This window comes from Myotis daubentonii, chromosome 2 (genome assembly GCF_963259705.1).
Source record: "Myotis daubentonii chromosome 2, mMyoDau2.1, whole genome shotgun sequence".
Taxonomy (NCBI): domain Eukaryota; kingdom Metazoa; phylum Chordata; class Mammalia; order Chiroptera; family Vespertilionidae; genus Myotis; species Myotis daubentonii.
The window spans coordinates 95,023,602-95,095,690 of NC_081841.1; the positions used below are offsets into that span (position 1 = coordinate 95,023,602).

The window sequence follows — 72,089 nt, forward strand, 5'->3', positions numbered from 1 at the left end:
ACTCTGAGCTCCAGATCCGGGCCAGTCTCTAGAGACCCAGACTCAAACAGGAGAAGTGGAATTGTCTGGCTTCGGTCGGAACTCGAAGGCAGCTTTCTCTCCGAGGTTTGCAGCGGTTGCTGGGACTCCGTGAGGCAGAGCCCCTAGGGATGGAACTGAGAGCAGCCATAACTGCTTGCTCTGCCTGCCCTGTAGATCCCCGGACACCCGCCCCACCCAAGCCCTGCGCAGAGCCATTTGCCGGATAGCCTCAGGCAAAGGCTAGATTAGCACCACCCTAGAGATCCATCAAGGAAGCTCTCCCACTGCAGACACAGCGGACTCTCATAGCCAGTTAACATGGAGGTCAAATCCCCCCCCCCCCGTATTGCCAACAACAATCAAGGCTTAACTACAACAAGACTGCGCACAAAGACCACTAGGGGGTGCACCAAGAAAGCATAAAAAATGCAGAGACAAAGAAACAGGACAAAACTGTCAATGGAGGATATTGAGTTCAGAACCACACTTTTAAGGTCTCTCAAGAACTCTCTAGAAGCCGCCAATAAATGTAGTGAGATCCTTAAAAAATCTAATGAGACCCTCGATGTTATGATAAAGAACCAACTAGAAATTAAGCATACACGGACTGAAATAACGAATACTATACAGACTCCCAACAGCAGACCAGAGGAGCGCAAGAATCAAGGCAAAGATTTGAAATGCGAAGAAGCAAAAAACACCCAACCAGAAAAGCAAAATGAAAAAAGAATCCGAAAATACGAAGATAGTGTAAGGAGCCTCTGGGACAGCTTCAAGCGTACCAACATCAGAATTATAGGGGTGCCAGAAGATGAGAGAGAGCAAGATATTGAAAACCTGTTTGAAGAAATAATGACAGAAAACTTCCCCCACCTGGTGAAAGAAATAGACTTACAGGTCCAGGAAGTGCAGAGAACCCCAAACAAAATGAATCCAAAGAGGACCACACCAAGACACATCATCATCAAAATTCCAATAGCAAAAGACAAAGAGAAAATCCTAAAAGCAGCAAGAGAAAGAAACTCAGTTACCTACAAGGGAATACCCATACGACTGTCAGCTGATTTCTCAACAGAAACTTTGCAGGCCAGAAGGGAATGGCAAGAGATATTCAAAGTGATGAATACCAAGAACCTACAACCAAGATTACTTTATCCAGCAAAGCTATCATTCAGAACCGAAGGTCAGATAAAGAGCTTCACAGATAAGGAAAAGCTAAAGGAGTTCATCACCACCAAACCAGTATTATATGAAATGCTGAAAGGTATCCTTTAAGAACAGGAAGAAGAAGAAAAAGGTAAAGATACAAATTATGAACAACAAACATGCACTATCAACAAGTGAATCTAAGAATCAAGTGAACAAATAATCTGGTGATCATAATAGAATCAGGGACATAGAAAGGGAATGGACTGACTATTCTTGGGGGGGAAAGGGGTGTGGGTGATGCGGGAAGAGACTGGACAAAAATCCTGCACCTATGGATGAGGACAGTGGGTGGGGAGTGAGGGCGGAGGGTGGGGCGGGAACTGGGAGGAGGGGAGTTATGGGGGGAAAAAAGAGGAACAAATGTAATAATCTGAACAATAAAGATTTATTTTAAAAAAAAGAGTAAAGGAAAATCTTGCCCTGGCCAGTTTGGTTCAGTGGGTAGAGCATTGGCCTGCGGACTGAAGGGTCCCGGGTTCGATTCTGGTCAAGGGCATGTACCTTGGTTGAGGGCACATCTCCAGTTTGGGGTGTGCAGGAGGCAGCTGTTCGATGTTTCTCTCTCATGGATATTTCTAACTCTCTACCCCTCTCCCTTCCTCTCTGTAAAAAATCAATAATATATATATATATATATATATATATATATATATATATATATATTTATATTTATATTTATATTTATATTTATATTTATATTTATATTTATATTTAAGAGTAAAGAAAAAAATCTTGTCAGAAGATAGATCCTGGAAAAGTTTTAATTTTCATCAGCATTTAATAAAGTTATTCGTGCAGAAGTGTGTGCAACAGAACGCTGCTCTTTTTAAATTTCATTTGTACATTTCAGCCAGGGATATGACTTTTCAATGGGCATGGTCTGTACCAGCTTCATTAAAGTAAAAAAATATTTGGGGAAAAAAAAGTGATCTGGCCAGGCAGCTCAGTTGGCTGGAGCATGGTGCAGATGCGTCACTGTTTCAGAGTCAGTTCATGGTCAGTGCCCAAGCAATAATCAAGGATTGTAGGCAAAAATGAGTTGAACAAATCAACTTCTCTCTCTCTCTCTCTCTCTCACCCCCATTTCTCTAACCCTAAAGGCCTATTAATAAAAAGAGGGGCCCGTGTGGCTCAGTTGGTTGGAGTGTTGTCCCATGCACCAGGTCACAGGTTCCAGCCTCACATGGGTCATGTAAGAGAGGCAACTAATTGAGGTATCTCTCTCACATTGATGTTTCTCTGGCACTCTCTCTCCCTCCCTCTCTTAAAAAAAAAATCATCATACAACTGTTGGAGGGACTATACCATTATTTGTGAGGAAGTTTTTCCTGATAAATGAATCTAAATCCCATCAGAGTTCCAAAGCATCTATTTACAGGAACTATAAGCGATTGAGAAAACTCTGAAGAATAATCTGGTCAATTTAATATTTCAACTTGCTTGTACCACTGGATAGCCATTTAGCTGCTGAAACACTGACTCTGGGTGTGACTGTGAGATTTCTGGGAGAGATTAGTATTTGAATCTGTTGAGAAAAGCAGACAGCCCCCCACATGTCAGTGGGCAACATCCATCCACTGACGGCCTGAAGAGAACAAGCACCTGGGAAGGCTGCATTCACTCTCTGTTAGACTCACTGCCCCATCCTCTCACCCTTTACAAGAAAATAAATTTAAAAAATAAATAATTTTAAAAACTTTAATGTAGAAGTATGTAAATTAAGAGTCTCTTTTAGAAATATACTAGAGCAGTGATAGCAAACCTATGACACTCATTTTTTGGTTGATTTTTCTTTGTTGAATGGCATTTAAATATATAAAATAAATATAAAAAATATACATCTTTGTTTTACTGTGGTTGCAAATATCAAAAAATTTCTATTTGTGACACGGCACCAGAGTTAAGTTAGGGTTTTTCCAAATGCTGACACGCCGAGCTCAAAAGGTTCGCCATCACTGTACTAGAGGCCCGGTGCACAACATTTGTGCACTGGGGGTGAAGGGTGGGGGGTAAAGTGTCCCTCAGCCCTGCCTGTGCCCTTTAGCAGTCCGGGAGCCCTCAGGGGATGTCCAACTGGAGCGGGCCTAAGCCGCAGTCAGACATTTTTAATGCAACCGCAGCTCACCAGCTGTAAGCCTGGCTCAGGGCTTCTCGCTGAGCAGCACTCCCCTGTGGGAGCACACTGACCACCAGGGGGCAGCTGCTGTGTTGAGCATCTGCCCCCTAGTGGTCAGTGCCCATCATAGTTACCAGTCGTTCCACCGTTCAGTTGACTTGCATATTACCCTTTTATTATATATATATATATATATATATATATATATATATATATATATATAACGAAAAGTTTACAAGTAAACTCATGGAGATTTCCTGCCCAGAAATGGCAAAAGGCTGGTATGACTATAAGGAAAAGTAGCAAAAAAATTAGTTATAAAATACTAGTGGCCAGGTGCACGAAATTTGTCCACATTAAAAGAGGATTAATTAGAGGAAATATTTTAATATTGCTATTTGCCCTTTCTCTATAACTGAAGTGTCAGGGATGAAAGAAAAGTAGCAAAATGTATATGAAAATCTTCCTCCTGTCAGAGTCTGGGGTGTGCCCAGGGACCCAGAGTCAAGTCCCCGCCCACCCATGGCACCTCAAGATTGCGCAAGACCCAGACCCAGCTGGCCCCACCCCCATTGGATGAGATCCAGACCTGGCCAACCTCACCCTCGTCAGGCTGTGCTGGGCAGGGAGCGCAGCCTCAGGTCGCCCAGCACACCATCAGGTTCCCCGACCCGGGGCCGGGCCCACAGCCTGAGGTCCCTCAGTCCAGCACCAGGGTGGTGGGCACGGCCTGTGGTCCCCCGGCCAGGCCCAGTGCCATGCAGCCTCAGGTCCCTGGCTCTCTTCTAGCCAAGAAGGTTTCTCCTACTCCCTTCCTTAAGCTTCATCCATTTCCCTTCATCTCAGAGCTCTCAGATCCATTCCATCTCCTTTCTTCCTCACAGTTGTTTCAAATTGGTCCCCTTTCTCCACTCCAAATCCATTATCTGCTTCCGTGTTTCCACACTCCATCCCAGCCAACAAGTTTCCCATATAGAAATTGAGAAAAGACCAAGGCTAGCATTAAAGTGCCACCTGCTTGTAGGTTGTGTGGGCTGGATTTCAGGTCTGATTTCAGTCTGCCTGTGTCATTGGGGATGGGATTTTTGATCATCTGTTCCTCCAGAGACAGATGCAGCCAGAAAAATATCACTCAGCTTCCCTTTCAGTTTGGTGTCAGCATACACATCAATTTAGGGGAATCTCTTGGAACCTCTGGTTTTATTTTTAAAATATACTTTTATTGATTTCGGAGAGAAAAAGAGAAGAGAGAAATAGAAACATCAATGAGGAGAGAGAATAATTTACTGGCTGCCTCCTGCAGGCCTAACACTGGGGGATTGAGTCTGTAACCCTGTATATGCCCTTGACCAGAATCGAACCCAGGTACTCTTATCAGCTGAGCCAAACTGGCTAGGGAGGGACTTTAACAAAAAGAATTTGACACCAAACATTGAGACATTCTAGAAGAGGATTCCTGAAGCATCCATCTTATATAAAAGCTACTGTTTGAAATTTTAACCCTATTTTGGCTTCTGTAAATGCTTGCTTGCTTAAATAATAAGGAAATAAGACTACTCCCATTCCAGAGAGGCCATAAACTATGCCCCAGACAGAGTTTGCAGTGCTGGCACCAGCCCAGGCCTTGAGATATGGTCTCATGGCCCCTTCCCAGCACGCAGACATTCTTTCTCAGAAGGCCCAGAAGTCTCATTCCAAATTTGGGAGACAAAGGACTGGAAAAAGTATAGAGAGAGTTTCCTCCATACTGGGAGGCCCAGAATTTGAAAGACACATTTTTCTCTGGGCCTGCCCATAATTAAAATGTAACTCCCCTTTCTCTAAGCCTGGCTTGGTTTTTCTCCAGTCTTCTCTAACATTCCCACAGGGAGCTTCAGACTAGCACTTCAGGGCACTTTGCATGAGGGTATTGATGAAAGGGTATTTATAACCCATTAGGTCAGATTGGGAACTTGGTATCTGTATCTTTTGCAAGCATTTAGATGATGTAGGGCAAGGCTAACTGAGGGACACCAGCAATAATTAAAATATGTTTCTTAAAATAACCTGAATCCAAGTGATGATTGGCTTGTGAGGTAAAGTCAAGGTCCTGCTAGAGTAGCCACCCAGAAAGCCAAGGGTGGGGAGCAATACCTCCATGGCTCTCAGTTTGGTCCCACCTCCTGCACCAGTATCATCCCCACTCCCAGCTTACCTGGGGCTTGCTCCTTTGAGTGAGTCCCTGAAGTGTGTCTCCAAGAAGAGTCTCTGAAGCCAGTCTCCTACCAGTTAAATGCTTAGTAATGTGAGCCTGGCCTATATATACCACTAGGAGGGTGAATCTCTTTAAGACCTCACCCACCAAAGCTCCTCCCTGGAGGTGGGACTTGAGTGTGAGGGTGGTAATAGGAGGATCTTCAGAAGTCTGGTTGACGGGATCTCCTCTTATTCATGCAGGCCATAGAGGACTAACCTTGTTAGTATGCATAATCTAATTTGCTCCTTTATAATCCTCCCTTGAACTTCTCACCACTCTTTAATCCCCTCTTTTCTGTGGAAGAAACGGAAATGAAAAGTAAAATCTTGCCCTAGCTGGTTTGGCTCAGTGGATAGAGCCTTGGCCTTGGGACTTAAGGGTTCCAGGTTCAATTCTGGTCAAGGGCACATACCCAGGTTGCAGGCTCAATCCCCATTGGGGGCGGGGGGTGGGGGGCGTTTGCAGGAGGCCGCTGATCAATAATTCTCTTTCATCATTGATGTTTCTATTTCCCTCACCCTTCCTCTCTGAAATCCAAACAAATATATTAAAATAATACTAATAGAGAAACCAAGATGGCGGCATAGGTTAACGCCAGAGATTGCTGCCTCGAACAACCACTTCAAAAAACAACTAAAAGACGGAATGGACATCATCCAGAACCACAGGAAGGCTGGCTGAGTGGAAATTCTACAGCTAGGAGGAAAGAGAATATCATACCCAGACTCAGAGGAGGCGCAGTGCTGAAGTGAAATACTGAGGTGCGAAGTGCACGTGGAGCGGGCTGGAGGCGGAGAGCGCGGTTGTTGTTTTCAATTGGGAGGGAGCTTCAGACTCTGAGCTCCAGATCCGGGCCAGTCTCTAGAGACCCAGACTCAAACAGGAGAAGTGGAATTGTCTGGCTTCGGTCGGAACTCGAAGGCAGCTTTCTCTCCGAGGTTTGCAGCGGTTGCTGGGACTCCGTGAGGCAGAGCCCCTAGGGATGGAACTGAGAGCAGCCATAACTGCTTGCTCTGCCTGCCCTGTAGATCCCCGGACACCCGCCCCACCCAAGCCCTGCGCAGAGCCATTTGCCGGATAGCCTCAGGCAAAGGCTAGATTAGCACCACCCTAGAGATCCATCAAGGAAGCTCTCCCACTGCAGACACAGCGGACTCTCATAGCCAGTTAACATGGAGGTCAAATCCCCCCCCCCCCGTATTGCCAACAACAATCAAGGCTTAACTACAACAAGACTGCGCACAAAGACCACTAGGGGGTGCACCAAGAAAGCATAAAAAATGCAGAGACAAAGAAACAGGACAAAACTGTCAATGGAGGATATTGAGTTCAGAACCACACTTTTAAGGTCTCTCAAGAACTCTCTAGAAGCCGCCAATAAATGTAGTGAGATCCTTAAAAAATCTAATGAGACCCTCGATGTTATGATAAAGAACCAACTAGAAATTAAGCATACACGGACTGAAATAACGAATACTATACAGACTCCCAACAGCAGACCAGAGGAGCGCAAGAATCAAGGCAAAGATTTGAAATGCGAAGAAGCAAAAAACACCCAACCAGAAAAGCAAAATGAAAAAAGAATCCGAAAATACGAAGATAGTGTAAGGAGCCTCTGGGACAGCTTCAAGCGTACCAACATCAGAATTATAGGGGTGCCAGAAGATGAGAGAGAGCAAGATATTGAAAACCTGTTTGAAGAAATAATGACAGAAAACTTCCCCCACCTGGTGAAAGAAATAGACTTACAGGTCCAGGAAGTGCAGAGAACCCCAAACAAAATGAATCCAAAGAGGACCACACCAAGACACATCATCATCAAAATTCCAATAGCAAAAGACAAAGAGAAAATCCTAAAAGCAGCAAGAGAAAGAAACTCAGTTACCTACAAGGGAATACCCATACGACTGTCAGCTGATTTCTCAACAGAAACTTTGCAGGCCAGAAGGGAATGGCAAGAGATATTCAAAGTGATGAATACCAAGAACCTACAACCAAGATTACTTTATCCAGCAAAGCTATCATTCAGAACCGAAGGTCAGATAAAGAGCTTCACAGATAAGGAAAAGCTAAAGGAGTTCATCACCACCAAACCAGTATTATATGAAATGCTGAAAGGTATCCTTTAAGAACAGGAAGAAGAAGAAAAAGGTAAAGATACAAATTATGAACAACAAACATGCACTATCAACAAGTGAATCTAAGAATCAAGTGAACAAATAATCTGGTGATCATAATAGAATCAGGGACATAGAAAGGGAATGGACTGACTATTCTTGGGGGGGAAAGGGGTGTGGGTGATGCGGGAAGAGACTGGACAAAAATCCTGCACCTATGGATGAGGACAGTGGGTGGGGAGTGAGGGCGGAGGGTGGGGCGGGAACTGGGAGGAGGGGAGTTATGGGGGGAAAAAAGAGGAACAAATGTAATAATCTGAACAATAAAGATTTATTTTAAAAAAAAGAGTAAAGGAAAATCTTGCCCTGGCCAGTTTGGTTCAGTGGGTAGAGCATTGGCCTGCGGACTGAAGGGTCCCGGGTTCGATTCTGGTCAAGGGCATGTACCTTGGTTGAGGGCACATCTCCAGTTTGGGGTGTGCAGGAGGCAGCTGTTCGATGTTTCTCTCTCATGGATATTTCTAACTCTCTACCCCTCTCCCTTCCTCTCTGTAAAAAATCAATAATATATATATATATATATATATATATATATATATATATATATATTTATATTTATATTTATATTTATATTTATATTTATATTTATATTTATATTTAAGAGTAAAGAAAAAAATCTTGTCAGAAGATAGATCCTGGAAAAGTTTTAATTTTCATCAGCATTTAATAAAGTTATTCGTGCAGAAGTGTGTGCAACAGAACGCTGCTCTTTTTAAATTTCATTTGTACATTTCAGCCAGGGATATGACTTTTCAATGGGCATGGTCTGTACCAGCTTCATTAAAGTAAAAAAATATTTGGGGAAAAAAAAGTGATCTGGCCAGGCAGCTCAGTTGGCTGGAGCATGGTGCAGATGCGTCACTGTTTCAGAGTCAGTTCATGGTCAGTGCCCAAGCAATAATCAAGGATTGTAGGCAAAAATGAGTTGAACAAATCAACTTCTCTCTCTCTCTCTCTCTCTCACCCCCATTTCTCTAACCCTAAAGGCCTATTAATAAAAAGAGGGGCCCGTGTGGCTCAGTTGGTTGGAGTGTTGTCCCATGCACCAGGTCACAGGTTCCAGCCTCACATGGGTCATGTAAGAGAGGCAACTAATTGAGGTATCTCTCTCACATTGATGTTTCTCTGGCACTCTCTCTCCCTCCCTCTCTTAAAAAAAAAATCATCATACAACTGTTGGAGGGACTATACCATTATTTGTGAGGAAGTTTTTCCTGATAAATGAATCTAAATCCCATCAGAGTTCCAAAGCATCTATTTACAGGAACTATAAGCGATTGAGAAAACTCTGAAGAATAATCTGGTCAATTTAATATTTCAACTTGCTTGTACCACTGGATAGCCATTTAGCTGCTGAAACACTGACTCTGGGTGTGACTGTGAGATTTCTGGGAGAGATTAGTATTTGAATCTGTTGAGAAAAGCAGACAGCCCCCCACATGTCAGTGGGCAACATCCATCCACTGACGGCCTGAAGAGAACAAGCACCTGGGAAGGCTGCATTCACTCTCTGTTAGACTCACTGCCCCATCCTCTCACCCTTTACAAGAAAATAAATTTAAAAAATAAATAATTTTAAAAACTTTAATGTAGAAGTATGTAAATTAAGAGTCTCTTTTAGAAATATACTAGAGCAGTGATAGCAAACCTATGACACTCATTTTTTGGTTGATTTTTCTTTGTTGAATGGCATTTAAATATATAAAATAAATATAAAAAATATACATCTTTGTTTTACTGTGGTTGCAAATATCAAAAAATTTCTATTTGTGACACGGCACCAGAGTTAAGTTAGGGTTTTTCCAAATGCTGACACGCCGAGCTCAAAAGGTTCGCCATCACTGTACTAGAGGCCCGGTGCACAACATTTGTGCACTGGGGGTGAAGGGTGGGGGGTAAAGTGTCCCTCAGCCCTGCCTGTGCCCTTTAGCAGTCCGGGAGCCCTCAGGGGATGTCCAACTGGAGCGGGCCTAAGCCGCAGTCAGACATTTTTAATGCAACCGCAGCTCACCAGCTGTAAGCCTGGCTCAGGGCTTCTCGCTGAGCAGCACTCCCCTGTGGGAGCACACTGACCACCAGGGGGCAGCTGCTGTGTTGAGCATCTGCCCCCTAGTGGTCAGTGCCCATCATAGTTACCAGTCGTTCCACCGTTCAGTTGACTTGCATATTACCCTTTTATTATATATATATATATATATATATATATATATATATATATATATATAACGAAAAGTTTACAAGTAAACTCATGGAGATTTCCTGCCCAGAAATGGCAAAAGGCTGGTATGACTATAAGGAAAAGTAGCAAAAAAATTAGTTATAAAATACTAGTGGCCAGGTGCACGAAATTTGTCCACATTAAAAGAGGATTAATTAGAGGAAATATTTTAATATTGCTATTTGCCCTTTCTCTATAACTGAAGTGTCAGGGATGAAAGAAAAGTAGCAAAATGTATATGAAAATCTTCCTCCTGTCAGAGTCTGGGGTGTGCCCAGGGACCCAGAGTCAAGTCCCCGCCCACCCATGGCACCTCAAGATTGCGCAAGACCCAGACCCAGCTGGCCCCACCCCCATTGGATGAGATCCAGACCTGGCCAACCTCACCCTCGTCAGGCTGTGCTGGGCAGGGAGCGCAGCCTCAGGTCGCCCAGCACACCATCAGGTTCCCCGACCCGGGGCCGGGCCCACAGCCTGAGGTCCCTCAGTCCAGCACCAGGGTGGTGGGCACGGCCTGTGGTCCCCCGGCCAGGCCCAGTGCCATGCAGCCTCAGGTCCCTGGCTCTCTTCTAGCCAAGAAGGTTTCTCCTACTCCCTTCCTTAAGCTTCATCCATTTCCCTTCATCTCAGAGCTCTCAGATCCATTCCATCTCCTTTCTTCCTCACAGTTGTTTCAAATTGGTCCCCTTTCTCCACTCCAAATCCATTATCTGCTTCCGTGTTTCCACACTCCATCCCAGCCAACAAGTTTCCCATATAGAAATTGAGAAAAGACCAAGGCTAGCATTAAAGTGCCACCTGCTTGTAGGTTGTGTGGGCTGGATTTCAGGTCTGATTTCAGTCTGCCTGTGTCATTGGGGATGGGATTTTTGATCATCTGTTCCTCCAGAGACAGATGCAGCCAGAAAAATATCACTCAGCTTCCCTTTCAGTTTGGTGTCAGCATACACATCAATTTAGGGGAATCTCTTGGAACCTCTGGTTTTATTTTTAAAATATACTTTTATTGATTTCGGAGAGAAAAAGAGAAGAGAGAAATAGAAACATCAATGAGGAGAGAGAATAATTTACTGGCTGCCTCCTGCAGGCCTAACACTGGGGGATTGAGTCTGTAACCCTGTATATGCCCTTGACCAGAATCGAACCCAGGTACTCTTATCAGCTGAGCCAAACTGGCTAGGGAGGGACTTTAACAAAAAGAATTTGACACCAAACATTGAGACATTCTAGAAGAGGATTCCTGAAGCATCCATCTTATATAAAAGCTACTGTTTGAAATTTTAACCCTATTTTGGCTTCTGTAAATGCTTGCTTGCTTAAATAATAAGGAAATAAGACTACTCCCATTCCAGAGAGGCCATAAACTATGCCCCAGACAGAGTTTGCAGTGCTGGCACCAGCCCAGGCCTTGAGATATGGTCTCATGGCCCCTTCCCAGCACGCAGACATTCTTTCTCAGAAGGCCCAGAAGTCTCATTCCAAATTTGGGAGACAAAGGACTGGAAAAAGTATAGAGAGAGTTTCCTCCATACTGGGAGGCCCAGAATTTGAAAGACACATTTTTCTCTGGGCCTGCCCATAATTAAAATGTAACTCCCCTTTCTCTAAGCCTGGCTTGGTTTTTCTCCAGTCTTCTCTAACATTCCCACAGGGAGCTTCAGACTAGCACTTCAGGGCACTTTGCATGAGGGTATTGACGAAAGGGTATTTATAACCCATTAGGTCAGATTGGGAACTTGGTATCTGTATCTTTTGCAAGCATTTAGATGATGTAGGGCAAGGCTAACTGAGGGACACCAGCAATAATTAAAATATGTTTCTTAAAATAACCTGAATCCAAGTGATGATTGGCTTGTGAGGTAAAGTCAAGGTCCTGCTAGAGTAGCCACCCAGAAAGCCAAGGGTGGGGAGCAATACCTCCATGGCTCTCAGTTTGGTCCCACCTCCTGCACCAGTATCATCCCCACTCCCAGCTTACCTGGGGCTTGCTCCTTTGAGTGAGTCCCTGAAGTGTGTCTCCAAGAAGAGTCTCTGAAGCCAGTCTCCTACCAGTTAAATGCTTAGTAATGTGAGCCTGGCCTATATATACCACTAGGAGGGTGAATCTCTTTAAGACCTCACCCACCAAAGCTCCTCCCTGGAGGTGGGACTTGAGTGTGAGGGTGGTAATAGGAGGATCTTCAGAAGTCTGGTTGACGGGATCTCCTCTTATTCATGCAGGCCATAGAGGACTAACCTTGTTAGTATGCATAATCTAATTTGCTCCTTTATAATCCTCCCTTGAACTTCTCACCACTCTTTAATCCCCTCTTTTCTGTGGAAGAAACGGAAATGAAAAGTAAAATCTTGCCCTAGCTGGTTTGGCTCAGTGGATAGAGCCTTGGCCTTGGGACTTAAGGGTTCCAGGTTCAATTCTGGTCAAGGGCACATACCCAGGTTGCAGGCTCAATCCCCATTGGGGGCGGGGGGTGGGGGGCGTTTGCAGGAGGCCGCTGATCAATAATTCTCTTTCATCATTGATGTTTCTATTTCCCTCACCCTTCCTCTCTGAAATCCAAACAAATATATTAAAATAATACTAATAGAGAAACCAAGATGGCGGCATAGGTTAACGCCAGAGATTGCTGCCTCGAACAACCACTTCAAAAAACAACTAAAAGACGGAATGGACATCATCCAGAACCACAGGAAGGCTGGCTGAGTGGAAATTCTACAGCTAGGAGGAAAGAGAATATCATACCCAGACTCAGAGGAGGCGCAGTGCTGAAGTGAAATACTGAGGTGCGAAGTGCACGTGGAGCGGGCTGGAGGCGGAGAGCGCGGTTGTTGTTTTCAATTGGGAGGGAGCTTCAGACTCTGAGCTCCAGATCCGGGCCAGTCTCTAGAGACCCAGACTCAAACAGGAGAAGTGGAATTGTCTGGCTTCGGTCGGAACTCGAAGGCAGCTTTCTCTCCGAGGTTTGCAGCGGTTGCTGGGACTCCGTGAGGCAGAGCCCCTAGGGATGGAACTGAGAGCAGCCATAACTGCTTGCTCTGCCTGCCCTGTAGATCCCCGGACACCCGCCCCACCCAAGCCCTGCGCAGAGCCATTTGCCGGATAGCCTCAGGCAAAGGCTAGATTAGCACCACCCTAGAGATCCATCAAGGAAGCTCTCCCACTGCAGACACAGCGGACTCTCATAGCCAGTTAACATGGAGGTCAAATCCCCCCCCCGTATTGCCAACAACAATCAAGGCTTAACTACAACAAGACTGCGCACAAAGACCACTAGGGGGTGCACCAAGAAAGCATAAAAAATGCAGAGACAAAGAAACAGGACAAAACTGTCAATGGAGGATATTGAGTTCAGAACCACACTTTTAAGGTCTCTCAAGAACTCTCTAGAAGCCGCCAATAAATGTAGTGAGATCCTTAAAAAATCTAATGAGACCCTCGATGTTATGATAAAGAACCAACTAGAAATTAAGCATACACGGACTGAAATAACGAATACTATACAGACTCCCAACAGCAGACCAGAGGAGCGCAAGAATCAAGGCAAAGATTTGAAATGCGAAGAAGCAAAAAACACCCAACCAGAAAAGCAAAATGAAAAAAGAATCCGAAAATACGAAGATAGTGTAAGGAGCCTCTGGGACAGCTTCAAGCGTACCAACATCAGAATTATAGGGGTGCCAGAAGATGAGAGAGAGCAAGATATTGAAAACCTGTTTGAAGAAATAATGACAGAAAACTTCCCCCACCTGGTGAAAGAAATAGACTTACAGGTCCAGGAAGTGCAGAGAACCCCAAACAAAATGAATCCAAAGAGGACCACACCAAGACACATCATCATCAAAATTCCAATAGCAAAAGACAAAGAGAAAATCCTAAAAGCAGCAAGAGAAAGAAACTCAGTTACCTACAAGGGAATACCCATACGACTGTCAGCTGATTTCTCAACAGAAACTTTGCAGGCCAGAAGGGAATGGCAAGAGATATTCAAAGTGATGAATACCAAGAACCTACAACCAAGATTACTTTATCCAGCAAAGCTATCATTCAGAACCGAAGGTCAGATAAAGAGCTTCACAGATAAGGAAAAGCTAAAGGAGTTCATCACCACCAAACCAGTATTATATGAAATGCTGAAAGGTATCCTTTAAGAACAGGAAGAAGAAGAAAAAGGTAAAGATACAAATTATGAACAACAAACATGCACTATCAACAAGTGAATCTAAGAATCAAGTGAACAAATAATCTGGTGATCATAATAGAATCAGGGACATAGAAAGGGAATGGACTGACTATTCTTGGGGAGGAAAGGGGTGTGGGAGATGCGGGAAGAGACTGGACAAAAATCCTGCACCTATGGATGAGGACAGTGGGTGGGGAGTGAGGGCGGAGGGTGGGGCAGGAACTGGGAGGAGGGGAGTTATGGGGGGGAAAAAAGAGGAACATGTAATAATCTGAACAATAAAGATTTAATTAAAAAAATAATACTAATAAAGATAAAATCTTTGCTTCCTTTCCAACTAGGGCCTGGCACAAAGAAGAGTGGAGAGAAGAAGGGTCATTCTGCCATCAAGGAGTTAGTGACCAGAGAATACACCATCAAAATCACAAGCACATCTATGGAGTGGGTTTCAAGCAATACATGAAATATATCTGTATGTGGGTGTGAAAAACAAAAACAAAACCTGTAGATATATTTTTTGTAAAAAGGAAATTATAGGGAACATTTGATATCTTGCTTCCCAGCAATAGTCATCATTTCGGGCTCAAATAGATGCTTATAATTTATTTATTTATTTATTTTTGTTAATCCTCACCCAAGAATTTTTTTCCATTCAATTTTAGGGAAAGTGGAAGAGAGAGGGAAAGACGGAGACAAACAATGACCTAAGAGCAACAGCTGGTTCCTCCTGCATGAGCCCAGACAAGAGCCCGCGTCGGGGAAGAGCCTGCAACCAAAGTATGTGGCCTTGTTGTGGAGTTCAACTCAGACCCTTTGGTCGGCAGATCAAAGGGGTATCCACTGAGCCAAATTGGCTAGAGTTCTTATGATTATTTTTTTAAAGGAAAGTGTAGAACAAAACACATAGTTGTCTCATATTGTATTATGGAACAATGCTATGTAATAAAAAGCTAATATGCAAATAGACCCAATGGCAGAACAACCAAACAACTGAACAACCGGTCGCTATGACATGCACTGACCACCAGGGGGCGGGCACGGAACATGTTGGGCATTGGCCACGGTGGCATGGTGGAGCAGGGGCGCCAAACCATGGTGGGGTGCTGGTTACTGTCATCAAGACAAGTGTCTGGTGGTTACTGAAAATTCTTTGCTCCTGTGCACCACAGTTCCACTGGGTGCTCACACGCACTGCCAGCGCAGCAACACTCACACCCACAGCTGGAACTGGAGCCGCTGCTCGCAGCAGCTGCCTGAGGCCAGCGCCTGTCCTGATTGCTCAGTGCGGTTAGTGGGTGCAAATGGCGACTGCTGGCCTCAATTGCCCCTAAAAGCTTCTCCACCTCCCCTTGCTCCTGAGTGGCAACCGGGGAAGCAGTCACTGCTCAAAACTGCTATCAGCCTGTTCCAGCTGGCCCTTCAATGCTCCCTCTTCCTCTAGCTGTACTGACCCAGTGCTGTGACAACACATGACTGAGGGAGTTAGATCCCCGGTGGGTAATGGAACGGTGCCCTGCTGGCCTACATTGCACTTCATAAGAATAAGCACCTGAGATCACCACAGCATGGCATGGGCATTCTGATCAGGGCAGTGGTCCCTTGTACCTCAATAAAAGCTCTGAGGAGAAACTTTTCCAGTTATGGAGAGACAAATAGTTCAGAGATATGCACAGTAAAACTGTATTTCCAAACATTGTAAACAATACCATACAAGTATACAAACAGAAGCATGTTCTCAAAGGTTGTCAATTTCCCATAATGTCAAAATGAGCATGTGACCTTGGCAGGTCATACAGTGGTTGTAAAACGTAGGTTTATAGCCCTGGCCACTTGGCTCAGTTCCTTGGAATGTCTTGTCACACAACAAAAAGTGGGCAGTCTTGATTCTCAGTCAGGGCACATAGGCTTCGGGTTCAATCCATGTTCAGGGTGAGTACAGGAAGCAACTGATGGATGCTTCTCTCTCACATTGATGTTTCTCTCTCTGTGTGTTTCTCTCTCTCTCTCTCTCTCTCTCTCTCTCTCTCTCTCTCTCTCTGTTTCTCTCTCTCTCTCTCTGTTTCTCTCTCTCTCTATCAGTAAACATCATCAGGTGATAATTTTATTTTAAATATTTTTTTATTTATTTCAGACAGTAAGAGGGAGAGTTAGGGACATCAACGATGAGAGAGAATCCTTGATAGGCTGCCTCCTGCACACCCCACTCTGTGGATTGAACCCAAAACCTGGGCATGTGCCCTGACTGGGAATCAAAATGAACCAAGACCTTCTGATTCACAGATCGATGCTCAACCACTGCACCACTCCATCTAGGTGCAGTTGAGAAATTTAAAACAAAGGTATGTTTACAGTTGTTGGCAGGCAAAAGTTTATTCTCTTGTTATTTGTTATTAATTACTGTACATATTTGTAACACTATTGTCAACCTGCTTTTGCTCAGCCCTGCACATGAAATTGTTATAAAACATGAGACACAAAGCAAGACATTTAGAATTCCCAAAAAATTACATGGAAAATAACAAATAGTAAATAGAATATGTTTCTTATGGAAACTTCTGACTTAGGTCAGTCAAATCTACAACACAGCCTCCCTAGAACTCAGCAAATGCAGCACAAATTGCAAGGACACCCTTGCCTAGGGAGCCAGGGTGTGTTACCACACAAAGCCAGAAGAGGAAGCCCTGGCAGTGGGCTTCATATCTGGAAAATCCTGCTCACAATGTCAAAGGTGGGGACCAGCTTGCACAGGCAGGGAGGCAGGCACCCAAAATTAGTTTCAAATGTTCACACTGATGATGACTCCCCACGTATCAGAAGAGTATGGCAAAGTATATTACTCACACGGTGACATTTTGGGGGAGAGAAGGGCAGATATTAGAATAAATCCCAGAAGGACTGAGAGCACAGGGAAAAGGGACTAGCTTATGGTGTTCATGTTGGTTACTGGGTGCTGTTGTTGGGAGCCTGCTGACACTGATGGAAACTTGCTTGATTGGAACTTCCCACCTGCGCCCAAGGATGGAGCACCTGGACTTTCTCATTAGCTTTCCCAGGTGTAAGGTCAGGGAGGAGAGAAGGGTGAGTCCATAACGCTTTCAACATTCAAACATCAAAAGAGGAATCAGGATTTTGATGCTAAGTATTCCTTTCAATAAAAAGGGAAGAAAATAAGCAAACAAAATTCCCCCCAAGTTGTTCATCACTTCACTCTGATTGTAAGGGATTCTGAAGAAGGTCCAATGGAGAAATAAGGCCTCAGTTTCTCTGTAAAGGTATCACGGAATCCATCCAAGAATGACCTGCTATTCAAATTGTAAAATGAAACCTCTCCCAACTCATAGTCCAGAAAAACGCCAATCTTACGTTGCCCTGCACAGAAAATGTGGAGTAAATTAGTTTTCTGCTGATACTGCCAGCATCCATTGCTTGGGGATGGTGATCTGAGAGTATTTCTGAGGATGGATTCTTTACACACACCTAAGAAACAATCACCTGTGCCTCCTATTGCTACCTGCCAAAAACGCCTGCCAGCATCAAAGCCTTCAGAACTCAGGACAGCCGGGGAAGAAGTGCATGCCTGGGGATTAGGAAGACCATCTGGTCTCCTATAGGTCACACTTTTTCTATCTCTTGAGATAATGAGACTTGAATGGACAGTTTCAGGATCCAGGGTCAAATCTACGTGAAACACGCGGATCATTTTATGCAGGCCCAAGTAGTGTGGGGGGAGACAGCAACTCCTCTTTAATTCATATGAAAACATTGCTGGGGTCTCTATGTTTCCATAGCTGTTGTGGATGCTTTCAATGCCTGTGAGTAAACCCAGGCCTGTCTGCAAACACTTCTCTTCTATTTCACTTAACAGAATGTTTAACCTGAACATATGGTATGAAATTTGCTTTCCGTTTTCAATTAGATTTTCTTCAACATCATTCTCTTCTATAGGCAGATCGTTATCAATTTCATCTCGCTCTCTTTCCAATAAAAACTTAAGTTCGTTACATTCATAGTCCAATTCCTCCCTCCATTTTTTCATCTTTCTCTTTACTTCCCAAGTATTTGCAACTTGCTTTTTATATACAGTTTCATCACTTTCAAGGCTGTTAGTGAGGACCCCAATGTGCCTTTTGAGCATCCCTCTCTGACTAGTTGCTGCTTCCTCAATGGGGATCAGGGGCAGATCCTGGGGGTCTAAGGGGTCCCTGCACTGGGGACACAGCAGCTCCAGGCTTTTCTCACAGAACAGGGTCAGAACCTGATTGTGCTTCCCACACAGGGGTATTTCTTCCTGCAATTTCCTCTGGCTCCCTGAGGTGGGGATCTGCTTAACAATCTCAATCATGTGACATAAATGGGTGTTCCTCTACAAGATCCTGTCAGGGCAGTGGTGGAGGCAGACAGGACAGGGAAAGGTGCCCTGTAGACCTTCCCAGCGCTGGTGGATGCAGGAGGGACAAAAGTTGTGCCCACAGGCAATGGTCACTGGGTCTCTCAGGTAATCCAGGCAGATGGGACAGCTGGCCTCTGCTTGGAGCTTGGCCAGGGAAGCTGCAAAGGCCATGGTGCAAGTGACTATCAGAAGAGACTCCCTTCAGTCAGTGTGATCCTCCAGGAGCGAGGAGAAGTGAGAAACGGAGGTCTGCTCAGGTCTCCCTCTCTGTGCAACGCAGTAGGAGCTTCCAAGAAGAGTTCCAGTGGCCAGCTGACGTGTAGTCTTCCTGTCACCTTCTTCTGTAGTTAATGTCAGGTTCCCCAAGTGAAGATCAGCTGTGGACCCTGGTCAAAAACCAAGCAACACACAAGTCATAAGTAGTTTTTGTGGACAAAAAGATATCACCATTAAAAGTTCAATCAGCATTAACCCTTCCCTCCCCGTATGAACAGCATGTCAGGTAGTCCAAATCAGTTATTATGACAATATTTAAGGAGGAGTTAGAAGTAAAGTCTACCTATTTTGCAACTTAAGAGGAATTAGTCAATCTAAGAAAATTCATCCTTGCCCTCGACCATCACAAAAAAAGTGATCTTGTGCTGTGGGAAAGAGACAAGGAGTTGTAAACCAAGAGCGAGGTCCTGCCTACCAGAGGACACTTCTTTGTGAAGTCCCCAGGTGAGTCACCGTCACCATGTCGGAACAGGAGGCAAAACCCTCAACAGGAGACTTGGGGAATAAGAAGGAAGGAGGATACATTCAACTCAAAGTCATTGGACAGGACAGAAGTGAGATTCACTTCAAAGTGAAAATGACATCTCACCTCAAGGAACTCAAAGAATCATGCTGTCTAAGACTGGGAGTTCCAATGAACTGGCTCACGTTTCTCTTGGAGGGTCAGAGAAGTGCTGATAATCACACTCCAGAAGAACTGGGAATGGAGGAGGAAGATGTGAGTGAAGTTTATCAGGAACAACAATAGGTCGTTCAATGGTTTAGATATACTTTTTCTTTTCCCTCAATCTTTTCTTATTGTTAAAAATAGTACCTTAATAATTGGGTGGTCAAAACGGAATTGATAAGTGACCCTCCCCCGCTCATCTCTTTAAAACCTCTGGTAATTTGAATTCTAGTGCCCATTATTCATTATTGTTGGTTTTCATTGTGCTGAGTTTTGGTGATCAATCCTCAGCCTCCTTCACATCACCCTCTCCTTTTGAAATATTAAATGTGTGCACAGGGAGGCCACCCTTTTCAGTACTGTGCATTTTGATGCTTGTGATAAATTAAGACTCTCTTTTAGAAATATATAATAAAAAGTTTACAAGTAAACTCATAGAGATTTCCTGCCCAGAAATGGCAAAAGGTTGGTACGACTATAGGAAGAAGTTGCAAAAGAGGTTACTTATAAAATATGGGTTCTTCATACATGAAGTCATAAGATTTTCTCTCCTATTCTGAATACCTAGAATATTATGTTGCCGGGAGCCGGTCCATCCTTGCTGTTTCAGGGGACCTGGCATATATGGCATACTGTTCTTAATATGTTTGCTCACCTTCTTGGCACGATGTGTTTTAAACAAGGTCACCTCTCTGAGAAAGGTTGTTTCCCCAGATAGGGATTTTCCCCTGAAGATAGGGAGGGAATAAAACCCCTTAACTAAGTGCCAGGCGGGTAATTAATCACTTTAACTACGAACAATCATTGCTTAAGCTACATAATCTTTACTCCCTGGAATGGAGATAAGAAACGCCCTAACCTTTGGAATAGAGATTGATAGGATTGGAATCAACTGGTATAAATACAGCTGTAACAAGACAACAGGATACAGAACCTAGACACAGAATCTACACAGAACCTAGAGACAGAAGAACTTCGCTGGAGAGAACATGGCAAAAGATCCTGGACAGAAACTGGAGACAGAACCTAGCGAGAGAACATGGCAAAAGATCCTGGACAGAAACTGGACACAGAACCTAGACACAGAACCTAGAGACAGAAGAACTTCGCTGGAGAGAACATGGCAAAAGATCCTGGACAGAAACTGGACACAGAACCTAGACACAGAACCTAGTGAGAGAGCCTGGCTGAAGAACCTAGAGACAGAACCTGGCTACAGAACCTGGCAATAGAACCAGGCAAGAGAACCCAACCATGCTGATCAACTGAATGCTGCCTCCGTGTCATTCCTTCTTCGCCGACTCCGTCCACACCTTTGGGGAACCCTGGACCTGCTGGGGTTGGACCCCAGCATTCTATAATTTACTTTTTTAAAAATTAACCATTTGAATTCCATTTCAGTGTTTCTCTGCTCTCTTCTAGCCAAAAATGTCTCTTCTACTTCCCTCCTTAAGCTTCATCCATGTCCCTTCATCTCAGAGTTCTCAGATCCACTTCATCTCCTTTCTTCCTCACAGTTATTTCAAACTGGTCCCCTTTCTCCACTCCAAATCCATCACCTGCTTCCCTGTTCCCACATCCCATCCCACCCAACAAATCTCCCATACTGAGATAAATTGCGATTGAGAAAAGACCAAGGCTGGCATTAAAGTGCCATCTGCTTGTAGGTTATATGGGCTGGATTTCAGGTCTGATCTTAGTCCCCCTGAGTCATTGGGGATGGGATTTTTGATTATTGGTTCCTCCAGAGACAGATGCAACCAGGAAAATAGTAACTGCCTCCCTTTCAGTTTGGTGTCAGCATACACAGCAATTTAGGTAAACCTCTGGGAACCTCTGGTTTTATCTTTTAAATATCTTTTTATTGATTTCAGAGAGAAAAAGAGAAGAAGAGAGAGATAGAAACATCAATGTTGAGAGAGAATCACTTATTGCCTCTTTCCTGCAGGCCCAATACTGGGATGGAGTCCATAGCCTGGGTATAGGCCCAGGACCAGAATCAAACCTGGGCACTCTATTCACTGAGCCAAACTGACTAGGGCAGAACCTCTGGTTTTAAACAAAAATATTTGACAACAGACACCGAGACATTCTAGAAGAGGATTCCCACAGGCAACTTCAGACCAGCACTTCAGGGCGCTTTCCAGGTGCAGATAGACATTAAGTCACCTCTTAGGTCAGATTGGGATCCTGGTATCTGTGTTTTTTGCAAGCATTTAGCTAAAGTAGGGCAAGGCTAACTGAGGGACACCAGCAATAATGAAAGCACGTGCCTTAAAATAACCTGAATCCAAGAGATGATTGGCTAATGAGGTAAAGTCAAGGCCCTGCTAGAGTAGCCACCCAGAAAGCCACGGGTGGGAGCAATACCTCCATGGCTCTCAGTTTGGTCCCATCTCTCGCACCAGTATCATCCTGACTCCCAGCTTACCTGGGGCCTGCTCCTTTGAGTGAGTCCCTGAAGTGTATCTCCAAGAAGAGTCTCTGAAGCCAGGCTCCTACCAGTTAAATGCTTACTAATGTGAGCCTGGCCTATATATACCACTAGGAAGGTGAATCTCTTTAAGACCTCACCCACCAAAGGATCCTCCTTGGAGGTGGGACTTGTGGGCGAGGGTGAGGGTAGGATGAAGTTCAAAAGTCTGGCTTATGGGATCTCCTCTTATTCCTGAAGGCTAGGAGGGACTAACCTTGTTAATATGCATAATCTGATTTGCACATTTGTAATCCTCCCTTGAATGTCTCAACACCCTTTATTCCCATTTTGCTGAGGATGAAACTGAAATTAAAAGTAAAATCTTTGTTGTTGCTGTTTTTTATTTCAGAAAGAGGGAGGGAGAGGGAGAGGGAGAGGGAGAGGGAGAGGGAGAGGGAGAGGGAGAGGGAGAGGGAGAGGGAGAGGGAGAGGGAGAGGGAGAGGGAGAGGGAGAGGGAGAGGGAGAGGGAGAGGGAGAGATAGAAACATAAATGATGAGAATTATCAATCGGCTGCCTCCTGCATGCCCCCTAATGGGGATTGAGCTCACAAACAGGCATGTGGCCTGACCAGGAATCGAACAGTAACCCCCTGGTTCATGAGTCAATGCTGAACTACTGAGCCATGTTGGCCAGGTCTCCATTATTTTTAATCTTACCAAAGTCCTAAAAAAGAGGTAGGGAATGGAAGTTGGTAGTGTGGAGAAAGAGGAGCTGCTATTCCCAATGTCCATCAGAAGAGAAAGTTTTACCTCAACCTTTCAAAACCCTTTGTTCCCTTCAGTCCCTGAAGAGCCACACCTATGTTTTATATAGGATGCACTTCTGCTGACTCCCTGCCATTGTTCTCTAGTAATTACATTTGTTAATTATGGAAAACCTACTGTAAACTATGTCCTATTCTAAGCATGAGATACTGCAGTGAACTAAACTGATAACCTATCCTTCATGCAGTTTACATTCTAGTCGGGAAGGGAGGAATACTCCCTCAACAAATACATAGATGTTAGATGAGCACTGTGGAGGTCACTATCTCCATAAGGCAAGGGGTAAGAAGGGCCAGAGTGGGGTCCGGGGTACCCCACCGCTATGGGACATTTAAGAAGAGAGCCAGAGGAAATGAGGGAGTGAACCCTATGACTCTTTGAGGGATAAGCACTTGGCATGTTCAAGGAAGAACAAGAAGATCAATGTGATGGCATGGAGTGAGCAAAAGGAAGGGCAGGAGGAGATGAGATCAGAGAGCAGCAGTGGGGCCACGTTGATGCGGCCTTTAGACATGGTAAAGATTTAGGGTTTTACTTGAGTGTAGGGTGCAGCATTGAACACAGTTCTTAACTCTGCTAATGGACAGTGGGAAGAGTTTAGGTTGCTTGTGATTAATGGTGGGTGGTATAATTCATTCCAGGACCAAATGGAAAGGATTTTTGAATTACTTATTCTTCACTATTTTTCATACCACAGTTTCCTTCCTTGATGTAGAGACAAGATGAAGAGAATGTTGGCTTTTCTAGCTCCTGTTCCTATGTCTCAGCCCTTTTGTAGTTGAGAGTGTTACGTGTTTGTCTGAAAGTCCTGGCATGAATGCCACAGGCTTGTGCTCTGGTTTTGCAGATGCCTATCCTCAGGGGCTTTGCCCTCTAGTCTGAGCCCAGTTAGAGTGTCCTGGTGCCGGGTGTGAGGGAATATTTGAGGGATGCTGTTTGTGAGGTAGTGGTGGAATCCTGTCTCAGAGGAAATGCCTAGCAGACAACTGGAGAGAGACAAGTCCTTGCTGTCTGTACAGCTCTTTGTCCATAGAATAAAATGGTAATGAATTCTAAGGGTACTTTCTTCCACAAAGTCTGCATTACTCAGACCACTTTCACACACTAGATCTCTTGATAATGAGCCATGTGAACTTGGGCCAGTTACTTTGCCTCTGTGCCTCAGTTTCTCCATTGGCATCATGAGGATACTAGTGCTGGTTTTGAACATTGTTTTGAAGATTGAACACAAAACATGGGAAGCACTGAGCTTTGCTGGGCACATAGATGTCCCACAAAACATCTGTGTTGAACTGACTCAGGCTTCTGGGCCAGGGGAGGGGTGGTAGTGGGAGGGCAGGTAGGGAGTATATTTGTAGCTAAAAGAGTATATTTGTTGCTTCCCAGAGAGAAGCCATGCTGCTGCTAGCACATTATCCATCAGCTGGTAGCATCTGCCCTCTGAAGGCTTGACCCTGGCTTCAGTTCTGACTCTGACATTTTATATGCTGGCTGCCTTCTTTTAGGTTTTACAGTTGAGGTCTCTACTGTGTAGTAGATACCTATTCCAGGTACAATAGTTCAATTTCAGGAAAAGTATATCCAGAATGGAAATCTTGGACTCCTAAGTCTATCAGAGAATACACCTTGCCTTCCCCTTCACATCCAGCCTCCTAGAAAGATGCCCAAATACCTATATAGGAGGAATTTTTTCCCAAGGACAATACTTCTAATTAAACTTCCACCCATATCTAGTGCTGAGCAAACCTGTGGTTGAGAAGTGGTTCTTTAAAGGATTGTATATTTTTCTATATACTGCAAGCCCAACTCTCTTTTTTTCTATTCTAAATGAGATCAACATGAAGCTGTAGACTTTGATGGGCCTGGTTGTCTTTTAGATTTGTTGAGCCCACATTCTTTCTGTGCCTTTTCTCCTTTGCAATACTAGTCAGTAATTTCCTGTCTCCATCCCTCTGTTCCCACTCAACTCTGAACTATGCACCCCTATTCCTTAACTGGATCACTTTGTCAGCTCCTGACATCTGGCTCCTCTCTCTACACTACTCTCCATGCAGCAGCCAGGATCTCCTTGAAACATGTACACTGGATCATGGCACGCCTTTGCTTAAACCCCTTCAGTGGCTCTCCGCTGCTCTTTGGGTCAAAGTTTGGTCCCTTACCCTGGGTCACAGGCCCTGAAAAGTCTGGCTTCTGACTTCTCTCCACCCTTAGCCTACATCATGTCCCCCTCACTAGAAGGGGCAGCTCACACTGGCTATTTTCTGCAGGATGACGCGATCCCTGCCTCCACTGGGACATTTTCTGCCCTTGATCTTCATGGGGCTGCCTTAGAGGCTGGCTCCCATTCTTTGCATCCCAGCTCAAATGTCACCTTCTCAGAGAGGCATTCCCTGACTGGCCTATCTAAATGGGTCCTTCCCAATTAGCTGTTCTCATCGTCCTGTTAAATTTCCTTGTTTGCACTTAATTTATGTTTTCTTTTTTCCTCCACTAGAATATTAAGTTCTATTTAAAGAAATATCTATTTTTATTGACTTCAAAGAGGAAGGGGAAGGGAGGAGGAGAGAGAGATAGAAACATCAATGATGAGAATCATTGATCGGCTGCCTCCTGCATGAACCACACTGGGGATTGAGTCTGAAACCCGGGCAGGGTGCCCTGACCAGGAATCGAACCGTGACCTCCAGATTCATAAATTGATGCTTAACTACCGAGCTGCACCGGCTGGGCTAGAATGTTCTTGACTGTGGGGAATCTGTCTTTCTTATTCACTACTATATCTCTAGGAAGTTGCATATGCCACTTTCCCTTACACCCACCTGGTCAGAACTTAGTTATATGACCACACCTAGTTGCAAGGGAGGATGGGACACATTCTTTTTCTTATAGCACAGTGCATGATGATAGTATTGTAAACCTCAATTAAGAGCTGTTGATCATTGTTTATAACAGTGAAAAAGTGAAAGCAGCCTTATTGTTCACTAATAAGGTGTTCATCAAAGAAATTATGATAGAATCATGTGATTGGATATTAAGTTATATGGGGAAATAATTTATGGGGAGAAAAATGTTAATCCTATTTTTGTAAAACAAAGTGTCTATGTTAGATATTTAAGAAATACTGCAAGGACAGGTATGAAAATATTTTTTTGGCAGGGTTGAGAGCTTTTTCTTCCTTTCCTTTTTAAAAAACAATTTGTATTTAAACATTTTCTATAATAAAACAATAGCACTTTTACAATGACACAAAATTATTCTAAATGAAGTTATAATGTGACAAGTGGGGTGGAAAACAATGGAGTTTGGGTAAACAGTTTTTGGAGATTGAGAATCTGAGTTGACTTCCTTTCTGGTTTCAGCTCTTGAAAGTATGAAGAATGATCCTGTGGAATCTAACCAGATTCTGGTGACTACTCTTCTTCAAAATATTGAGGAATATGTTAATCCCGAGGACAGCTCTACTTCCCATATAAGTACTCGCTTCTTCCGATTACGTGGCAGGAAAGCCCAAAAAAGAAAGAGGCACCTATTTAAGACTGTCAGACGGGAAGGAAATAATGATACTGATCAGCCCAGGAATTGGCTCCTAGGCCCTCTAAATTTACTGTGCAACTGGTGCAGGGGAGTGTAAAAAATACTCCCCTTATAATAGGCAACTTAGAAAAGTCAACACAGTCACAAGCACCGAAGTCTGAAAGTCCCCCTGAGGAAACTGAATTGATCCCAAAACAAGTTGCTCCTGAGTCACTGTGAACATTTAGAACTGGTGGCTAAAGCCTTTTCCAGTTGTTTATTCAGATGTCAGTGCTGGACTCTGCCGTCATCTCTCCCACCTTTTTTCCAACTGGATGGCGACTTGGTTTAACCCCAAATAGGTAGTTTTGGTCTTAGAAGATATAGTATAGTCCTTGTTCATTATCTCCCCTAGGGTACTGTGAGCTATCAGTATATACATTTGTAAATAAACGTTATTTTTTCATCCTAAACAAAATGGCTTCCATCCTAGTTTGGTTAGGGGGTAAACCTGAGTGGCAGCAACAGCTCTGGAAGCAGTTCCTTCTACCTTCAGGTAAAGTTTCAAATGGCAAAAGGGAGGAGTAGGGTGGTAGAATCACAGGGCACCTAGTTTTCAATCTTTCCCTCACCTCTTCACAGGTTGCATGAAATTCACATGCTTGACACATTTCCACAGGTGTATTCAGATTTCAGGTTAAAGCATAAAAGGCGGGCTGTGGTTTACCTACAGTGAAGCAGCAATGACTCTAACCCTCTCGCTCAAAAAGCACATCCAATAGCCATGAAAGCATGTATTGTTTAGATAATTTTCAGTCCATTCTAATTTATTTATTTTAATTTTAAAAAATATATATTTTATTGATTTTTTACAGAGAAGAAGGGAGAGGGATAGAGAGCCAGAAACATTGATGAGAGAGATCGATCAGCTGCCTCCTGCATGCCCCCCAGTGGGGATGTGCCCGCAACCCAGGTACATGCCCTTGACCGGAATCGAACCTGGGACCCCTGAGTCCACAGGCCGACGCTCTATCCACTGAGCCAAACTGGTTCGGCTCTTATTTATTTTTTGTAATTATTCTAGAACTTAGATTTGAATCCTTGCTCCCTTTACCACAGACCAATTGTTACTGACTAGTTTGCTACACTCTTTCAGTACTCCTTGTGCCTGATTTTTCATCTACAAAATGGTATTATAATACCTCCTGGGTGTTGTCCTCCAGTATCCATCCTTCCCTTCTTCCCTGTTTTGTTATAAACTGTGCAGAACAAAGAATATGTATCCCATCCTCCCTTGCAGCTAGGTGTGGTCATATAACTAAGTTCTGACCAAGTGGGTGTAAGGGAAGTGGAATATGCAACTTCCAAGAAGTGTTCTTAAAGGCAGGGGCACATCCATTGTTGTACCACCAGTCTTCCTGGTGACTAGAATGTAAACATAGTTGGAACTAGGCATCTGCCTTGGACCATCAGGAGGAAGTGATATATTGGAAGTGATAGCAGAGCCAAAAGATAGACAGAACCTAGATCAGTTATGAGAAGAGATCTGTTTTCCAGTTTTGATAGCTTACCCTGAAGACTGTTTATCTGGGGGATGTGGTAGAGATAAAATTTTATCTATTTTAACCAATCTTGAGTTTTCTGTCACCATCAAATCCAATCCTGATGGATTTACTTAATCTTTCAACATTGCTATAAGGATTAAAAGAGATCATTAATATAAAGAGCTTAGCAGTTTGTCTGGCATGAAGGGAGAAGGCAATACTTGTTTTCCAAAGTCATGAAACAGTTAGGCTATTGGAACTTAGTTCTGAGAACTTTGAAAGAGGTGAAAAAACCAGAGAACTAGTTCCCACTTTGGTCAAATTGACTAATTTTACTTCTTTGAAGTTAGCAGTGATCAGAATGATTTTGATTGTTTCTAAATTTTATGAACTTTTAGATAAATCTTTTTGAAACTTGGTTTCCTCATATAAAAATGAGAATATTTAAACTGTCTTCATGGGCTTTACAGAATTAAACAAAATAGTGCGATAGACTAGATATATCTAAGTGCTAAATAAATGGCTATAGCTATTACCCAGGTGTGATGGTTAATTTTATTTATCAACTTGGCTGGGCCATGGTGCCAAGATATTTGATCAAACATTATTCTAAATGTTTCTGTGAGGGTGTTGTTGGATCAGATTAACATTTAAATCAGTCAACTTTCAGTAGAGCAGATTATGTGTACTAATAAAGCCTAGGTGGCTTTGTGCGCAATATTGTTGCTACATGATGGCTGCCACACAATGGCTTTATGCATAGCAAAGGTGGAGTCTGGCAGCCGCTCTGCACAATGAACCCTGGGGGTCCCATGGCTCCGTGCAGCGTGGAAGAGGCCCATCCCAACGTCTCTCCTGCCACGCATGGAGGAGGTGGGTCACGGCAGGGGAGGGCAGTTGTGGGTGATAGGGCTGGCAGGGGAGGGAGGTTGGGCCAATCGGGCTGGCAGGGGAGGGCACTTGGGGGTGATCGGGTGGCAGGGGAAGGCAGTTAGAGCCCATGGGACCGGCAGGGGAGGGCAGTGAGGGGCTATCAGGCTGGCAGGCAGACGCGGTTAGGTACAATCAGGCAGGCAGGTAGGCGAGTGGTTAGGAGCCAGCAGTCCCAGATTGTGAGAGGGATATCGGACTGCTGGACATCCCCCAAAGGGGTCCCAAATTGGAGAGGGTGCAGGCCAGGTTGAGGGACAACCCCCGGCCCCCATGCACGAATTTGGTGCACCCGGCCACAAGTTCTATATAACTTGAGTGGGCCTCATTCAGTCGGTTGAAGGCCTGAACAGAACAAAGACTGATCTTCCCAGAGCAAGAGGAGATTCTACCAGCAGAAAGCCTTTGCACTTGAACTGCAACTGTTCCTGGAATCTCCAGCCTGCCAATCTACCCCATCAGATTTTGGACTCACCAAGCCTCCACAATTGTGTGAGCCAATTATTTAAAAGAAATCTCTCAGGATATAGTATATCCTATTGATTCGGTTCCTCTGAAGAACCTTAACTAATGCATATGATGTTCTCAAGGTTCATTCACGCTCTAGTATGGGTCAGAATTTCCTTCAAATTTAACGCTCTTTGCAGATACATTTTCGTTCATTCATTCATCCATTGATGGACACTTGGATTGCCTCCACCTTTCAGCTATCCTATCTAATAACAGACAAACATGGTAATTGACCATACCTTCACTACGCCCGCCATTGGCTAATCAGCGCGATATGCAAATTAACCACCGACAAAGATGGTAGCTAATTTGCATACTGCAGGCAGATACTGTACCAGATCCCGCTACGCCGCCCTGCCTGGGGCTGACGGCAGCACAATCCCCAGCACTGGCCGCCCCAGTGTGAGATCCTGGCCTCCTGTGTGCGGGGCGGGGCGGGCAGGGCGGGCGGCAGCGTGATCCGGAGCCGCCACCTGCCCCAGTGCGGGATCCGGGTCTGCCATGTGCGGGGCAGGGCAGGTAGGGTGGGCGGCAGCACCACGACAGGGAAAGGCTGGCAGCCACCCCCCCCCCCACTGGGGTAGGAGACCCGGGCGCAGGCAGCTCCTCAGAAGGACACAGGAGTTTCCAGCCCCAGGTGCATATCCAGGAGACCTGAACCTGCCTACTCGAGCATCAGGCTTATGCTTATTGGAACTAGGCACCAATACATTAGAGAAGTTATTTTAAAACAAACAACAAAGAAGAAAATAGGTGTCGACCCCAGAACTATGTCCCCACAGGAAGTGGGTGACAGCGAAGAGGCGCGCAGGGCTGAAACGCTGCGGGCGACGAGGACGAACATGGAGCTGAGGGAAGCAGCTGGTGCAAAGGCCCAGGCTGTCTGACTCCATTTACGTGAAATGCCAGGAGCAGGAAGCGCACAGGCACCAGAAACAATCAGTGCTTCCAGGGGGGTTTGAGGGGCTGGGGCCTAAGGGAGAAATGATTTTAGAGGAAGCGCAGAAGCTTCTGAGTGCAGGAGGCTTGGCTCCCAGGTCCTAAATCAGAAAAACAGCTCAGAAAGGAAACCTGAAGAAAGCCCCGGAAGTTCCCAAAGGAAAGAAAGGTCTGGGCATCTCCACGGAAAAGCAAAAGGGCACGGGACACAGCAAGACCGGGCAGCTCTGGAAGCGAAAAGGAGCTTCAGGAAAGCGGCGAGCACAGGGGAGGGCGGGAGACTGCTCTGAGGCGGGCCCGGCGTGGGGGTGGTGTACTGGGCTGCATATCTGGTGCTTTGGCCAGACAGGTCATGCTGTGCTGTCTGTTCCTGGAACACATAGATAGGAAGGTACTGACATCAGGTCAGGCCTTGAGATATGGTCTCAGGGTCCCTCCTCAATATGCTGTGCTCTCTGTTCCAGGAAAACATAAATAGGAAGGTGATAATGCTATACTGTGTTGGGAACAAATTGCGTAAACAAGGCTTTGTAACTTTGTGGTTTTTGCAAATAAAAAGGCTGTAACTCTTGCAGTCATTACTGCAGTTCAGCCTCTGCTTTGGCAGAGTGCTGGGACTGTGGTCAGCTGGCCAGTTTAATAAAGGCTCTTAAATTTAAATTCTGAGTCGGTGGTCTATCTCGCTGAGCCAACCTATAACATTTGGAGGCCCCAGCGAGATACCCGGTAGGGAGGAGAGGGACCCCTTATTTAGGGCTGGAGGCTCTCCCCTGGCAAGGAGGAGAGGGACCCCCTATTCAAGGCAGGAGGCTCTCCCCCACTTGTCGCTGGGCACTCAGCGAGATACCCCACACCTGTGGAGAACGACTACCAAGGAGGCCTCCATTCCACCGAAAACTTTCAATTCGGAAACTGAGCCACCTGGACTCTCGAGAGAGGTAAGGACCGGTCGTTAAACAGGAATTGGGACGTCCCACGGAAGGACCTATATGGAGGGCTAGACGCAGCCATACTCCTGGTCCTGACCTGCGGCCACGACGGTGGCCGGGGTCCTCGTTTGTGCGGCTGTAGGCTGCAATGGGTTTGTCTGTCTGGTATTTGTTTGTCTTGGTGTTTATTGTCAAAAAGTTGTCTGCTTCTGTGTACACCCTGCTGCAATGTTTTTTGAAAAATTTTCAGGACTTCAAGGAGCGAGCTGCAGGTTCCGGGCAACCTTAGGTTGCATTTGGCTGGTTTGTTTTGTCTCTGTTCTTTGTTGTCTTTGTCTTTGTCTTTGTCAAAAGGGATAGGGTCAGTCATCTTCGTCGACCCCCTATCAGTCAGGCCCACTCCGAGTGAGTGGAAGGGGAGCTTGATCACCTCCCGGGAAGTCATAGAGCTCCCTAAGGCAATTAGTCAGGAATTCGTTGGATTATTTAAACTCTGAGTAAACATTTGGTAGAAGTCAAAAACTCGGACTGTCTGGTATATGAATGTAAGTGTGAGAGTCTATGTGAAGCGAAAGCTACTTTGATTTATTCTGCTTTCTGTGAACGGGAGTGGCCCACTTTCCAGGAGGGGTGGCCGGATGCAGGGTCTTTTGATCTGACCATTGCCTACCGGGTCCATTATGTCATATACGGCCGCCAAGGGCATCCTAATCAAATTCCTTATATTCAGGTTTGGGTTGACATATTGTCCAAGAAACCCCGGTGGATGAGGGCTTGCCTCCCGAGGGGAAAATTGGGACAGAGACAGACAGTCCTCTTGGCTTCAGCCCAGAAGGACAAGACTCCCCCTGTTTTCCAGGGTCCAAGTGAGGAGGCACTCCCCAGGGTCAGGCCTCCCCCATATGCTCCCCCACCCGCCAGCCTGACGGTGGCTAAAGACCCTGGCCCGGAACCTCTGCCTCCTCCACAGCCGCTTTCCTTTCCTCCGAAAACACCAGTCCAGGACCCAGCTTCGTTCTCCCCTCCTCACATTAGGCAAGGGACAGCATATGGAGAGAGAGAGGGAGAGGGGTAGAACCGGCAGGATCCAGCGGCGTCCGCCAGTCCTGCAGTTCCTACGCTGCCACTACGGCAGGCAGGCTCTTTAGATTTGGGTCCAGACGGGCAACCTTTCATGATCTATGTCCCCTTTTCTCCCAGTGACCTGTACAATTGGAAGAACCAGAATCCTTCTTTCTCCCAGAACCCACAGGGGTTAATCTCTCTTTTAGAGTCTGTTTTTTTTACCCATCAACCTACCTGGGATAATTGCCAATAGTTGATGCAAACTCTTTTCACTTCAGAGGAGAGAGGAGACAAGGTGGAAGGGAGGAGATTTGTACTGGGTCCGGATGGGCAGCCTACCTCTGACCAAGATAGATTAGAGTCTGTGTTTCCTTCCAGGCAACCTAACTGGAATCCCAATAGTGAGAGAGGAAAGGAGGCTCTCGATCGGTATTGCCAGACTCTACTGGGGGGCATCCGAGCTGCTGCTCAGAGGCTCGCAAACCTCTCTAAGGTGATAGAGACAGTCCAGGGGCCTAATGAGGGCCTGGCAGTTTTCCTTGAGAGGCTGTTTGAGGCCTATCGGATGTATACCCCCATTGACCCTAATGCCCCGGAAAATCGGAGGGCTGTCATTGTAGCATTTTTTTCCCAGTCTGCCCCAGATATTCGGAAAAAATTGTAGAAGTTAGAAGGCTTTGAGGGGAAATCAATCTCTGAATTGGTTGAGGTGGCCCAGAAGGTTGCTAACAATCAGGAGGACCCCACTGCATGTTTAAACGCCTGGATGGCAAAGATCCTCCTGGCCATAAATGAGGAAAAATGGGCCCGAGAGATAAGGAGGAAAAAGGAAAGCCTTGCGGGAGAAAACGAGTCCAACCCCGGCTTGGGAAAAAATCAGTGTGCATTTTGCAAAAAGGAAGGACATTGGAAAAGGGAGTGCCCTAAACGTGCAGGGAAACCGACTCCCGTGTTGGTGGAGGACGTGGATTAGGGTTGTCAGGGCTCAGCTGGCCCCTGAGAGCCCAGGATAACTCTGACAGTGGGGGGCCAGGAGGTGGACTTCCTCGTGGACACGGGAGCCATTTTCTCTGTCCTGAAATAGGCAGTGGGTCCAGTTTCTACGACCAAAATCCCCATCAAAGGGGCAACTGGAAAAGTAAAATCTTACCCATAAACTGAAGGTCGGATCAGTAACCTAGGAAACGGTTCAGTGACTCACACATTCCTAGTAATGCCAGGGTGCCCTTACCCTCTGCTAGGCTGGGACTTGCTGAGGAAATTACGGGACACAATCTCCTTTAGAGGCCAGGACCTGAGGTCAAATTACAAAACCCAGGGACTGCAGGAATATATCTCCTCACACTGCCCTTACAGGAGGAATATTTACTACAGGAGGAGGAACCGGGGGAAGTCTCCGCAGATGCCTATCTCCAACAACTAAGACAGGCTATCCCAGGAGTTTGGGCAGAGGACAATCTGCCAGGGTTAGCTAAACACCGGCCCCCAATTATAGTCCAGCTGACTAGCAGTGCCACCCCAGTCAGAGTCCGGCAATATCCAATGAGCCAGAAAGCGAGAATGGGAATCGCCAAGCACATTACGAGACTGAAAGAGGCTGGAATCTTGATTCCTTGCCAATCTGCTTGGAACACTCCCCTGTTGCCAGTACAGAAACCAAGGACTGAGGATTTCAGGCCGGTACAGGACTTAAGGGAAGTAAACAAGAGGGTTGAGATTATCCATCCCACGGTTCCGAACCCTTACATTCTTCTCCGCCTCCTCAAGCCAGAACACCGGTTCTATACTATTTTAGATCTAAAGGAGGATAGTCAAAGAGGTCAAAAGTAGTAAAGGAGGAAAAGGATTTAAGTCTCTGGGGCTTAGAGTAAAGAAGGAAAAATCTAGGAGGGAGAGAGCAGCTGAGGAAATAGTTAATGCAGAAAAGTGGGGGGCGAGTCGGCAGGGAAAGCAGACCAGAAGTTTTGTTGATTTTTACTTATCTGCTGGACTCAAGGCTGCAAGCTGCTAAGCACAGTAAGTTTTTCTCTGCCCCATTTTGTTCTCTTTAACCCTTCCAAGACTAAATTGGACTGATACAGTATACTTGAAATTGCATAAGGAAGGAAGCACCTGCTCTTAGTAATCTAAGAAATACTGGCTGTTTACTTTATAGTAATCATTAAAGGATTGAGGTTTCTAGGAATAAGGAATTACTGAGTAGAAGATCTGAGGCATGGTAATGCATTTTTAAAGGACATAGAAAGAAGGTTTAAAGGCTAATGTAAAAGTATGAAATTTATAAAGGTTGTGCATGTGATAAGAAGGAGAAGAGAAATGTTGAAAGGAAATTAATCAAATAGTACAGGCCAGTAAGCCAGAGAGAGGAAATAATTTACATTCTGCCTCCCTAAACAGAGGGTAAATAGTTATGCCAAAGTACTTAGGGGGGACTGATAAAAGAAATCTAAGTTATTGTTTTGTTATAATTCTGGAGAGTCCATAAAAAGGACTGGCAAGGAAAATCAGAAGATCTTAAGGCAGGTCAGTGGTTTTTTTCTCCTTATGTAATTCCTCTGAAATTTGGCAATGCTTAATAAATCATGGCAATACATTTCTTTGCATAAATTCAATAAGACCGGTTTCCAATAGTGGTTTTATTGAATGAAAACTTTGACTGGAGTATCATGTTTTAGAGAGCCCTGTCTGAGCTCTGAAGACTTGAAGCCAATAAGAATGCCACGGAGAAAGCCTGGTATCTTGCTTGGTAGCCCTGAAAATAGCTGGCGCTGGAGCGTCAGGCCCATGCCCTACCATCACTGGCGGTTGGTCAGAGTAGAAGGGGAGCACGGAACTCCCATGCACTCTGGGCCACGATGAGTAGGAGGGCTGCTGAGATCGGCCTTAAAACAAGGACAATGGGCAGCAGACACTGCAGGCAGGCGGCTGGATGGCTTGGCTTCCTGGTCCTATGGGGCACATTAAGATTCAATCATGAAATTCCAGCAAAGGTAGTCAGTTACCATTCTTGTTGTGTTTATGCAAACAATCAGGCCAAATTGAATACAGTAAATAAATTGGTATTTTAATGACCGGAGGGGTAATTTTAAGGAGAAAAATCCTATTTTAATAGAGGTTAAAACTAAAATGTTTTCTTTCCCTCCCACCAGACCATTTGTTACAGTTTGTCTCTGCCAGGTCACAAGCCCACCTCCTACTATGCCCAGGCCTCATCGTCCCTCTGACAGATAGCAAGGATCTCTTGGCTCTGAGAGAAACTTCTGACCCTCCTCAGCTCGAGGTAGTTACAGAAGAGAATTCAATGCCTATTTTCTCTGAAAGAATTCAGAGCCAGGATCCTTGAGGTAATATAGTAGGCAGTTAGGCAGACATGAGCAGAGCAAGGACGATGGGCCAACTGGCAGTGACTCCCCAGAAGCAAGAGGGAACTTGGCTGCAGACAAAGCAGCCCAGGAGGCTGCCCTAAAACCAGTGGGGCCTTTACAGATTCTAGTGACTCTTCCAGACCCTGAACTACTCATCTCAACAGTTTACTCAAGTTCTTTCAGGTTTTACAGTCTACCCAGAAAGCAGACCAGAAGCACGTCAGAGATGATCTGCCTGTATCTGGTTCATCCCTTCCAACCTGGTGACTCTGTTTGGGTAAAGAAATTTGCCACCCAAGGACTGACTCCTACCTGGAAAGGACCACCCCCACGGCAGTCAAGATCGACGGGATCCCGACGTGGCTTCATCACACCCAGCTTAAGACAGCCCAGGCAAAATAGAGACGTCCAGGACTCAGTGGACCCTCATTACAGGCCCTTATCTTATAAACAGGCCCACTGACTTTATTCGGCAAAGACTTATAGTCCTCAGGGGTCAATATAACTCCCTCCCCAACAATGACCCAAAAGAGTCAATGATTTGACTCATGTACATAAAACCAGTGGGGAATGTACTGGGCTGCATATCTGGTGCTTTGGCCAGACAGGTCATGCTGTGCTGTCTGTTCCTGGAACACATAGATAGGAAGGTACTGACATCAGGTCAGGCCTTGAGATATGGTCTCAGGGTCCCTCCTCAATATGCTGTACTCTCTGTTCCAGGAAAACATAGATAGGAAGGTGATAATGCTATACTGTGTTGGGAACAAACTGCGTAAACAAGGCTTTGTAACTTTGTGGTTTTTGCAAATAAAAAGGCTGTAACTCTTGCAGTCATTACTGCAGTTCAGCCTCTGCTTCGGCAGAGTGCTGGGACCGGGGTCAGCTGGCCAGCTTAATAAAGGCTCTTAAATTTAAATTCTGAGTCGGTGGTCTATCTCACTGAGCCAACCCATAACAGGTGGGGGGGTGGGTCTGAGGAAGTGGAGGCCCAGGGCCAGGACCAGGATGGCTCCTCAGGAAGAAACAGGTCCCCTCCCCCCACATTGGCCAGAGGCAGACAGAGACCAGGAGTGACCGGCAAGTCTGGGACGAAAAGTGAAGGAGGGCAGCGGGGCACCTGGCAGCAGCTGTGCATGCGGTTTGCAGGAAGGAGACAGAGCCGCACCAGGGTCCTGTCTCCTGGGGGCGCTTCAGCACCGCGAGCTTAGACTGGGACAACACAAGCAAGCACCCCAGGCTTTAAGGCCTCACTGGGTGATTGAGCTATTCTTTTAAAAAAAATATTTTTAACACATTTCAATTTCAAGAAGTAAAAACAAAACCAAGAAAGAAAAACTACGCTTTTGGAGCCTGAACATCCACAGGGACCGCAGCGTGATCCCGAGCCGCTTCCCGTCCCAGCGCAGGATCCGGCCTGCCATCTGCCACCAGGGGAGCGGGCCTAAGCCAGCAGGTGGTTATCTCTCCAGGGGTCCCAGACTGTGAGAGGGCACAGGTTGGGCTGAGGGACACCCCCCATCCCCCGCCAGTGAACAAATTATTGTGCATGGGGCTTCTAGTTGTGGATAATGTGTCTAAAGACAGGGAGATTAAAAAATCTGCTCAAGTCTCTGATTTCACATTTTTTAGTACATTCCCAGAAGTGGGATTGCTGGATCATATGGTAATTCTATTCTCAATTTTTTGAGGAACTGCCATGCTGTTTTCCATAGTGGCTGCACCATTTTACATTCCCACCAGCAGACACAAGAGCTCCAATTTCTCCACATCCTTGCTAACCCTTGTTTTTCTTCCTCCCTCTCCTTCCTTCCCTCCCTCCCTTGTTCCCTCCCTTCCTTCCTCCATCCCTCCTTCCCTCCCTTCCTTCCTTCCCTCTTATTCTCCTCACTTACTGGTTTCCATCTTTCTTTCTTTCTTTCTTTCTTTCTTTCTTTCTTTCTTTCTTTCTTTCTTTCTTTCTTTCTTTCCTCCAACCCTCCCTCCCTCCCTCCCTCCCTCCCTCCCTCCCTCCCTCCCTCCCTTCCTTCCTTCCTTCCTTCCTTCCTTCCTTCCTTCCTTCCTTCCTTCCTTTCGCCATCCTAATGAGCATGAGGTGGTATCTTATTATGGTTTTGATTTCCATTCCCCTGATGATTAGTGATGTTGAGCACCTTTTTATGTGCTTGCTGGCCATTTGTATATCTTCTCTGTAGAATTATTTTTTCAACTACTTTGCCCATTTTATAATTGGGGTATTTGTTTTTGTTGAGTTGTACAGGTTCTTTATACATTCTAGGTAGTAGCCTTTTATTGGATATATGATTTGCAAATATTTTCTCCTATTCCATATGCTGTCTTTTCACTCTGTTGATTGTGTCTTTTGATGTGCAGAAGTTTTAATTTTTAGTTCAAGTTACCGATTTTTATTTTTTCAGCCTTTGTGTTTGTTATATCTAAGAACTATTGCCATCCACTATCTTGAAGTTTCCCCCCATTTTCTTCTAAGACTTTTATAGTTTATAGTTATGTTTAAATCCATTTAAGTTAAGTTTTATAAATGGTGTAAGGTCCAACTTTATTCTTTTCCATAGGGATATAACCTCCTCTCCCCCCCTTTTTTTAAGCTATTCACTCTTTAGAAATCACTTACCATAGGTTTAGTTTTATCACTTACCATAGATTTAGTTCTTTTCTTCAGGGGTGACCAAATCCATACATCTAGACTGCCTCTTTCCTGAATTCTAGTCCCCCATTTTTAAACACCATGGAATACCAATTGTAGTCAGTGAAAGTGGGGCAGCCTGGAAATTCAGTTTGATTAATTATTGACTGTTACATGAGGAAAGAGAATATGTCCCATGCCCACTACAGTGTGGCTTAATGAGCAAAAGTAGTGTAATTAGATGTACACTGGACAGTTATCAAAGAAACTGAGGTCCAGAGAGACAAGTATTATTAGGGTACACATTGTACTGTTCCAGGGAGAGGCACATGGGGTTTGGGGGATGGGAACAATGGGTCTCTAGAAAGGTGTTTTCTCTTACAGGACAGGCAGATTTCTTGGGACTTTCTTGGGCCTAGGAAATATGTCTCACTCAAATCCTTATGTTTTCCTGGTTTTGAGTCTATGATCAATAAGCAATTCCAACTCACATCCGCTTCCCAAATAGAAAATTAGCTTATGCTCACTGGAAAGGGCTCCTTTATAAATACACATCCATTAGCAAATATAAATTTAGTGATTATGTATCTGTCGTGAACCTGATACTTTCTGAGTTGCTAAGATAATTCAGTTTCTGGACTGATGCTCCGTTAATGACGTTTCCTCTAGCTGGTCATGTGGTTTAGATACCATGACGTTTCCTCCCTAGACATAACATCTAGGCCTCAGTTTTATTTCAATTCCAGGGCCAGAAAAGCAGCAAAACAAGGGGGGCAAGCCAGGACCAGCTAACAAATGACCCCCTTCCCTGGCATTGACCAATCAGTGGAGACCATGACCCTGAAAGGATATGCCTGGAAAAGCAGATGAATATTCTATTGAGATCCTTCTCTAAGAACTCCCCTAAACTCCCAGCCTTTAAAACCCTCAAGACAAGGATCCAGCTCGCAGGGAGTGTGCCTGTGCCTTCCCCTTTTCCCTTGTCATTCCCCACAGGTGTGCAACTCCTAAACTCTAAGGGCCTCCAGGAGACTTGCAACCAGGGGAGCAATGGGCAGCGACATCTCATCCTGGGCTAATCCCTGAATCTGTCTCCAAGGCCCCTTTACTCTGAGCCAAAGTAGCCCTGCCTCAGCTAATTTCTTTCCTATAACATTTCCAGAGGCCAAAGCAGACCGCCTAGGTCTCTCCTGTTGCTTCTTCTATCCTAAGCCCTTCCTCTTTTACTATCCCCACCGTTAATAAATATGCTCTTGAAATACCTGGATTTGTGTTGTAAAATCTTTCCTGCAGCAAGTCAAGAACAAACATACAACTGGCCTGCCTGAGGCAGACTGCTGTGGGCCCTGTCTCTGTCCACTAACTAACTCCAATTGATATTAGTAATAGTTAACCTTTTTTAGCTTTTATAATGCAGCATGCAAGGTGCTAAACCCTTTATGTTACCAAGAGAATTTCAATGATCCCACAAAAATCCCATAGGATAGGTCCTTCCCTCCCGCCCCCAAGCTCTAAGAGAAAATTTATTTTGAAAGTTGCAGAGGTAGAAGAAATGAGCAATAGAAAAATGGGCTCCAGAAACAAGTTAGGGAGGCAATAGAAAAGGACACTTTGAACTTAGGAGAAAGAGAGAGGCAAGGAGGACCAGCCTGGGGGGAAGAAGAGAGAGGAGGGAAATGGGAGGGGAAAGGCACAGGTGTGCTCCCAGGAGGGAGATCTCCAGGATAGTTTCTGTCATTATCTCCATTTTATAACTAAGAAAACTGAGGCTCAGAGGGTTTAAACAACATTCCAAGGCCACCCAACTACTTACTCGTAGAGGAGGGATCTGAATCCAAGCAGTGTGACGCTTACTAGCACAAATACTTAAAATTAGCAAGAAGTAATGAGAACAGGAAAAGAAACAATGCTGGCCAACGAAGAATTTAAAAGACACACAATATTTAACTCTGTGATTACTAGAAAAAAGGCAAAGAGGAATACATAACAGGTTTAAATAGCTCTCACTGTTGAGTTATAGAAAGCATATTTGTAAATTATGTGGACCAAGGGTCCTCAAACTACGGTCCGCGGGCCACATGCAAATACAAATATTGTATTCATTCCCATTTTGTTTTTTTACTTCAAAATAAGATATGTGCAGTGTGCATAGGAATTTGTTCATAATATTTTTTAACTATAGTCCAGCCCTCCAACGGTCTGAGGGACAGTGAACTGGACCCCTGTTTAAAAAGTTTGAGGACCCCTGATGTGGACGAAAAGGGGCCACATCTAAACCTGACAAGCTCAGGGGAGGCCTTACAAACTCAGAGACCTGAAGCAACCACATAGGATGGTCTGAAATTAAAACTCTAAGCAAAAGCAGTTCCTGACAGGTAGTCATGTCTTAGGCTAGAATCTTCCCTGACAAAAGAATCTTTCCCTTAATTGAACCTGTCTATTGCCTATTTTTTTTCCTGAGCCCATTTCTTCTATAGCCACACTGGCTGGGCTAACAGGACTTCTTTAAGGAGAAGAGAAAAGATAAAAAATATGAATAAGAAAATATAGGGAAGCCCTGGCTGGTATGACTCAGTTGGTTAGAGCAATGTCCCATATACACCAAGCGGTCATGGATTTGATTCCCAGTCATGGCACATACTAGTACCTAGGTTATGAGTTCAATTCCAGGCCTGTTCAGGAGGCAACCAATTGGTGTTTCTCTCTCTCCTTCTCGTTCTAAAAAAAAAAAAAAAAAAAAAAAAAAAAGGAAAACACTCACCAAACAAAACAACAAAAACATGTCCTCAGGTGAGGATAAAATAAAAATTAAAAAAAAAGAAAATACAGGAAAGACAAAGCTGATTAAGGCAAACAATAAAAGCAGTGGATCAACCAACTATACAGCTAGTACAAAGGTTAAAAGGTACGTAGGAAGATCATGTATAATTACAACAATAAATTAAGAGACACATAAGAACTAAAAGTAATGATAAAAACATAAATGTAGAGGGGATGAGTTAAAGTTGTCGTGATTCTAGAATGTGTTTGAACTTACGTGACTATCAACTTAAAATAGACTGCTATAAACATAGCTTGGGACAACTAAAATAATCCAACCCCGGAAAACCAATATGGCAGCATAGGTAAAAAACGGAAATTGCTGCCTCCCACAACAAATTCAAAAATACAACTAAAAGACAAAACAGACATCATCCAGAACCACAGGAAGGCTGGCTGAGTGGAAATTCTACAACTAGAAGGAAAGACAAAAGCACATTGAGACTCAGAGGAGGTGCGGAAGTGCAGAGGTACGGAGGCGCATGGGGCAAGGGCTGGCAACTGAGGATGCGGCTTTCTTTTTGAATTCGGAGGGAGTCACAAGCCTCCAACTGCTCTGAACTCCAGTTCCTGGTAAGACTCTGGGGACATAGACTCATTCGGGGAGAAAATGGACTGTCTGGCAGTGGGCAGAACTCTGAACTCGAGGGCGGCTTTCTGTCAGAGGTGTTTGCAGAGATTACCAGGACATTGAGACGCGGGGCCTCTTAGGGCAGGGCTGAGGATCAGCCATAGCTGCTTGCTCCACCCTGTTGATTCCCTGAGACCCCGCCCCACCCAAGCCGAGACAGAGGCTTTTGCATATGAATGCCCTGGCCCTTTGCAATCTGAAAATTACCTAAAAGACTGCAGCTGGGCCAGACAGATCCAGAACTTCCAAGAGAAGGCCCAAGCTCCCACAGGAGCTTGCATTGCTTCACAGCTGGGCCTCATTTGGGCACCTCCAAACCCCAAACAAGGAAGGGGAATCTGCAGATCTCCTCGTAGCTCCTGCTGGGGAGCCTCAGAGAGAGGCTAAATTAGCACCTCCTTAGATCCAAGAGCCAGTGTACCCAGTGGTCAGAGTGGGACAATCCAAGTACATCTCCTCATATCCATAAAGGACACATTCAGTGGGCAGACTCAGTGAGCACCAAAGCTCCACTGAAGCAAGTCTTGCCTCATAAGGGTGTCTTCAGCACAGAAGTTCTCCCACTGTAGACACAGCTGAATCTCACAGCCAATTGGCCTGGAGGTCAATTCCTCCCAGTGATACCTACAACAATCAAGGCTTAACTACAACAAGACCATGCACAAAGCCCACAAAGTGGTGCACCAAGAGTGTCCACCTCAGGTAATTGGGGAGGCTGAGCCACTGGGTCCTATAGGACACCTAGCACACAAAGCCACTCTACCAACACAGGGAGGCAAAGAAAATGGGGAGACAAAGAAACAGGTCACAAATGACGGAAATGGAGGAAAGAAAACGACTGGATATAGAGTTCAAAACCACACTTTGAAGGTTTTCAAGAACTTTCTAGAAACCGCCGATAAATTTAGTAAGACCCTCATAAAGACTGGTGAGACTGCCGATAAATGTAGTGAAACCCTCAAGAAATCTAGTGAGACCCTTGAGGTTATGAAAAAGGACCAACTAGAAATTAAGCATACACTGATATTATGCAGAGTTCTAACAGCAGACTAGAGGATCGCAAGAATCAAGTCAAAGATTTGAAATACGAAGAAGCAAAAAACACTCAACCGGAAAAGCAAAATGAAAAAAGAATCCAAAAATACGAAGATAGTGTAAGGAGCCTCTGGGACAGCTTCAAGCGTACCAACATCCAAATTATAGGGGTGCCAGAAGAAGAGAGAGAGCAAGATATTGAAAACCTAGTTGAAGAAATAATGACAGAAAACTTCCCCTACCTGGTGAAAGAAATAGACTTACAGGTCCAGGAAGCGCCGAGACCCCCAAACAAAAGGAATCCAAAGGGGACCACACCAAGACACATCATCATTAAAATGTCAAGGGCAAAAGACAAAGAGAGAATCTTAAAAGCAGCAAGAGAAAGACAGTCAGTTACCTACAAGGGAATACCCATACGACTGTCAGCTTCTTTCTTAACAGAAACTTTGCAGGCCAGAAGGGAGTGGCAAGAAATATTCAAAGTGATGAATGCCAAGAACCTACAACCAAGATTACTTTATCCAGCAAAGCTATCATTCAGAATTGAAGCTCAGATAAAGAGCTTCACAGATAAGAAAAAGGTAAAGGAGTTCATCACCACCAAACCAGTATTATATGAAATGCTGAAAGGTATCCTTTAAGAAGAGGAAGAAGAAGAAACAGGTAAATATACAAATTGTGAACAACAAATATGCATCTATCAACAAGTGAATCTAAAAATCAAGTGAATAAATAATCTGATGAACAGAATAAACTGTTGAATATAATAGAATCAGGGGCATAGAAAGGGAGTGGACTGACTATTCTTGGGTGGGAAAGGGGTGTCAGGGATGCGGGAAGAGACTGGACAAAAATCGTACACCTATGGCTGAGGACAGTGGTGGGTGAGGGTGGAGTGGGGGTGGGAACCGGGTGGAAGGGAGCTATGGGGAAAAAAAGGAGGAACAACTGTGTTGAGTGTTTCCTTCCACGTCCCGCGTGGAGTAGGGTTTGGTATCTGAAAGTGGAGCCACACAACAAATGAGAGAAAAAGACACGAGATAATTTTGCAATATTGGAGGTCCAGGCGGGCAAGTCCAACTCAAGGAGAGGGACTTCCACCCATGCTCAGGCTGCTCCAATCTTTTATTGATCCGGAGTAGACCTTAGGCAGGCGAACCGCCATTAACAGGCAGACTAGCCCATCAGCAAGGATTTACATAATAATAAATGGGGGAATAGTTTCAGCTACCACTGTCTGGACAAACAGAGGTGGTGCCTAGCTCCGAGCTTTGCTAGGGTTTCAAAGGCACCCAGCCTTAGGGGCGTGTTTCGGGGAGTTCTCTGTCTATGCTTATCAGATAGTGAAGGCAATAAACAGTTTCCCACATCTCCCCCTTATTTTTTCTTTAAAAAATAATCAAGTTCCAATTTCAATGTCCAAAAGTTCTGAGTCCATGTTTCAATGTCCAAAAGTTCATGTGTACATGCCAGCAATGAAATGTTGGTTCTGGATGGTGGAAAATGCAGGTCCGGTCCTTTCTGGTCTGCTCCTGGGCAACCTGCAGCAACGCACAGCTGCTGACTGCTAGCATGGCAAGGCGTCTTCCACCATCTCCATCTCTGAACTGTCTCTTCTGTCTCTGTGGCTGGCTTTCTGGGATCTGTTGTTACAGGAATCCCCATGGTTTTGTACCTGTTCTCTGAAAGTATACAAACATATTCTCGAACAAAGATTAAAGGGAAAAAAAAAACACCTTACTTGGGGTCTTTTCTTTAACATGATCTTTCCCTGGCTTACCCTGGCATAATGTGTGTTTTTTCTAGGTGTCTCACTATTAGCATTATAAACGAAAAAAAATTTTTTCTCTAAATGAAATTTAATTACAGGATCTATTTCCTGACTTGGTATTCTTCCACTATATTTTTCCACTATCCCCCCCCCCTTTTTTATTTAATTAGGAGAGTTAGTGAAAATTTTATAATGCAGTCTAGATAGCTTTAAATATTAATTTTTTGCACGCAAAAAAAATGAACCTGAACATGCTTTAGGTTCATAGCATGTTTACCATGAAATGAAAATTTTTGTTAATACTTTTTGAATAATTACTTATTTCAAATTAGCCAAATTTAATTAATTTGAAAACTATTTTGCTGTCAAATTTAATATTTTAACAATAATCTTAGTTTACACTGTAAATATTAATGAAAAGGATCACTTTACATCCTTGTGAAGGCTCTGAGCATTCCTGTTGTTAGGCTAGATTTAGACATAGGGTCTGTTAGCCAAGCCTCCGTTCATCTGGATTCTGATTTCAGCTGGACCAAATCTCTTCTGTTATTTGGTTCCTGATCTGGGCTGGGCATGGGAAGCAAGAAGCAACCATGGGGACAGGAGACCTTCCTCAGAAGGGGCGAGTGTTCAAGCCCGTGCACCATTGGGGGGGGCTCTGAGCCCCACCTTTGTTGCACGCCAAGTTTTCTCCTACTGCCCCCCGGCTGTGCCTATCTTAGGTCGCCCCACCCTGTGGGGTCTTACCCGTCGTTGACTACCAACCATCTCGGGGCCAAGTAGGGTGATGTGAGGTTCAGTTCTGTGTCCTTGTTAACCTATGTCCCTCTGGCCTCCATGCCCAGCAACTGCCTTTGGATCCCCTCACCTGCTGGCGGGGCCCCGGCATTGATCATAGGGAACCCAGGTTTCTTCTCCAGAGAGGGCCACGCTTACGCCGTTGGGCAAGAGACAGATCCATGGTACCAGCTTTTCATGATCCCAGCTTGAACAGAGAGCTCCGATAACAGCTGTAGGCAATTGGATTCCTCTTGGCAAAAAAAAATCAAGATAGGTCAATACAGAATGCTTAAGTGCCTTCCCCAGGAGGCCGTCCACACAGTGGAAAGGAATAAATCCCTTCACGTAAAACATTCAAATTCATTTGTAAATTTGTTTGGGATAAATGCACAATATACTGTTGTAAAGCATCAAAAATTATTAATGAAACTTGTAGAATAATACCATGTAAGAATATTCTTTGCTCTAGGTCATGACAACTTAATTTTAAACTGGCTGTCTCAAGGTTTGGAATGAGGAACCTAGTTAGCAAAAAAAAAAAAAAAAAAAAAAAGCAATTTACAGAAGCAGAGACAGCATGCTATCTAAATTACAGTTCTGGGTCTCCAGAGCACTGAGTTGACACGCTAACTGGAGCCTTCTGACTTTGGGATAGCTATGCTGTCCTTCCCAGGTAAAGGAAAAATGTGCCTTCTAAGACCAGTATGAAACTATAGTTTTTAACCTGAGTTAATTGTTACCATACTTCACTTTACCATGCCCCAGGTGGTCTCTGGGCTGTTGGTTGTCTGGTTTGTCTTCCTCCTGTTCCTCATCTTCAGTGGACTGCTTGGAGTCGCTGCTCTCTGTGGCTGAGGAAGTTGATTGTTTACAGCTACATGTTATGGCTCCAGGTGCAAGATCTTCAGTCTGGCTAGATTCCTGATGCAGTTTAATATTTCTGGCAGGAATCCATACGAGTTTGGAAAAATTCTCTGGGAATATACAAGCGTACCCTCTGCCAAAGGTTAATAATGGGTCAGGTCCCTTCCATAAACCAGATTCGGGATCCTTCCATTTAACTAGACCATTTTCTTTTGTTTTATTCTGACACCAATGTAGCTCCATAGGTGTCTTTCCATCAGCATCACAAGTGAAAAAATTTAGAGTAATTAAGGCTTGATGCAGCCTACCCACAGGTGAATTCTCCATCATCCCCCCTTTTTGTTTTTCTAATTGAGATTTCAGTCTTTGGTGTTGACGTTCAATAATGGCCTGTCCTTGGGAATTATATGGCATTCCCGTAATGTGCTGAATTTTCCACTTTTTACAAAATTCCTGGAATTGACAGCTTGTATAAGCAGGTCCATTATCAGTTTTAATAATCTTTGGAATTCCCATGACGGCAAAAGCAGCTAGGCAATGATTAATAACCTGTTTTGCCATCTCTCCTGTAGATACAGTGGCCCATAGGACCTTTGAAAAAGTATCTAAAGAGACATGTAACGGCCCAAGACATCCAAAAGGAGTACAATGTGTTACATCCATTTGCCAGATATGGTCCCTTAGCAAACCTCTAGGGTTGACTCCTGTGTTAGGCCCTTGAGGTAGATGTAACATGCAACTGGGACATTCCTTGATAATCTGTTTTGCTTTCTGTCGAGAGATTGAGAATTGTTTGGACAACATTTTAGCAGGCTGATGTAAAAGCTGATGAGACTCTGAAGCCTCTTTTAATAAAGCAACCGATTGATCAGCATGTGCATTTCCCTTAGTTAATGGGCCAGGTAATACACTGTGAGCCCTGATGTGAGTGATATAAAAAGGGTATTTTCTCTGCTGCACAATCTGCTGAACCTGCTTAAATAGTAAGAATAAACTTTGGTCACTAAGCCATTTCAGCCGGGCAGTTTCAATCCTACTCACGAGGCCCGAAGCATAAGAGGAATCAGAAATTATGTTAACAGGCTGTTGGAAATCTTGCAATGCAGCCTTAATAGCTTCTAACTCAATTCTTTGCACAGAAGTATGACTGGTCAGTATGACTCGGTCAGAATTTATAGGATGATAGGCAGCTTTCCCATTTGATGACCCATCAGTAAGAACAGTTAAAGCTCCAGGAATTGGTTCCTGCCTAGTATTTTTTGGTATAATGATGGAGGTCTTATTTAAAAATTGTAAAAGTTTATCTTTTAATAGGTGACAACTAAGTTCCCCTGAATATCCACTTAACCCAATTTGCCAATTTACATCAGTTGAAACAACATTTCTAATTGCTTTCCAGTGAGGGGAAGATAGATGCATTTAGGTTCTTCTCCTCTAAGCTGCTTGCAACGCTTCCTAAGCTGATATATTAATTGAGCCATCAGTTCTATATAAGTAATAGCAGTTTTAGAGGACTGATGGCCTAGGTGGACCCATTCAATAATAGCGGGAGAGTCTTTATTTTGGAAGATGACTCCAGTGGGACTATTTGCAGTATGGTTAATCTGTCCCAATAAAGGCAATTCAGGCTGTACCCGTGCTACTTGAGCTGAGGATATCGCCTGTTCAAGTCTTAGCAACTCCTTTCTGGCATCATCTGTTAGTGTTCTGGGTGAGGAAAGGTCAGAGTCACCCCTAAGTATATCAAATAAATTTGTCATTTCTCCCGTAGAGATTTTTAGGTAGGGTCTTAGCCAGTTAATGTCCCCTAATAATTTCTGAAAATCATTTAAAGTTTTAAGACAATCTTTTCTTAGTTCCACCTTTTGTGGCCTAATGCATTGGTTTTCAATAATGGTTCCCAGATATTTAAAAGGTGTTTGTTTTTGTACCTTTTCTGGAGCAATTTTTAAGCCCCATTTAGGGAGCTCCTTCTCTAATTGGAAAAGTATTTCAAAAGTCTGCTCTTCCCGTGGACTTGCTAAGAGCAAGTCATCCATGTAATGGATAATGTAACATCGGGAATATCTGTCCCTTAAAGGTTGAACAGCTTGAGCCACATATTTTTGGCACAAGGTAGGGCTGTTGGCTATTCCTTGAGGCAAAACCTTCCACTGATATCTTCTCATGGGTTCTATATTATTAATAGATGGCACTGAAAAGGCAAATCTTTCTTTATCTTGAGGTGCCAAGGGAATGGTGAAAAAACAATCTTTAAGATCTACTACTATGAGAGACCAATTTAAAGGGATTTGTGAAGGTGCTGGGAGTCCAGGTTGCAAAGCTCCCATGGTATGCATAGTAGCATTAATTGCTCTGAGATCATGTATCAATCACCATTTCCCTGCCACCTTCTTAGGTATAATAAATATAGGCGTATTCCAAGGGCCATTGGAATGCTCTATATGACCAGCTTCTATTTGTTCCTGTATCAATCCATGAATATGACCTAATTTCTCCTTGGTTAATGGCCACTGATCCACCCATACAGGTTTATCATCTTTCCATTGTATAGGGTCAGCATGGGGGCGAGGAGACTGAGCAGTGACCACTCCTAAAAAGGTTGATATCCTCACCTTCCTGGGTTTTTTACACCTTGATCACTCTGATGTCACATCTGAGTTACAAGCTGCTGACCTTTGCCAGTAATAATACAAGCTTGTAAACCTTCTAAGACATCCCGGCCCCATAAATTGACTGTAATTCCAGAGACAATGTAGGGCTGAAACCATCCTGTCTGTCTTTCCTCATCTTGCCATTTTAAGACTGCAGCACTACGTTGTGTGTTATCAGGAACTCCCACCCCTCTAATTGAGTCCATAGCTTCTACCATGGACCAACCAGGAGGCCAGAATTCTTTGCTGAGAACGCTGACATCTGCCCCAGTGTCTACTAGGCCTTTAAACATTTTTCCTTCTATTCTCAAATTAATCATAGGACGAGTTTTGCTAATTTCCTGTATCCAATAGATGTCTGAGCTTTCAAGTCCTTGCATTCCTCTTTTCCTATTTATAGCCTTGCCTTGTTGAGCATAAGGTAGATGTAGTATTTGAGCAATTCTTTGTCCTGGGGTAATTTGCATAATATGATTGCATTCCAATATAACTTTAATCTCTCCATCATAATTTGAATCTATGACTCCAGGCAAAACAGTTAATCCTTTCTGAGTGTTTCCAGTTCTCCCTAAAATTAATCCTAAAGTTCCTGATGGCACAGGTCTCCAGATTCCTGTAGGAACAGCTTGCCGAGCCATATCAGGGGTCAAAGTGACCGCTATAGTACTGTTTAGATCTAGGCTTGCACTTCCTGGAGTGGTCCAAATCAGAGATTCCACTGTGGGCTTTGCAGGGCAGATCTCCCCTTTTATTGACGGGGCTGGGGGTTGCCCCATTGGCCGTTTCCCTGCAGTTGGCCATACCCTGTGTCTTGATTTAACGGCTGCCCATTTTTGTGGAATCTCGATTTACAATGGCCGGCCCAATGGTAGCCCTTCTGGCATCTAGGACACAGAGAGGTTGGATCTGTTTTGATCAGCTCAGGAGGCGAGATGTTAGCGCCTTTCCCTGGAGCGCCTCCTTGTGTCCTTCTTGGTTGTCTACATTCTTTTCTAAAATGTCCTATGTTTCCACAGTTATGACACCTTTTATTTACAGTAGCAGCGGCAGTGAGTAAATTCACTTGAAAAGTGCCTGACTCCACATTCTGACATGCTCGAATCATTTCTGTAATGGTACTACCTATTCTCAGAGGCATCAGGCATTTCTTACAATCATCATTGGCATTTTCATAGGCTAATTCCTGAATTAAAATGTCTCCTGCTGCCTCATGTTGAATCTGTCGTCTCACTGCTCGAGTGAGACAAGCCACAAAATCAGAAAATGATTCTAAAGGCCCCTGTAAACATTTACTAAAAGCTCCCTCAGAGTCCCCTTTTGCTGGTAAAGTCCACCACGCTTTCCTTCCACAAGCTCTAATTTGCTCATATGCCAGTTGCACATAATCTAACTGGGTTCGCACATCGTTGTATTGTCCCAGTCCTGCTAGCATTTCATAAGTTATTTGAGCATTCAGCCCGTGGTTTATTTGGGCTTGCTCCTGGCATCTCTCCAAGAATTCTCCTTTCCATGGTAATTAATCTCCTCCATCCAGAGTTGCACGTGCTAGAGAATACCAATCATGAGGGATTAGGAAAGCTTCAGAAATACTATACATAATTTCTCCTGTAAAAGGAGCTGTTGGACCATTTTGGACTACACTTTCCCGTAAGGCCTTTATCATTTTAAAGTCAATTTGTACATGCTGTCTGATTACCTGATTCGGTAGCTGTGGATCAGGTACCTCTATGATCGGGAAAGCAAGCCTTTCTTCCACCGGTATTTCCCTAAATCCTTCTCGGATGGCTTTTTGCACAGGTGATTCAAATGACAGCCAATTAAGCATATCAGAATTAGGATGTGCATGCGGAGGTGGAGAGGACCGTGAAGGCCATTCCTCTAACATGTCTTCCCACTCCTCACTAGGAGGAGCGGAGGGAACCAGTTGAGGAGACTCCTCCTCAGCCTCTGGAAAAGGCTTTGGCAAATGCGATATTATGTTCCCCATGGAAGAAGTTTTTTTTTGAGATGAGGTTTTTCCTCCTGCTAACCTTTTTTCAAGTTCTAACTAACTTTTTTGGCAACCTTTTAAGATCTAATGTACCTTCGTCAAGAAAAGCAAAGGTTATGTTCTATAATAACATGCAAAAACTGTAAAAGATTACCTTCTAAAATTTTAACACTTTAAACATGCAAATCAAAAGCACATAATACAGTTTCTTAGTTTTTTAAAAGCCAAATATACCTTTTTAAAGCCGAATCTACTTTTTTAAAGCCAAATCCTGCCCCGTTTGTTAGCCTGGTTAAGAAAACGTTCCCAGTGTACTTACAGACCCAGGCTTCTGTAGTTGATCCTGGGCATTGCGTGCGGTAGACTCCTCTCACTTTTTTCGGTGAGTTTTCCACACCTTTTCGGTGAAAACTTCCTTTTCTCGCTCCAGCGAGCCCTGCACTTCTAGATTACCCGTCGGGCGCCAGATGTTGAGTGTTTCCTTCCACGTCCCGCGTGGAGTAGGGTTCGGTATCTGAAAGAGGAGCCGCACAACAAATGAGAGAAAAAGACACGAGATAATTTTGCAATATTGGAGGTCCAGGCGGGCAAGTCCAACTCAAGGAGAGGGACTTCCACCCATGCTCAGGCTGCTCCAATCTTTTATTGATCAGGAGTAGCCCTTAGGCAGGCGACCCCCCAGTAACAAGCAGACTAGCCCATCAGCAAGGATTTACATAATAATAAATGGGGGAATAGTTTCAGCTATCACTGTCTGGACAAACAGAGGTGGCGCCTAGCTCTGAGCTTTGCTAGGGCTTCAAAGGCACCCAGCCTTCAGGGGGGGGTGGGGGGGGTTTCGGGGAGTTCTCTGTCTATGCTTATCAGATAGTGAAGGCAATAAACAGTTTCCCACAAACTGTAATATTCTGAACAATAAAGATTTAATTAAAAAAATAAATAAAATAAAATAATCTAACCCCAAACAACAACAACAACAAAAAAACATAGCTTGGTATAGCACAGTGGTCAGCAAGCTCATTAGTCAACAGAGCCAAATATCAACAGTACAATGATTGAAATTTCTTTGGAGAGCCACATTTTTTAAACTTAAACTATATAGGTAGGTACATTGCTATTAACTTAATTAGGGTACTCCTAAACTGGCCTTTGCTAAAAACGTCCTCAATCTGATTGAAGTACATTCGCTGAGGTCGACCCCTTCCAACTCTCCCATCCACACTCGTCTTGTATACTTTTTTCGCCTATCTTTTGTCACCCACGCGAGATTTGCGGACCCGACTAGCACTAACCACTGCACAATGAGACTGCTGACTGACTGGCTCATTCAACTCCTGCATGAATTGCGCGCCTCCCCAGCGCTGTGTATCCGCGGCCAGCCTGTGCCTAGTCTCCCTTCCCCTGACAGACTGACACCCCTCACTTCTAATGCCACTTCTTCAAAATAGACTTGCCCAGGCTGAAAACCCACTTCTGTGCATAGGCCTCAGTTTCTATCGCACTGTACATGTGCGCCCTCACGTGGTATTTTGTGGAAGAGCCACACTCAAGGGGCCAAAGAGATGCATGGGGCTCCTGATCCGCGGTTTGAAGACCACTGGTATAGCACATACTAACCACAAACCAAAAATTGACAAGAGATATAAAAAATAATAAAGAAATCTAAGTATAACACTATTGAAAGTCAATAACATGCAAGAGAGAAAGCAAGCGAATAAAAACAAACTGGGAAGAACAACAAAAATAATTAGAAACCAATGAATAAAACGGCAATAACTATGTACCTACCAATAAATACTCTAAATCTAAATGGACTAAATGCTCCAATCAAAGAGATAGGGTGGCGGGATGGATAAAAAAGACCCATAGTATATGGTCTATAGGAGACCCACTTTAGATTGAAAGATACACACAGACTAAAGATAAAGGGGTGAGGGGAAAAGGTATTTCATAAAAGTGGAAAAGAAATGAAATAAAAATATGGTAGCAATACTTATGTCAGACAAAATAGACTTTAAACCAAGGGTTGTAACAAGTGACTAAGGCACTTCATAATGTTAAAGGGATTACTCCAACAAGAACACAAAATTCTTGTAACTGTCTATACCCAATGTGGGAGTACCTGAATACATGAAGCAAATATTGACAGACATTAAGAAAGATATCGACAGTAATACAGTAATAGGAGGGGACTTTAACACCCCATTGACATCAATGGATAGATCAATCAGGCAGAAAATCAAAAAGGAAACAGTGGCTTTTTTTTTTTTTTCAACATAGACATTCATTCATGTTGCCTATAACATCTTTGTCAAGATTTTGTACCAGAATTATGATAGACTTATTAAATGAGTTTGAAGCCCTTCCCTATTTGGCTCAGTGGATAGAGCGTCAGTCCATGGACTGAAGGGTCCCGGGTTCGATTCTGGTCAAGGACACATACCTTGATTGCAGCCTCCTCCCCGGCCTGGGCCCTGGTCAGGGCTCATACAGGAGGCAACCAATCCATGTGTTTCTCTCACATCAATGTTCCTCTCTGTCTTTCCCTCTCTCTTCCACTATTCCTAAAAATCAATGGCAAAATATCCTCAGGTGAGGATTAACAACAAACAGAAAGCCCTAGCTGGTTTGGCTCAGTGGATAGAGCGTCGGCCTGTGGACTGAAGGGTCCCAGGTTTGATTTTGGTCAAGGGGCACATGCCCCGGTTGCAGGTTCAATCCTCAGTAGAAGGCATGCAGGAGGCAGCCAATCAATGATTCTCTCTCATCATTGATGTTTCTATCTCCCTCTCCCTTCCTCTCTGAAATCAATAAAAATATTAAAACAAACAAACAACAATGTAAAAAACAACACAAGTTTGGAAGTGTTTCCTTTCTTTATTTCCTAAAATAGCCTGTGTTAATTAAGTACTATTTTTTCGTTAAGTGTTCTATAGATATCACCAATAAAACTACCTGGGCCTTTAGGTTTCTTTGTGAAAAAGGTTTTGACAACAAATGCAATTTCTTTAATAGATACAGAGCTACTAAGATATTCTATTTCATTTTGTTAGTCTTGTAAGTTATGTTTTTCAATTAATTTTGCACATTTCATCCAGATTGTCAGAAATGAAGGATATACTAACTGAAACAAAGAATAATTTATAGGGAATCAACAGCACAGTAGATGAAGCCTAGATTCAAATCAGTGATTTGGAATATAATGAAGCAAAAAAAAGAAATACCCAATAAGAACAGCAAAAAGAAAAAAAGAATCCAAAAATATAAAGATAATGTAAAGAGCCTCTGTGACAAACTTCAAACATACCAACATTTGCATCATGGAGGTGCTGGGAGAAAAAAGAGAGAAAGCAAAATATTGAAAAACTATTTGAAAAAAACAATGACAGAAAACTGCCCTAACCTGGAAAAGGAAATAACATACAAGTCCAGGAAGCACAGAGAGTCCCAAAAAAGATGAACCCAAAGAGGCCCACACCAAGACACATCATAATTAAAATGCAAAAGGTTAAAGACAAAGAGAAAACCCTAAAAGTATCAAGAGAAAAGCAATTAGTTACCCACAAGGGAGCTCCCATAATACTGTCAGTGGATTTCCCAACAGAAACTTTGCAGGCCAGAAAGGAGCGGCAAGAAATAGTCAAAGTGATGAAAAGCAAGGACCTACAGCCAAGATTACTCTACCCAACAAAGCTATCATTTAGAACCTATGGACAGATAAAGAGCTTCCCAGACAAGAAAAAGCTAAAGGAATTCATCACCACCAAACCAGTATTAAATGAAATATTGAAGGGTATTCTTTAAGAAGAAGAAAATAATATGAATAAAATGGCAATAAATACATATTTTAAAACAAATGAATCTAAAAATCACCATAAACGAACAAGCAGTACAGAAACAGCCTCATTGAAACAGAACATTTTGATGGTTGCCCGATGGGAAGGGGGTTAGTGGGATGAGTGAAAAAGGTGAAGGGATTTAGAAGTTCAAATTGGTAGTTACAGAATAGTCATGGGTATGTAAAGTACAGTATAGGGAATATAGTCAATATTATTCTGATAAACTATGTATGGTGTCAAATGGGTGTGAGATTTACCAGGATGATCACTTAGTAAGTTATATAATGTCTAATCACTGGGGTATACTCCTGAATATAACATAATATTGTATGTTAACTGTAATTGAAAAAAAAGATTTTTAAAAAAACAACCCAGCAGGGTCGGTCCTGGTTAGTACTTGGATGGGACACTGCCTGGGAATACCAGGTGCTGTAGGCTTAAAAAAAGAAAAGAAAAGAAAAGAAAAGAAAAGAAAAGAAAAGAAAAGAAAAGAAAAGAAAAGAAAAGAAAAGAAAAGAAAAGAAAAAAGAAGAAAAAAAAAGAAAAGAAAAAAGTCACCTGGCTCAAGAACTTAACTACACTTTACCATATACTTTTCAACAAAATTAACAAAGGTATAGAGGTTTAGAGAAATTCCAGTTGCCTCAGGTCCAGGTCAATGACAACAGAGAACAAGCTGAGCCTTATATTCAGATCCCTTGACATAGCACATAGGCCTCTATTGTCTAGCCTATCTCTCCAATACTGTTTCTAGCTGTACTTTACCCTCAAACTCTACAGTCCAGTGACACAAAACCATATGCAGTCTCATAACCGCTCAAATCAGTACGATCTTCCTGTGCCTGGAAGGAAGAAAGGAAGGAACATTTCTCTTAGAAAAGGAAAATGTATGTTTTCCACTCTGCCTGGGAAAGCACTAGACCAGATGATTAGAGGCAGCCAACTTGTATGAACTTAGCCCACCCTAATCTGGATTTTCTACATATTGGAATCCCCCAACTTTCAAATGACTCATACATACCACAAACAGCTGCCCAGACCCTATCCCATGCCCACTACCACTGCAACAGAAATCATTTTGGAAAATCAAAAACAAACTAGGAACTTCCAGAGTTACCTGTGGATTCAGAAGCTATGAAAGGAAGAGTAGCTGAGGTGAGCTGACCCTGTAGGACTTATTCTGAATTAGAGTTGGTCTACTTAGAATAGCATTCCTGCTCCAAAATATGTACTCTACTGTTCCCCCTTTGACTTAGCTAAAATCCTATATCTAAAGAATTGGGAATTTTGGTGAGAAAGTGAGATGAGCAGAGCATGCCCACCTGGTTGGGAGAGAGGATATGGTAGCAGATGGGTGAAGGTAGAATCAGCACAATGGGGTGCATGTGAACAGGGGCCTTAGTAAGTAAAAATGAGACATAAAGGAGAGAAAAGAGAGTGTATCAAGAGCAAACTTCAAGAAACTAAGATGGCGGCATAGATAAACACCGGGAAATTGCTGCTTCCCACAACAATTGATAAATGCATCAAAAACACAAGCCAGACATCACCCACAACTACAGGAGACCTGGCTGAGTGTAAATTCTACAACTAGAAGGAAAGAAAAGCACACTGAGAGCCAGAGGAGCTGAGGAGGTGGAGTGCAGAGGTACGGGGGCTCACGCACGCGGAAAGGGTCTGGCACCTGAGGACGCGGCTGTCTTTTTGAATCCGGAGGGAGACACAAGCTCCAGACGGCTCTGAAATCCGGTTCCGGGAAGTCTCTGGGGACCCAGGACTCATACAGGGAGAAACTGGTCTGTCTGGCAGCAGGCGAGCTTGAGGACAGCTTTCCCTCAGAGGTGCTTGCAGCCATTGCCAGGACACTGGGACTTGCGACTCCTTAGGGCGGGGCTGAGGCTCCGCCATAGCTGCTTCCTCCGCCCTTTGATTCCTTGAGACCCCGCCCCACCCAGGCTGCAGCAGAGGCTTTTGCATATGAATGCCCCGGCCATTTGCAACCTGTAATTACCTAACCTCAGCCGGGCCAGATAGACCCAGAGCTTCCAAGAGAAGGCCCAAGGCCCCACAGCAGCTTGCATTGCTACACAGCTGAGCATCATCAGGACACTTCCAAACTCCAAAAAAAGGAAGGGGAATCTGCAGTTCTCTTCGTAGTTCCTGCTGTGTAACCTCAGACAGAGGATAAATTAGTACATCCTTAGATCCAAGAGCCACTGTACCCAGTGGTCAGAGGGGGACCATCCAGATCACAACTCCTCAGATCCATAAGGGACACACTCAGGGTGCAGTCTCAGTGAGCACCAAAGCCGCACTGAAGCAAGTCTTGCCCCAGAAGGGTGTCTCCAGCACAGAAGTTCTCCCGCTGCAGACCCAGCTGATTCTCACTGCCAATTGGCCTGGAGGTCAATTCCTCCCAGTGATCTTACAACAACCAAGGCATAGCTACAACAAGACTGTGCACAAAGCCCACAAGGGGGTGCACCAAGAGTGTCCACCTCAGGTAACTGGGGAGGCTGAGCCACTGGGCCCTACAGGACACCTAGCACACAAAGCCACTCTATCAACACAGGGAAGCAGCCAAAATGTGGAGACAAAGAAACAGGTCACAAATGGCAGAAACGGAGAAAAGCAAACGACTGGATATAGAGTTCAAGGCCACGTTTATAAGGTTTTTCAAGAATTTTATGGAAACCGCCGATAAATTTAATGAGTCCCTCAAAAGTACAGTGAGACCATGGAGGACATGAAAAAGGACCAACTAGAAATTAAGCATACACTGACTGAAATAAAGAATAATTTACAGAGATCCAACAGCAGACAAGAGGATCCCAAGAATCAAGTCAAAGATCTGAAATACAAAGAAACAAAAAATACCCAACCGAAAAAGAAAAAAGAAAAGAGATTCCAAAAATATGAAGATAGTGTAAGGAGCCTCTGGGACAACTTCAAGCGTACCAACATCAGAATTATAGGGGTACCAGAAGAAGAGAGAGGGCAAGATATTGAAAACCTATTTGAAGAAATAATGACAGAAAACTTCCCCTACCTGGTGAAAGAAATAGACTTACAAGTCCAGGAAGCGCAGAGAACCCCAAACAAATGGAATCCAAAGAGGACCACACCAAGACACATCATAATTAAAATGCCAAGAGCAAAAGACAAAGAGAGAATCTTAAAAGCAGCAAGAGAAAGACAGTCAGTTACCTATAAGGGAGTACCCATACGACTGTCAGCTGATTTCTCAACAGAAACCATGCAGGCCAGAAGAGAGTGGCAAGAAATATTCAAAGTGATGAATAGCAAGAACCTGCAACCAAGATTACTTTATCCAGCAAAGCTATCATTCAGAATAGAAGGTCAGATAAAGAGCTTCACGGATAAGAAAAAGCTAAAGGAGTTCATCACCACCAAACCAGCATTATATGAAATGCTGAAAGGTATTCTTTAAGAAGAGGAAGAAGAAAAGGGAACTCTTACCATTTGCCACAGCATGGATGGAACTGGAGAGCGGATAAATACCACAGGATCTCACTCATTTGTGGAATATAATGAACAACATAAACTGATGAACAAGGACTGATCCAGAGACGGAGAGGCATTGATTGGACTGTCGGGCTTTGGAGGGAGGGTAGGGGAGGGTGGGGGTAAGGGGGAAAGATCAACCAAAGGACTTACATGCAGGCATATAGGCCTAACCAATGGACACGGACAAAGGGGGGGGGGATAGAGGGTAACGTGGGGACAAGGACACATATGTAATATCTTAATCAATAAAAATATATTAAAAAAAAAAGAGCAAACTTCAGCTGTTTCAGAATTTAGTCTAAGTCAGTGGTTCTCAACCCAAACAGATTCAATTCCAGGAATGGTATTGCCAAGAATTACATTTTCTAAAATGGTGACAAACACTTGGGAAAGTTCAAAACAATCTTCCCCCAGTTGCAGACCTGGAATTCACTATAGTTTAAAGTTGTGCCAATACTTTGTGTTTATATGCAAAACAGTTGGATTCTAGGTTTATATAATCTAAACAGGTAATTCACCCACATAACCATCAACAACATTCCAAAAGTCGAAAAAGACAAATGAGAATGCTTCTTTGCGTGAAATTATTCTGGGAACTGCATGACATCAGCATATCTCAGCTGCTCATGATATGCTGGTCACATTCCTCAATCACAACCCAAAAAGTTCTTGCAGAGATATAATGATCTCGATGATCTAAAAGATCTTACTCCAAGAAATAGGAAAGAAAAAACTTTTCCTTCTTCTACTTCATCTTCCCTCCTACTTCAGATAGTCCCCAACAACCAAGACCCCCATCTAGTGAGCTTATACCATATATGGTTTTTTTGGGTTATTTCAGAACCCTACTCAACATTATCACACTATTAGAGGCCCGGTGCATGAATTCGTGCACCAGGAAACAGTGGCTTTAAATGACACATTAGACCAGCTGGAGTTGGTTGATATTTTTAGGACATTTTACCCCAAGCAGCAGAATATACATTCTGTTCAAGTGCACATTTTCCAAAATAGATCACATGTTAGGCAACAAAACAAGTCTCAATCAATTTGAGAAGACTGAAATCATATCAACCATCTTCTCCAATTACAATGGTATGAAACTGAAATCAATTACAAGAAGAAAGCTGAAAAACACAAACATGTAGAGGCTAAATAACGATACTAAACAATGAATGGGTTAAGAATGACATCAAAGAAGAAATCAAAAGAGACCTTGAGACAAGTGGAAATGAAAACAAAACAACCTAAATTCTATTGGACATAGCCAACTCAGTTCTAACAGGGAAACTTACAGCAATACAAGCCTACCTCAAGAAACAAGAAAAATCTCAATAAAACAATCTAACATGACACATAAAGGAACCAGAAAAACAAGAAACAAAGCCCAAAGTAAGTAGAAGAATGGAAATAATAAAGATCAGAGTGGAAATAAAGTCTAAAAAAAAAAACAACAATAGAAAATATCAGGGGAGGAACCAAGATGGCGGCGATATAGGCAGACGTGTCCCAGGTCCTGTCCCGGAGCAAATGGAGCGAGCAGCTGAAGCTAGTAACACTCATACCGAATTGGCGAAATTGCTCAGCTGGTGAGAGGGTTTGCAGCCGGGAAGAGCAGAACTCCCCTGGAAAGGTAAAAAAAAACCAGGGATTTGGGCAGGAAAGTTTGTCAGACCTCTGAGCCCAGAGAGTCGGAGGGAGACCGCGTGGCAGACAGCCGCATCCCTTGCGACAGGCACAGCCCCTGACGGGGGAAAGGAGAACCGCGGGATTCCTGGCGCCGCCAGGGAAATTGAGAGCTGGGTTCTGTGATCACGGAGGACTGAGCCTAAAGGGGGGCAGCCTGAAGAGCTGACCTGACCATGCAGTCCTGGTAAGAGAAGAAGCTTACAGAAACCAAGCCTTCCCCGTTTCCGCGGCCGGCATTTGTTTCTTTGTTTTCACTGAATCCTGTTCATGGGACATTTCGGATACAGACACTCACCTGTGCTGAAGAGAGGGAGAGTGTGCTGAGGAGTGGAATCTGGGGAGAGACTGGGGAAAGAGGGGGAGCCGGGAGAGGTGGTAGTGAATTGAGTGCTGAGACACCCCTGAGCCCAGGACTGGGGCAGCCACCCTCTTCGGAGAGTGAGACTCCTCCCCCCAGCCCCCAGGCAAGGAGCACAGCCACACCCAGATTCCACCCTGTACGAGATCAAGGATTAAGATAACCTGATCAGTCCCTGGGAGTTAACAGGGTCTGGCCTATAGAGGGATTTTCAATCCCAGCAACAACACAGCGCCGGTAACTAACTATTACGCAGCCAGCTCTGGGCAGTGAACTTCCACTGGACAGAGATGCCCTATATCCTCAGAGGCCAACCCCAGAACACTGCCACCCAGAGGCTGACCCACAAACTGACTCTGCTAAACACAAAATAAGGCAGTCTGGGAAATAAATGCGGCATGCTTTAAAATAAGAACTGTGGTCTACAACACAGAGGAACAGTATATCGCAGGGAAACTCAACACTCTCCTGAATACCTGGAAGGTCTAAGGCGAGCCACACTGAAGAATAGAAGAAACGAAGGATCTTCACTACTGCAATTTTTTTTTCTTTTTTCACTTTTTAACTAAGAAACCAATTTTTTTTCATTCTTTTTTTTTCTGTTCTTTTTTTTTCTTTTCTTCTTTTTCCATCACCTGATTTTACCCTTTTAATTACTACCTTCTTATTTTTAACCAGTATTATTACTGCTACCATTTTACCATTTTTTAAAGTGCCATTTTATTTTTTCTTTATTTTATTTTGGGATTAGTGTTCACCATTCTATTTTCATCGTTATATTATTGGTTGTTTCTAGTTTGCATTCATATCCAGGGAGCTGTTGCTGGAATTTGTTGGGATTAATGGCTGTTCTATAGGAGTATTCTCCTCATATAAAAAGTCTCTTCCCCTCTTCCACTTCATTCTCTCTTTTCGCTCTTTTTTTTTTCTTTTCTTTTCTCGCTTTTATTTTCCCCCTTCCTTTTTCCCAATTTCATTTTTGCACTCCCTTTTTTTTGGTCCCTACTTTTCTTTTCCTTTTTCTCTTTTATCTTTTTCTCTTCCTTCTTCCTTATCCCCTAATTCTCTTAATTCAGGTGGTCACCTTTAATTGGGGTTATTAATATCGTGAATATATTTGTGTATAGTGCCTGGTACGTGGTGCCTTGTTGTGTTGTATTTTGTGCCTTTAAATCAACGCAGCAGATCCAAGCAACAGCAACCTCCTGAGCACCACATCCTCTGCTGAGGAACAGCAGCTGTACGTGAAACCTCGCCCCACCAGCCAGAAGAGCCACCACAGCTGTGAACAGCACCCACCAGAGGAGCTGCTGACAACTGAAGAGCAGCTGCTACCGCAACCGCCCGAAGAGCAACCACAGACCAAGGAGTCACTGCCACCAAGGGAGCAACCACTGAACAACTCAACGTCTAGATATGTCAGTGAGATCAAACATGGGTAGACAAAGAAACCCCCAAAGGAAAGAGAAGGAGGACTCTCCAGAAAAGCAGCTAAGTAATACAGAGGCATGCAACATGACAGATAAAGAATTCAGAATAAGGATCCTAGAGTGCATAAACCGGATGGAGGAAAAAATCGACAACCTCTGCAAGAAGCAAGAAGAAACAGATGAAAAAATCGATAACATATGGAAGAAGCTAGAAGAAACAGATGAAAAAATCGATAACATATGGAAGAAGCTAGAAGAAACAGATGAAAAAATCAACAACCTAAGTAAGACCCAAGAAGAAATGAAGAGTGATATAGCTGCAATGAAAAACTCCATTGAAAGTATCAACAGTAGACTAGGAGAAGCGGAGTACCGAATTAGTGAATTAGAAGACAAGGAAGCAAAAAACACCCAAAATGTACTGCAATTGGAGAAAAAAATTAAAAGACAGGAGGAGAGCCTAAGGGAGCTTTGGGACAACATGAAACGAAACAACATACGAATAATAGGAGTACCAGAACAACAGAAGGATGAACAAGGATTAGAAAACCTACTCAAAGGAATAATATCAGAAAACTTTCCTGAGGTGGGGAAGAAAAAAGTCACACAAGCCCAGAGAGTCCCAAACAAGGTGAACCCGAAAAGACCCACACCAAGACACATCATAATCACCATGGCAAATGTTCAGGACAAAGAGAGAATCTTACAGGCTGCAAGAGAGAGACAGAAAGTTACATACAAGGGATCTCCCATTAGATTGTCAAATGACTTCTCAACAGAAACACATCAGGCCAGAAAAGAATGGACTGAAATTTACAAAGTGATGCAAAGCAAAGGACTGAATCCAAGAATACTCTATCCAGCAAGGCTATCATTCAAACTTGAAGGGGAAATAAGAAGCTTCACAGACAAAAAAAGGCTGAGGGAGTTTGTCACCACCAAGCCAGCAATGCAAGGAATGCTAAAGGGACTGGTATAAAAATAAGAAATAAAAAGCTCAGAAAGAAAACAGCCACACAAAAAAAGAAATGGCTACAAACAAGTACCTTTCAATAATAACTTTAAACGTAAACGGACTAAATGCTCCAACCAAAAGACATCGAGTGGCTGAATGGATAAAAAAACATGACCCATACATCTGCTGTCTACAAGAAACCCACCTCATTAGAAGGGACTCACACAGACTGAAAGTGAAAGGATGGAAAAATATCTTTCAGGCAAATGGAAAGGAAAAGAAAGCTGGGGTAGCAATACTTATATCGGACAAAATAGACCTCAAAGTGAAGGCGTTAACAAGAGATAAGGAAGGCCACTTCATAATACTAAAGGGATCAATACAACAAGAAGATATAACCCTGGTAAACATATATGCACCCAATGTAGGAGCATCCAAATTCATAAAAAAACTCCTGGAAGATATCAAAGGAGAGATCGACAACAATACAATCATAGTAGGGGACTTTAATACACCATTGACAGCACTGGATAAGTCCTATAGACAAACAACCAGCAAAGATACAGCAATCCTAAATGACTCACTAGATCAAATGGACTTCATAGACATCTTCAGAACACTTCACCCCAAAGCCAGAGAATATACGTTCTTCTCAGGTGCTCATGGGACATCTTCAAAAATAGACCACATATTGGGTCACAAGCAAAGTATCCCCAAATTCAAGAAGATTGAAATCATAAAAAGCGTCTTCGCAGACCACGATGGCATAATATTAGAAATAAACTACAATAAAAACAACCCAAAATACTCAAACACCTGGAAGCTGAATAGCATGCTATTAAATATTGATTGGGTTACCAATGAGATCAAAGAAGAAATTAAAAACATCCTGGAAACTAATGACAATGAAAACACAACAATCCAAAACCTATGGGACACATTGAAAGCAGTCCTGAGAGGGAAGTTTATAGCTCTACAGGCCTATTAAAAAAACAAGAAAAAATGGTAGTAAATCATCTAACTCTACAACTCAAAGAATTAGAAAGAGAGCAACAAGAAAACCCCAGAGTGAGCAGAAGGAAGGAGATAATAAAGATTAGAGCAGAAATAAATGACATAGAGACCAAAAAAACAATACAGAAAATCAATGAAACCAAGAGCTGGTTCTTTGAAAGGATAAACAAGATTGATAAACCTCTAGCCAGACTCACCAAGAAGCAGAGAGAGAGGACCCAAATAAATAAAATCAGAAACGATAGAGGCGAAATAACAACAGACCCCACAGAAATACAAATGATTGTTAAAAAATACTATGGACAGCTTTACTCCAAGAAACTAGACAACCTGGAGGAAATGGACAAATTCCTAGAAAAATACAACATTCCAAAACTCAATCAGGAAGAATCTAAAAATCTCAACAGGCCAATAACTATGGAAGAAATTGAAGCAGTCATCAAAAAGCTTCCATCAAACAAAAGCCCAGGACCAGACGGCTTCACAGGGGAGTTTTACCAAACATTCAAGGAAGAACTAAAACCTATCCTCCTCAGACTACTACAAAAAATTCAAGAGGAAGGAACACTTCCAAGCTCATTCTATGAAGCCAGCATCACCCTAATACCAAAACCAGGTAAAGACAACACAATGAAAGAGAATTACAGGCCAATATCCCTCATGAACATAGATGCCAAAATCCTCAACAAAATCTTAGCAAATCGGATCCAGCAGTACATCAGAAAGGTCATACACCATGACCAAGTAGGATTTATCCCAGGGATGCAAGGATGGTACAATATCCGCAAATCAATAAACGTGATACATCACATAAACAAATTGAAAGAAAAAAACCACATGGTCATATCAATTGATGCAGAAAAAGCATTTGACAAAATTCAACACCCATTTTTCATAAAAACTCTCAGCAAGGTGGGAGTAGAAGGATCATACCTCAACATAATAAAAGCCATATATGACAGGCCCACAGCAAACATCATACTCAATGGACAAAAACTAACACCATTTCCCCTAAGAACAGGAACAAGACAGGGATGCTCCCTCTCACCACTCCTGTTCAACATAGTACTGGAAGTGTTAGCCATTGCAATTCGGCAAGAAGAAGAAATAAAAGGCATCCAAATTGGAAAAGAGGAAGTAAAACTGTCCTTATTTGCAGACGACATGATCTTATACATACAAAACCCTAGAGACTCCATCAAAAAGCTACTAGACTTAATACATGAATTTGGCAATGTAGCAGGATACAAAATTAACCCCAAGAAATCTGAGGCATTTCTATACACCAATAGTGAACTTTCAGAAAGAGAGATTATAAAAACAATCCCGTTTACCATTGCACCAAAAAAATTAAGCTACCTAGGAATAAACTTAACTAAAGAGGTAAAAGACCTCTACTCAGAAAACTACAGGACGTTGAAAAAAGATATAGAGGAAGACATAAACAGATGGAAGAACATACCGTGTTCATGGATTGGTAGAATCAACATCATTAAAATGTCCATACTACCCAAAGAAATCTATAAATTCAACGCACTTCCCATTAAAATACCAATGGCATACTTCAGAGATCTAGAACGAACTCTCCAAAAATTCATCTGGAATAAAAAAAGACCCCGAATAGCTGCAGCAATCCTGAAAAAGAACAAAGTAGGTGGGATCTCAATACCAGATATCAAGTTGTATTACAAAGCCACTGTTCTCAAAACTGCCTGGTACTGGCACAAGAATAGGCATATAGATCAATGGAATAGAATAGAGAGCCCAGAAATCGGCCCGAACCAATATGCTCAATTAATATTTGACAAAGGAGGCAAGAACATACAATGGAGCCAAGATAGTCTCTTCAATAAATGGTCCTGGGAAAATTGGACAGATATATACAAGAAAATGAAACTAGACCACCAACTTACACCATACACAAAAATAAACTCAAAATGGATAAAGGACTTAAATGTACGACAGGAAACCATAAAAATTCTAGAAGAATCCAAAGGCAACAAAATCTCAGACATATGCCGAAGCAATTTCTTCACTGATACAGCTCCTAGGGCACTTGAAACTAAAGAAAAAATGAACAAATGGGACTACATCAAAATAAAAAGCTTCTGCACAACAAAAGAAACCATCAACAAAACAACGAGAAAACCCACTGTGTGGGAAAACATATTTGCCAATGACATATCTGATAAGGGCCTAATCTCCAAAATTTATAGGGAACTCATACAACTTAACAAAAGAAAGATAAACAATCCAATCAAAAAATGGGCAAAGGACCTAAATAGACACCTTTCAAAAGAGGACATCCAGAAAGCCAAAAGACATATGAAAACATGCTCAAAGTCACTAATCATCCGAGAGATGCAAATCAAAACAACAATGAGGTACCATCTCACACCTGTCAGACTGGCTATCATCAACAAATCAACAAACGACAAGTGCTGGAGAGGATGTGGAGAAAAAGGAACACTTGTGCACTGCTGGTGGGAATGCAGACTGGTGCAGCCACTATGGAAGACAGTATGGAGTTTCCTTAAAAAACTGAAAATGGAACTCCCATTTGACCCTGTGATCCCACTTCTAGGAATATATCCCAAGAAACCAGAAACACCAATCAGAAAGGATATATGCACCCCTATGTTCATAGCAGCACAATTCACCATAGCTAAGATCTGGAAACAGCCTAAGTGCCCATCAGTAGATGAATGGATTAGAAAACTGTGGTACATCTACACGATGGAATACTATGCTGCTGTAAAAAGGAAGGAACTCTTACCATTTGCAACGTCATGGATGGAACTGGAGAGCATTATGCTAAGTGAAATAAGCCAGTCAATAAAGGAAAAATACCACATGATCTCACTCATTCATGGACAATAGAGACCATTATAAACTTTTGAACAATAATAGATACAGAGGCAGAGCTGCCTCAAACAGATTGTCAAACTGCAGCGGGAAGGCCGGGGAGGGTTGGGGGGCAGGAGGTAGGGGGGTAAGAGATCAACTAAAGGACTTGTATGCATGCATATAAGCATAACCAATGGACATAAGACACTGGTTGATAGGGGAGGCTAGGGGACTTTCTAGGGCGGGGGGATAAAATGGATACATATGTAATACCCTTTGTAATACTTTAAGCAATAAAACAAAACAAAACAAAACAAAACAAACAAAAAAAAAACCAAAAAAAAAAAAAAAGAAAATATCAATAATACCAAGAGTTGGTTCTTTGTACCACATGATCTCACTCATTCGTGGACAATAGAGACCATTATAAACTTTTGAACAATAATAGATACAGAGGCAGAGCTGCCTCAAACAGATTGTCAAACTGCAGCGGGAAGGCCGGGGAGGGTTGGGGGGCAGGAGGTAGGGGGGTAAGAGATCAACTAAAGGACTTGTATGCATGCATATAAGCATAACCAATGGACATAAGACACTGGGTGATAGGGGAGGCTAGGGGACTGTCTAGGGCGGGGGGATAAAATGGATACATATGTAATACCCTTTGTAATACTTTAAGCAATAAAAAAATAAATAAATAAAAATAAAATGTTTTTAAAAAATGACAAAAAAAAAAAAAAAGAGTTGGTTCTTTGAAAAGATAAATATTCAAAACCGGTTTGGCTCAGTGGATAGAGTGTCGGCCTGTGGACTGAAAGGTCCCAGGTTCGATTCCAGTCAAGGGCATGTACCTGGGTTGCGGGCACATCCCCAGTGGGGGATGTGCAGGAGGCGGCTGATCGATGTTTCTCTCTCATCGATGTTTCTGACTCTCTATCTCCCTTCCTCTCTGTAAAAAATCAATAAAAATATATTTAAAAAAAAAAGAAAAGATAAATAAAATTGATAAACCTATGCCAGACTCATCAAGAAAAATAGAGAGCCCAAGTAAGTAAAATCAGAAATTAATGCAAATTGACAATCAACACCACAGAAAAACAAAGCACTATAAGGAAATACTATGAACAATTTTATGTTAACAAATTGGACAACCTGGAAGAGATTATAAATTCCTAGACATATACAGTCTTCCAAGGCTGAATCAGGAAGAAAAAGAAAATCTTAAAAGACTGAGAACTACAAAATCAAATCAGTAACCAAAAAGTTCCAACAAACAAAAGCCCTGGACCAGATGGCTTCACAAGCAAATTTTACCAAATATTCAAAGAAGAATTAATACCTAGCCTTCATAATGTATTCCAAAAAACTTGAAGAACAGGGAAGGCATCTAAACTCATTTTATGAGGACACCATTACTCTCATACCAAAACCATACAAAAGATCTAAAAAAAAAAGAAAGAAAAGAAAATTATAGGCCAATATCTCTGATGAACTTCTGATGAACATAGATACAAAAATTCTCAACAAAATATTAGCAAACAGAATTCAGCAATACATTAAAAACATCATACAACATGATCAAGTGGGATTTAATCCATCAGGCTGTTTTAATATCTGCAAATCAATTAATATGATATACCACATAAACAAAAATGAAATACAAAAATCACATGATCATATCAAAGAGATGCAAAAAAATCATTTGAGAAAACCCAACATCCATTTGTGATTAAAAAAAAATCTCAGCAAAATGGGTATATTGGGAACATATGTCAATGTAATAAAGGCCAGATATGACAAACCCACAGCTAACATCATACTCAATGGTGAAGAGATAAAAGCTTTTTATTTTCTTTGTAAAATGTTTAAATATCTGAAAAAATTAAAAAATATATTTTTATTGATTTCAGAGTAGAAGGGAGAGGGAAAGAGAGATAGAAACATCAATGATGAGAATCATTGATCAGCTGCCTCCTGCACATCCCACACTGGGGATCATGGCCGCAATTCAGGCATGTGCCTTGGCCGGAATTGAACCCAGGACCCTTCAGTCCTCAGGCCGACACTCTATCCACTGAGCCAAACTGACTAGGGCTAAAAGCTTTTTCTTTAAGATCATGAACAACAGAAGGATGTCCCCTTTCACCACTTTCATGAAACACAATCTTGGAAGTCCTAGCCACAGCAATCACACAAGAAAATGAAATAGAAGGCATCCAAATTGGAAAGGAAGAAGTAAAACTGTCATTATTTGCAAGTGGCTTAATACTATATATAGAAAACTCTAAGGAATATACTAAAAAACTATTAGAACTAATAAATGAATTCAGTGAAGTTGCAGATGCAAAACAAAAAAAGAAATGCAGGAATGTGTTGCATTTTTATACAGCAAATAGAGGCCCAGTGCATGAAATTCATGCATGGGTTGGGTCCCTAGGCCTGGCCAGTGATCAGGGCCCATCAGGTTCCTCGTCTCCCTGCCTTCCTGCCTCTTCTTTCCCTCACCGCCTGCTTGCTGTCACTGTTTGGGTCCCTATCTCCTGCTTTCTCTTGCTCCCTCAGTGCCCTGACACTGGTTGCCTGCCATGTTCTGTGCCACCCCCTGGTGGTCAGTGCATGTCATAGTGAGTGATTGAACTCCTGGTTGAATTCCTGAAGGGACACTTTGCATATTAGTCTTTTATAAATAGATAGATAACAAACTATCAGAAAGAGAAATTAAGAAGAGAATCCCATTTACAATTGTCTAAAAAATAAAAATGAAATACCTAGGAATAAATTTTACCAAGGATGTACAAGACCTGCACTCAGAAAACTATGTAAGACATTGAAGAAATGCGCTGAAGAAGATACAAAGAAATGGAAGGGTATAGCACACTCATAAATAGGAAGAATTACCATCATTAAAATGCCCATACTACCCAAAGCATTCTACAGATTCAATGCAATCCCTATCAAATTACCAATGTCATTCTTCACAAAATTAGAGCAAGTATGCCTAAAATTTAAATGGAATCACAAAAGATCCTGAGGAGCCAAAACAATCCTGAAAGCAAAACAAAGATGAGGTATTAAGTTACCTGATATCAAACTATACTACAAAGCTACAGTAATCAAAACAGCATGCTATGGCATAAAAGGACACATAGATCAATGCAACATAATAGAGAGCCCAGAAATAAACCCACACCTCAGTTAATCTAACACAGTGGAGTCAAGAATATTCAATGCGGTGAAGACAGTCTCTTCGATAAATGGTGTTGGGAAAACTGGACAGATGCATGCAAAAGAATGAAGCTGGATTGCTTTCTTATAACATATCCAACAATAAACTAAAGTGGATTAAAGACTTAAATGTAAGACCTGAAACCATAAACCATCTAGAAGAAAACATAGGCAGTAAACACTTTGACATTGCTCTTAATGATTTTGTGTGTGTGTGTGTGGCGGGGGGCGGGGAGGGGGGGGGGTTATCTCCTCGAGGAAGGGAAAAAAGAAAAAAAAGGAAATGGGACTGTCAAACAAAAGTTTTTGGACAGCAAAGGAAACAACCAACAAAAAGAAAAGGCCACCCACTGAACAGGAGAACGTATTTGCCAATGATACATCAACACCAAAAAACCACAAACAACCCAATTTAAAAATGTGCAATGGACCTGATTAGACACTTATCTAAGGAGGGCATACATATGGCTATTAGACATGTGAAAAGATGCTCAACAAACATCATGAATCATCTGGGAAAGCAAATTAAATTAAATTAAAACCACAGTGAGATATCTCCTCACCCCTGTCAGAATGGCTATCATCATTAAATCAACAAACAAATGTTGGCAATGATGTAGAAAAGGGAATCCTTGTGCACTATTGGTGAGATTGTAAATTGGTGCAGCCACTGTAGAAAACAGTACTGAGGGTCCTCAAAAAAATTTAAAATAGAACTACTTTATGACCAAAAAATCCACTTCTGTATATTTATCTAAAGAATCCACAACACTAATTTGAAAAGATATATGCAGCCCTATGTTCATTGCACCATTATTATATTACAAGAACCAAGATATGGAAGCAGCCTAAGTGTCCATCCATAGATTGATAAAGAATGAATAAGGAAGATGTGGTACATATATAATGGAATATTACTCAATCATAAAAAGGAATGAAATCTTGCCACTTGCAACAACACGGATAGGCCTAGAGGGTACTATTCTAAGTGAAATAAGACAAACAACACAGGATTTCATTCATATGGGGAATTTACAAAACGAAAAAACAAGCAAAACCAAAACAAAATCACATAGACAACAAATCGTTGGTTGCCAGATGGAAGGGCGTTCAGGGAAAAGGTGAAGAAATTAAGTACAAATTGCCAGTTATAGCCCTATGTGGTTTGGCTCAGTGGATAGAGCATCCGCCTTTGGACTCAGAGTTCCAGGTTCAATTCCCAGTCAGGGCACATGCTTGGGTTGCAGGTGATCCCCAGTAGTGGGTGTGCAGGAGACAGCCAATCAATGATGCTCATCATTGATGTTTTTGTCTCTCTCTCCCTTCCCTTCCTCTCTGAAATCTATAAAAATATATGTTTAAAAAATTGCCAGTTATAAAAACAGTCAAGAGGAAGTAAAGTAGAGCATAAAGGAAAGTCAATAACATTTTAATAGGTAAGTATGGTGTCAGAAGGGTACTAGATTTAATTGTGTGATCACTAGGTAAGTCACATAAATGTCCAGTCAGTATTGTTGTACTCCTGAAACTAATATCATATTGCATGACAATTGAAATTGGAAAAAAAAGACGTCCAAGTTCCTGTACAACCCAGTTGAGGCGAGTACTGTCCATTCAGAGGTAAAAATAACACGTTCACATATTAAGGCCTGGCAAGAGCGAGGATCAGAATACTGGTTTCTCAATTTTCTGCTAGCCTTTTTGCCTGCAGTGTTTGGTAAATATGAGCCCATTTCTTCCAGCCAATCATCTGTGGAGATTAGAACATCTGCGCCAATAGGCGGAGGATCAAGCATCCTGCACCAGGCAGGACTGCAAGGGAGGTCGCAGGTTGGCATGAACCCCAAAGGCCATGTGTGGTCAGAAAGGCTGGCCCAGGGTCCACCACCTGCAGCCTTCCTACCTCCAGGAAACAGTCCCTGCTGGAGCCAGCCACGCAAGCGCAGTGGTGCAAAAAGAGACCACGCCCAAGTCTCCAAGTGAGCACGCGCAGTGGCGCGGGGCGTGGCAGCGCTGCAGGCTCCTCTGGGAATCGAGCGGAGCCGCGCTTTTAAGCTCCACGACCTTATCTCTCATACCTCAGCCGCCTGGCCTGAAGCGAAGCTGTCTTGCCCGAGAAGAGAGTGGTCACTGTGTCGCGTGGTAACAAAGCTCAGGACGAGGAGAACCTACATGAGAAAGGACGTCCTCCGGTGTAAGTGCTAACCAGTGGCTGTTTGCGGAGGGGCGGGGGGCATCGGGAGCGGGAAAAACCTTGGCGACATGGAGGGGCGGAGCTAACGTGTGATTGATAGGCGAGAAACCTGTGCAAGGGCGAATGGGAGGTGAGTGAGGGCGGGATCTGCAGTTGAACTGGAGTGGTGCTTTGGAGTAATAATAACTAACACGCACCAGGGACTTCAGTAACCCATCTGTGCTAACCGCTTTTTATAAGTTACTTATTTAGTGGTCACTGCAACCTTATGGATATGCAGTTTTATCTGTCTCTCC

At 43.3% G+C, this 72,089-nt stretch overlaps 2 protein-coding genes and 1 long non-coding RNA gene across 3 annotated transcripts in view; 2 read left to right on the top strand and 1 right to left on the bottom strand.

Moving 5' to 3' along the window:
• Positions 1 to 17,071: 17,071 nt before the first annotated feature.
• On the bottom strand, positions 17,072 to 18,716 carry LOC132226233 (tripartite motif-containing protein 60-like). Its single transcript, XM_059681047.1, is given in 1 exon segment — positions 17,072 to 18,716. A coding segment is annotated over 1 exon segment (1,362 nt). The 3' UTR covers positions 17,072 to 17,354.
• Positions 18,717 to 19,281: 565 nt separating this feature from the next.
• Positions 19,282 to 19,569, top strand: LOC132226619 (small ubiquitin-related modifier 1-like). Its single transcript, XM_059681177.1, has one exon. The coding sequence runs from the start codon at positions 19,282 to 19,284 to the stop codon at positions 19,567 to 19,569; it is 288 nt and encodes a 95-aa protein (XP_059537160.1).
• Positions 19,570 to 71,741: 52,172 nt separating this feature from the next.
• The window catches only part of LOC132226234 (uncharacterized), a 2,577-nt gene continuing 2,229 nt past the window's right edge, over positions 71,742 to 72,089 (top strand). The window contains exon 1 of the long non-coding RNA XR_009451018.1: positions 71,742 to 71,793. This is a non-coding gene — a long non-coding RNA (uncharacterized LOC132226234). The remainder of the gene's footprint in view (positions 71,794 to 72,089) is intronic.

Coding starts and splice junctions, on each gene's coding strand:
- LOC132226619 (XM_059681177.1), top strand. CDS start 19,282: ATGTCGGAACAGGAGGCAAAACCCTCAACAGGAGACTTGGGGAATAAG.